We start from the raw sequence: 72,089 nt of genomic DNA on the forward strand, positions 1-72,089 counted from the left end.
AGAGACCCTATTCTGGCCCCTCGTCCTTTCTCCTGCAATTCTTTTGGTGTCATCCAATTTAAATTGGCTCTCACATATCTTGGGTATCACCAGCCTCCAAAACTGAGCTGCTCTGGTGAAAGTTCTCCTTTTTGGTGTTCCTCCAGAAAATTCCTTTCTCCACATTTCTAATCTCTGTATAAATGCATTTTAAGTAAGCCTGGGTTTAACTAGAATCTGCTGAGTAGAGTTTTTACCTTGCAAGCAATTGTTCAATGAACCAAGGGTGGCACAGCATGGCCACTGCGCTGGGAGACCCTTCTGTTAAACTTATCAGAAGTCAAGGGGCTCTCTCCAGTGTCTACTCAGCTATTTTGATGAGCATGATACAGCACACATGCACACAAAAAGAATTCCCCTGCTACTTTTGGGGACCCAAAGGGAATCTGGAAATGCTGGAGGGTGACCCTTCTTGGGTTGCACAGGAAAGCCTGGACTCCCTTGATGTGAGCAGCAGTGCAGGGCTGCTGATGGCACCCAGGGATCCATCCTGAGCAGTGACAATCCTAACTCTCAAGCTTTTCTTGTTGTTGTAGTAATGGTAGTAGTAATAGTCATAGTAGTACTGAAGATAGAAGCAGGGCTTCCCATTGAACTTTACCCCCTTCTTAGTTTTTATTTGGGGATCAAATGTTTGATCCTCCTGCCTCAGGCTCCCAGAGTGCTGGGATTACAGGTGTGCATTGCCACACCTGGTTACTCACACCCTTAATCCTAGCACTAGTGAATAAATCCCAGCAGCACATCCTTGTTCCCAGCAGCACACAGTCTACATCTAACCATCTCTGGAAAGGAAAGCCCCACCTATGACTGCATGAAGCTCTGGGGGACATCTAGATACAAGCCATCACAATAGTTTCAACAATTATTGCCTTCTTATGGCAGGAGGTACCAAGGGGAGGTGGTTTCTATATTGTATTGTATTTTTAATTTTAATTTTTATTTTTATTCTGTGGTGCTGGTGATGAAACCCAGGTCCTTTCTTTGGCATGTGCTGTACCACAGGATTACACAGCCATCCTGGTTGAATCTTTTTGTGGGTGTGTGAGTAGTCCTACTTCTGCTAAGAGAGGAGCCTTGCTGCTTCCAACATCATGAGATCTCCTAAAGTGAATAGGTTTCTTACCAGTGTTACTTTCTCCAGGGCGTCTGCTCCACTCCTTCATGACACTTTCCTCTTTTATGCAAGTCTGGGCAGTGAGGAGTGAGAGCCTCAAGCAGAAAAACTGGTTTCTTAGTCACCAGAGAGAGGCCCCAACAGGGGAGCAGGTCTGATTTTTATTCAAATGCCAACCCCCCATCTTCCCTGAGGCAGTAATTCCATTCAAAGAGACACAGTGCTGACTTGAAAATTTCCCAACACAGCAAGAGGGAAGTGTCTTTATTAATATAAGACATACAGATATATAGATGTAAATATGAATATACATACAGTTCCAAGACATTTATTTTTTTCTCTTTCTTTCGCTCCTTTCATTTTTATTGCTATAGAGATGAGTGAGTTTCACTTTGGCAAATTCATACATATACATGACAGACTGTGATCAATCCACTTGCCCCGGGTCTGCCTTTTTCCTGTCTCCCAGATTCACATTATTTGTGAGGGACCCGATGTGTAAATATATTTTGCTGATATCCATACTTCCCATTGTCCACCTTTACACCCCAGCTCCTACCTCTTATTCACTTCCTCTTGCTTAATAATAGTTTCCCTTCTACCTCCTTTTATTTGACCAAGCATAGATTTTCTTTCTGTGTGAACAGAATTCAAGAGATTCTGGGGCTTTCCAGCCGTGTGAACCTGGGAGAATGGCGTTTGTTCTTCGGGGATGTATAGGGTAGAGGACTGGGTGGGGTCTGGTGGTCACAACTTCTAGACTCTGGAATGGGGAAAAGATGGGCCACTTTCTGTGGCCTGTGCACCTGGTGCTCTCTCTCTCTCCTTAGGGTGAGCTTGGGCTCATCACAAATCCCTGCCTCACTCTTCCAGGAAAGACACACCCGTGGGATGATGGCAGGGCCCTGTGGGAAAGGAGAGCCCATCTGTGCAAAGCAAGGCTTCCTTGGGTATGGTTTGTGTTTCTCCAGTGTCTCTCTTGCTACTGCAGTCAAGATTTGGGGCATGTGCTGCAGCAACAGAGACATCCTTGACTCATCACGAACCTTAGCAAAGTCAGGGCTTAGGGGAAAGAAAAGGTGCCCCTTCCTCTCCAGTCCCTGTGGTTACCACAGTTTTCTTTTTGGCCTAGCTGCTCCTGGACTCTTGTACTTTGCCCAGTCAGTGACTCAGTTCGAGCTTAGTAGGAAGTAGAAGGACATAGAGCCCTTAGGTCTCAAGTTCAAATTTAATATTACCCCCAATCTGCAGATCCCAAGTCTTCTTGATGGCCTCCCGGATGTAAGTCATAGGAAGGAGGTTACTGAGATTATAGCAGTGTTGAAAAATTCCTTTCACACAGCAACATGTGCCTGAGGTGTTTCCAGCCAGGAGGGAAAACAGAATACTCAGACAGACACTTGGAGGAGCAAGGAATAGGGTGCAATGGGAGCAGGTGATGAAGAAATGGAAGGAGACAGGTGAATGGGGAGGGAAAGAGCTACTAAAGGAATCACGATGTGTCATGTAACGTACCTACTCCCAAGGATGAATGCAAACTTCATGTTCAGCAAACATGCACCAATTAAAATAAACTGAAAAAAAGAGAAGGAGCTGGAGGAGGTGCCAGAGTAACTCTGGAGTAAGAGGCCTGAGGACAGCAGGTGTTCAATTTGAAGAATGACACAAATCCTGGATTCAACTGAACCATCTTATTTGTCGCCAGGACAAAAATCATTGCCAAAACATCCAAGTGCCCAGGAGCCAAGCACACAGAACTGCCAACGTTCCTGCTGGCATTTCTGTGGGTGGTACAAGGTACAAGAGCTAAGCAGGCACGCTTATGGCCACAGTGCCTGGATTCAAGTCCCACTCCTGGGCTCAACAGTCGTAATACCTCAGGCCAATCAGCCCATCCCTACTGGCCCTTTTTGTCCTCTGTGAGACAGAATGATCCTAATAATCCCAGTCTTGTATCCTACCTGTAGTGATTCAACAGGATAATCAACACCTCTAGGCCTGGAGGTCAGTGCTCACTCAACCTGCAATAAATATTAAGCTTGAATTTCATTCCTCTTTCCTCCCTCCCTTCCTTCCTTCTTTCCCTCCTTCCTTCCTGCCTTCTTCCCTTTCCTTCCTTCCTTCCTTTCTTTCTTTCCTTCCTTCCTCCCTTCCTCCCTTCCTGTCATTTTGTAGAATTCAGTAGTGTATGTCAAAGTGATATAAGGAAAAGTTTCACAGAAGAGCACCTACCCAATAGTGTTAATTTTTCATCAAAGCATAAAGATGTCTGCTGGTCATTTGTATGGTTTTGGTGGCAGACACAGCAGATGATCTGGCAGAAGCAAGGGCACACTGAGCCTGTTAGGATGGGTACATCCTGGTGCTAAGGAAGAAGAAGCAGAGAGATAATTTCCTCCCTGAAAGTCACAGAAGAAAGCCACAAAAGGCATTTTCTTCTGAGTCTGAAGTCCAGGGTGCTGAACTCCCAGAAAAACAAAGACTTTTGGGACCAAAACTGGCCAGGGCCTGGGCTTAGAGGCCCACTTGGAGTGGAGGTTTATGGGTAATATCGAGACAGAGACTCAGGATATAGGGCAGTGGTCCAGAGGGGATCCCTAAAAGAGATTTGAGGTCATCCACACACACAGCTACTGACTGTTAAGCACTATTTTTTTTGTCTCTTTGAGACAGGTTTTACTATGCAGTTCAGGCTGGCCTTGAACTCACTTTGTAGCCCAGGCTGGCTTTGAACTTGCAGCAATCCTCCTGCCTCAGCCTCCCAAATGCTGGGATTACAGGGATGTGTCACCTCACACGGCAAGTGCCAACTTTATACCAGGCACTGCACTCGCTGTAGTGGATGCAAGGAAATGGGGAGGAGGCATACGATGGTGAGAGGTTCTTTAAGGAAAGACTGAGTTATAACTGTTAAATGCTAAAAGTACAAGAGGCCAGATTACAGACACACCATTCTCAACCCAAGACGGGCCACCATGTCAGGGGGAATTCTATCCTGGCTGAAGGTGGACAGGTTCACCCTGAGTTGTTCACCTGAACTCATGAGGAGCACCAACTTCACTCCCAAACTACCAGCAGTCTCTTCTTTCCTCAGACCCCTGAAAGTGCTGCAGAGCTCCGAGGTGCAGAGGTGATGCCCTGTGTTCTCCCTTCTTCAAAGCCAATGCATGTCTCTCTAGCCTAGATAACTCTGGATGAGCTGTTCCCCTGCTTCATTACCACCTCTCAAAAGCTCTTTCACTATTCCCTGGAGTCTTTATGATGGGTTCTCCCATTGTACCAGACACTTATCAAGGGCACATACTTATCTGTGAGAACACTAGGGAGTCCGTTATCACCTAGCCTCAGTTTCCCCTCCTGTGAAATGAGGATGTCAGACTTCTGGTTTTCTTCGACAATGCGAGCCTGTCTTCTGCATGTGCATGGTCCTGAGGAGGCATCAAAAAGCTTTAATTCATGGATGGGAAAAAAAGGAACCCTTGGGTTTGGAGGTAACAGTACCATAAAACCCAACCCATGATTCTCAGGGCCCCACTGGTGGGCCAGGCTTGATACTCTGAGTTCTTCTGCAACTGCTGGTTGTCAGGCAGATCCAGTGATACTATAAATTTCCAGGTGATTCTGGCTGAACTGCTGGTAGGGTTGTAGTTTTCAGAAGTGTGGGACAGGGTGCAGGCGAGGCGGGGGGACCGGGATGGCGTACTCCCGCCTGGACATTGCACACTCTGATGGTCTGGGATAGGATGAAGTATAAATGCTTTCTCTCAGGCCAGACTTGGATGCAAGCCACCTCTGCTTCAGCTGCTCATAGAGTCCATAGTTTGTAGGGGGAGCTGCAAGAGAAACCACATTTGGGTGTCACGGGGTTTTGAAGTCTTGTACAGATGGGGCCTGAGAACGGGTGATGGGGCCCTGCTGGTTTCCCCAGGCTGCTCTGTCAGAACGTAGGCTGGCAGGTCCCCAACGAGGTTCACAAATATCCTACCTCACTATTTATTATGGTTTTTCTTTCCATACCACCTACTTGTGTCTGAAATTATCTCATATACTGCATCTTAAGTTATCTTATTCAGGAATGGTGTCATCTGCCTCTCCACTAGAATGTCAAAGCAGAGGGCAGGACTTCTCTCTGCTTGCCACTACCATGTCCCCAGGTACCACACCATCTGAGGAATGCCATTTGCACATTGTTCGGTCTCTATCCATCCAGCCAGTGACTGATGGGCAATACACGGGGATATTGTTCTCTGCCACCTGTGCTCCAGGTAAGCACCTCCATGGGGTCTAGGTGAGAAGTCCTTATATTATCCCTGGGCTCAAGGGGAAAGGTGGATGGTGGCTCTGAGTGGAAAACAAGACTCATTCATTCCCCCTCTAACCTCGCTCTACAGCTCCCCTGGAGGCAGTGTCCCTTGTGTTGGTTCCTCTGCACAAAGTGAGCTCACTTCAGCCCTATGCATTTACAGGCCCCTTACAGACCAACCAAGGGGAGAAATCCTGAAGTATGAAAGTACCAAGAAGGGGAAAGTCGGACTTCTCTGGCAGCCACAGCAACTTCTGTCTACTCCAGGTACGGAGTGCCGGCAAGCCCGGGTTATAATTATGCCGGTTGTAGTGGTCGTCATAGGTGCTGATCAGATAGCGTTGCGAGGGCTCCTGGTGGTGGGTGATCAGGTGTTTGTACGGGAGGCCCTAGAAGGACAGACACAGTGAGAACATTACTGGTCAGAGTGAGGCCCCCACTTGGCTGTGGATGGGGACTGTGATACTGATTGACAGGAGGCCTCCACAGGCTAGCAAGGAGCCCCAGGGCTGTTGCCCTGTTAGAGAAAAGGCCTCTTTAGATGAGGAGGTGGTTAGGGTGTGGTTTAGGAATGGTTGCGTGTGAAAGGTGCCATCAGAAGCAAGTTATTAACTCTCTGAGTTACCTAAATGGCTGGCAGCTATTCCCAGGGCCGCCAAATGGGAGACATAAGTGTTTGTCCCACTCTGATGCAGTCCCCCTTCCAACACAAGTCCCAGCCAGTTGCTGTCACTTCTCTGTACATCCAACCTCCCACCCTAGGCCAGATCTTTTCATCCCCAGAATGTGCTAGGGTGACAAATTAGAATAAAAGGACATTTGACTGGGTGGGAGAGGCAGAGGCACTCACAGGACAAACAGCTTGTGAGCTGAAATTCTATCCTTGGATTTGCCTCCAGTATCCACCCAAGCACTTGTTTCCAAGGCAAGTGAGAGACACTGACACCAGGCTGGTGTCTGTGCCTGATATAAATCAGGGACTGTGGGAGGAATCGGAGACTGTTCTGTGAATTGCCTTCTCTTGTGAAGAATGGCTCATGGCTCCCTGGGCTGGAAAGCAGGAGAGTGAATTCTTTGGTGACCAGTTATTTATGGGGAGAAGAAAGCCATGGGGTGTTTGCTTGAGTCAGTGCTTTTCCTAAGGAAATCTTGGCCTGGAAGGAAATCCCGGGAAACCGGGCTGATTTCCAGAGGAGCGAGATGTGGGTTTCCACTGCTGTCCTCTTGTCTGTCTGGTGCAGACAAGGGGAACTGTGTCTGCTAGGGTCTGCTACGCACTGCACTCAGACTGCAAGGGGCAACTCCATACATAACTCAGATAATGACAGAGGGAGGTGGCAGGGACAGGCAAAGGAACAACTCAGGTTCCCTAGACCTACATCACCAGGGGCCAGCAGTGGTTTTTGTTTTTTTTTTTTAATTTATTTTAAAAAGAAAAGAAGGAAAACATATTAACAAACAGGCATCCATTTACAAAATAGCATAAGAACAATGCAAACAATTCAGAGTCACAGACCAAGTGGTAGGAAATGAACAATGGTTGTTGTATTACATATTGATATCTTCAAAGTGGTTTCTCAGGAAAACAGACATGCAAGATTGATCAAAAAGTAATCATTAAAGCAATAGAAGACAATAGTACAACTATGTTAGCTATCCTGGATATACATACATACATACATACAATTTCCCCTTCTTTCCCTTCTCTTTTCCCACACCCCAGTTGCCCTTTACTTCTGAGCATTTTCCTTTAGTTTCACAACGTCTATCATACCTTCTAGTTTTTATTCACTCTTTCAGGTTTTTACACTAGTGAGATAATACGTTGCTTACACATGCAGGTCTGATTTATTTCACCTATGAGTATGGTCTCTAATTGTGGCCATTTACCTAGAAAAGCCTCGAGTTTATCTTTTTTTGTGCTTTCAATGCTGGGAAAATGAGAGGCAGAGCTTCCAACCAGCAGAGGGCAGTACCTTGCCGGGGGTCATCAGAACAGGGAAAGAAGAGAGGCTGTGAGTTTTCCCCATTGTTTCCTTTCTTCTGAGTGTGTCCCTGAGGGTTTGATTGTATGCAAAGGATTCTTGCTGCAATCAGGTGTAATAAGGCACAGACAGAGACAACTATCTTGGAGACAACAGTTTATTACTTCCTGTTCTCATGAAGATGGTCACACATGATACCCAGGGCCACAGGGCACAGCACAGGTTGGTCAGGAGGTGGCAGGAGGGGGCCCAGAGCCTTCACTATAGTCACCATGCTATACGGAGGAATAGGCCAGCGGACGGCAGGCAAATCTGAAACTTGAATTTATACTTGCAGAGTTTGAATAATTTCATAGGGCTCCAGGGTATAGGGGTCTCAAGTTTTTCCAGTAACAAGCCCTCTGCTGATTTAGAAGACAGGAAATGGTGTACTGAGAGTCTTAGATAAGGAGGCAGTTAGAGTGTGGGTCAGGGATTATTGGTTTGCATATGAATGGTGCCCTCAGAAGCAAGCTGTCCACCATCTCTAGGAATGGCCTAAGCCTGGGACATGACTATGGGATTAGAAAAATCCCTGATACATCAAAGCTTCATGTAATTTAGAAGATTAAAAATAAAATTATAGCTGAATGTGGCAGCACAAGCCTGTAATTCTAGTACTGTGGCAGGCTGAGGCAGGAGGATTGCAAATTCTAATTCCTCATGGGCAACTTAATGAGATCCAGCCTCAAAATAAAAAATGAAAAGGACTGCCAATGTACCCCATTGCCCTGGGTTCAATCCTAAGCACCACCATAAAGAAACAAACAAAAAGCCCAAACAAATGAATGGATAAATAAAATGAAATAAAAGTACAGATAGACCTCCCCAAAGGAATATTTCCTGAAGAGGGTCCTCTCTTGGTGATGATAACCCTGCTCTCCAAGGTCAGTTTGGAGACACAGCATATGCCTAAGAAGAGAGAAGGGTAAAGTAGGGATAGGAGCTGGAAGAGGAAGTACTTCTAGGAGGAGGAGTCCTAAGGAAGCAGAGCCCACAGAGTCAGAACAACCATGTGGGGGCAGTGCTGCACCAGCACCCAGCACGGAACAGGCAACTGGAACAGAACCCTCAGGAATGAGCATTCAATTGTTCGGTTCTACTTATTTGCCTTAGAATCGGAGGCTTTTTAATTTCAGTCAGACTGTGTGTTGAACTCCGGGTCAAGGTTTGTAATGGGTCCAAAGGCATTTATGCGCTGGGCCTGGTGGCCCACACCTATAATCCCAGCACTCAGGAGGCTGATTCAGGACAATCCTTACAAGCTCGAGGCCAGCCTGGGGTACAAAGTGAGCTCAAGGCCCAGCCTGAACTATACAGGGAGACCCTGTCTCAAAAAAGACCAAACAAACAAACAAACATTAAGAAAAGCTAACAAGTACTCTAAAGTATAAGAACAGCCAAAGCCCACCACCCCCCCCACACACACAGGCTGTTGGGACGTGGGGTTCTCTCCGTGCCTTGCTTCTGCGAAAGTGTGTTTGTGTCCTTGATGCAGACTAATGCTGAAGGTCAGCAGCCACAGCATTAGCACGGATCAGAGATGCCAGCAGAAGGGGGCCTCCAGTGCGGTTCTGATGCACCTTTGCGTTCAGCTGGGCCCGCGCAGCTCGGGAAGCCAGCAGAGAGCCGAGAGCCTGACACTGTTAATCCTGATGCAGATCCCTGAACGCTGAAGACAGTCATTCCTGGCAGGTGATGAAAAGTCAAGCCTTGCCGGGCTTACAGAGGCGCCATCCGCTTGCTCCTTTACCAAAAAACCATCAGTCTTTGGAAGAGACACTCATCTCCTCTGGGCACTTTACCTTAGTCATCTCCTTGGGTCCTTTCCAGCTGTGAAATGCTGGGATTTGACAAGTCCCTGCCACCTTCCTGGGGGCCACCCTGCCTCCATTCTGAGATTCAGCAGATCAATGGGGTGGGAGAGGGGGGACAGAGAAGCCTCTGAGAGGAACAGGCTGTCAAAGGAAGCCTCTCGGGAGTCTTTGGAGTATGAGGGTTAGAGCACAGCTGTGCCCAGTGGGTGAGTACCCTCGAGCTCACTCTCTGGGGCACCCCTGGCAGGAGGCACCAAGAGCAGCGATGGAGGAGGAGGCACTACCTGCTGCTCCTGGAAATGCCATCTGGTTGGCATGTCTGAGGCTGAAATAAAGAACTTAATCCACCCTTTGTGTAGAGTGAGTTCACAGGTTCACTGACTCATCGCAAGAAAAAGAATTTGCAGATGCTTCAGTACAAGAGAGATGAGCAGGACTCATTAGAGGTATAGGACACAGTCTGGAGCTGAGCATGGATGCTCAGAGAGAGAGACCCATGAGCCAGAGCTGAGTACATTTAAAGAGGTGTCTTCAAGACGGGTGTGCGAGGGTGTATATTCTCACTGTCTGTCAGGTTACAGTGCAAGTCACTGACCTGTGTTTGAGGTTGACGTACGCTCCCCACCAGCACTACTGCTTTCCAAAGATGGAGGAAGAGCAATGTATAGGTAAAAAAAAAGCCAGGTTAAGAGCCTGGATTTAGAAACTTATTGTGCAACATTGAGGAATAACTTTTGATGAGTTTCATGGAAGGGAACATGTTTTTGTCACGTCCGGGGATGAGCAGCCAGCTGGAATCATAAACCCGGCACCAGTAATGAATGAAAGGCACAGAGTTTAAGAAAGAAAGATGTTTTATTTGTAAGAAGGAGAAATCAGAAGATGGAAAGCTGCCCCAAAGAGATGGCAGGAGGTTCTAGAATGAAGGATTCTCCTGAGCACTTGTCCCCATCTTCTTTTATTAGGACTAGTGACCCTTCCCTCCCTGTGGGTATCTGGAACTTGTCACAATCGGATTGGCTCTTGGCTGTCTTTGGGCACCTTTGCCTACATGCACATTCCTTGTGGTGGGCTTTGTTTGACTCTGTCCTCCCCTTTTGTGATACATAAGTTGGGGGAGGGCTTATAGAAAGGTAGCTTAGTGATTAGATAAGGTGATGTGTGTGTATCTAATATAGTGATCTAATGTAGTATAATGTGTGTGTATCGAATGTAGTAATATAGTGACCCTAGGGAGAATACATACATATATATATATATGGATAGGTGTGGGTGTGTATATCTTTATATACTAAATAAGAGTTAGGTGGCCTCCCTTTGTCTCCTTTGCATTTTATTGGCAGTAAGGGAGAGGGAGATTAGCCTGGTTTCTAGGCTTCTGGCTTCCCTCTGCTTTGCTATCAGCTCTTCCTCTGGTAAATTCTCTTTTTTATTTATTTATTTTTTTTCCAGTATCGGGAATCGAACTCATGACCTTGCACTTGCCAGGCAGGCCCTGTGCCGCTGAGGGAAATCCCCAGCCCCAATCTCTGGTAATTCTTATGTTGATCATGCCACCTAGTGCAGTTCTGGGTCTCCTTTCTCTCTCCCTCTCTACCTTTGTCCTTTTCATCACTTGAATATGACTGCAGAAGCAAAAGCTACTTGTAATGAGATTTTCTATTAATGTCTTTAATAAAATCTAATGAGGCCCTTATGCTATTCTTTCCATAACTATTGACCCCCAAACCGCTTTTTCCTATAGGGCTGTTACCACCCTGAGACTAAACATCACCTGCGCCCACAAGCAATGACAGGGCAACACCAAGGGAAGAGCTGGGTGGGAGGATGTTCATGAAACTGCCCCTGCTTGCCCAGCAGGTACTGAGCATGGAAGACGTTGGCTTGTGTCTCATGAACTCTGGGAGAAGCCCATGCGTCTGTGTGGATCGTTGTTCTCTCTTACCTCAACTCTTCTCTTCCCATACCACCTGGAGATCTGGTCTGGCTTGTGCCCCGGGAACTGGACGTAATCCTTTCTGTGAGTGCTCTGGGGGACCTTCTCGGTATCTCTGGTGAACTGAAAAGGACAAAATATTCAGGAGAACCCCTGCGATGCCACTGTCCTCAAACTTCTGCTGTGTCTGTCCCTCACCTTCTAGGTCATCAAAAGGTTGCAGACAAATATTTAAAATCCGTCATCTCACTAACTTTCACCTTCCAAATTTTCTGCTCAAAATATACTGACATACAAACCAGGACATCCTGCAGGATTGAGGAAAGGTGCAGGGTTGGTTGTTAGCCATCTGTATCCTGAGAAGCTGCTTCTGGCTGTCCTGGCCGCCTTTTCATGGCCCTCCCCTGGCTTCCTTCTCACCTTCTCTCTCCATGCTCCTCCCACTCCCCTGTCTCTTCCTTTGCCTTTCCCTCAGTGTTCCTCACTCATCCCAGCTCCACACTCTCTGTGTTTTCACTATGCCGTGTTTTCTTAAAATTCAATATGATGTAATGTTCGATAGCTATGGCTTTAACCATTATCAGTGGACAGTTCAGAGGCACGAAGTACATTTGCATCATTTTTTAACAATTCCCCTCATCTATCTCCAGAATTTTCTCATCCCTAACTGAATGCCTATCCCCATGCTGCACATGAGAAAAATGTATATTCTACTGTTGTCAAGTGGAATGCTGCATACATATCCAGTAGGTCAAAATGTTCCACAGGGGGGTCTAAGCCTCCTATTTTTGTATTGGTCTTCTATTTTGTTGTTCTACCTAACATTAAAAAATATTACTGCTATTGTACAGGAATGTATTTCTCCCTTTAATTTTGTCTACTTTTGCTCTTAATCAGGAGCTCTGATAGTCTATGGCTTTAAATTGCTAACATCTTTCTATTTTAATTGAAAGATTCCGTTCTGCGTACCTTGTAAGGCAAGTTGGTTTGTGATGAATTCCCTCAGCCTGCATTTGTCTGGCAATGTCTTAATCTCTTCATCAGTTAAAACAGTTTTGTGGGATATAGAATTTTCAGTGGGTAGGTTTTTTTTCTAGTATTTAAAATCTGTCATCTCACTAACTTCCAGCTTCCAAATTTTCTGCTCAAAATATACTGATAATATTGTTGCAGATTCCTTTTACATGACAGGCTACTTTTCTCTTGGTGCTTTCAGGATTCTCTGTCTCTGGTTTTCAGTGATTTGATTATAAAGCTTGTCAAAGTGGATTTCTTTAAGTGTATCCTGTTTAGAGTTTCGTTGGCTATCTTTGATTTATAAAACCATGCATTTACTCAAATATGGGAAGTTTTATAGCCATTATATTTTGAAACAGGCTCTTCACCCTTCTAGCTCTCTTCTTTTTCTGGAATTCCCTTAATACACACATTGATGCATTTGATGGTGACCCATAAATTCCATAAGCTCTGTTCACTGTTTTCATTTAGTGATTTTTTTTCCTCTGCCTTTTCTAATCTGCAGTTGAATTTTTCAATTAATGTATTGCTGTTAAATTTTTCAATTAATGTATTTCTCAGTTTATATTATATTATTGGTCTCTTTTTCTTATATTTTCACTTTATCCAAATACTGTTTTCTTATTTTACTTTTGTTTTTTAAACATGCTTTCCTTTAGTTTTTAAGCAAATTGAAGACAGTTGTCCTAAAGTCTTTTTACCAGTAATTTGATGCTTGTGTTATTTTTCAAGGAGTGTTTTCTATTACTTTATTTTATTCCCTTGGCTGATCCATGGTTTCTGAATTTTCTCTTGTTGAAGATTAAGCATTTGGTGATGGCAAGGGGGGCGCACCAACTCTCCCAGTCTCTGTAGACTGGATTTGTGCAAGAAGAGACCTTACTAATAAGCAGGTCATGTTCTTAGCCTGGGGTGAACCCCTCATGAAGGTTGGAAATATTCTCAGATCTTTGCTGGCATACTTCTTGCCTAAGGTTGTGTGTGCATTTTCAAATTTTCCTTACATATATTTCTTTTTAATTGTCTTAATATTTCATGAGTCTCACACCTGCTTATTCCTTGGGCCTCAGATGTTCTATATTCCTCTATCCATAATCTTTTTCCCCAGACATTTACAAATCTGTAGCCCCCTGGTGGCTATCACTAGCTGTGCCTGCCGCTGCTCCCCATGACTCTCCTTATCCCAGGACCTGAGCCAGCCACATGCTCCCCACCTGAGCTCCAAGGTAGGACAAGTAGAGATCATCTTCTCAGGCAGCCCGAAAAGGTTAGAATTGCTCTTCCTGCTTTGGATTTAAGAAAAAGGACTACGACCTGGGCTGTCACATTCCTCAGATTACGGACTGTGCTGTGGTTTGCTGAGGAGGGGATGGGTATAGTTCAAATACTCTGTCTCTTGAAATGTCTATCATTTTGAATATGGCCTTTACTTTAACAATCAGTTGGTTGCTACTGACATTTTAAAATTTCCCTCCCCACATTCTGGGGGAGAGAATGACCATGGAGAGTGGAGATGATCTTCAAATAAAGGCATAAAAGAACTGGGGAAAGGAAATACCCACATGCCTAGAAACATTCCATTGAGAATAGTACCAAGAAATAGAACTATACTGACACCTCCTCAGTGGTACTGTACTTTCAAAATATACCAAGAGCCTAGATGATTACTTTAATGTGACTTTGAGACCCAATTCCCTAGCTTCCTTTGATCTGAAAATGGGAATTAAACTGGGTATGGTGGTACACACCTATACTTTGGAAGGCTGAGAAAAAAAAGATTGCATATTAGAGTCCAGCCAGGAAAACTTAGCAAGTTGGTGAAACTTGTCTCAAAAAATTGTTTGAATAAAGGGGTGGGGATGTAGCTCAGAGTGAAGACCTTGGGTTTAATTCCCAGTAGTGGAACCAAAAAAAAAAAAAGAGAAAAAGAAAATAAAAGAGAGAGAGAAGACAGAGGAAAAAAGAAAGAAAGAAAGAAAGAAAGAAAGAAAGAAAGAAAGAAAGAAAGAAAGAAAAGGAAAGAAAAAATAAGAAAAGAAAAGGAAAGAAAGAAAAGAAAAGAAAAGAAAAGAAAAGAAAAGAAAAAAGAAAAGAAAAGAAAAGAAAGAAAAGAAAAGAAAAAGAAAGATTCTCCTACATCTGTCAGTTTTCCCTCTGAGCCCTTGGTCCACCCTAGTCTCTTCCTCCTTACCTTCCTCCTCTCTTCCACCCAGTTTCCGGTAAGGGCAGCAGTTGAATACTTCTTCTCAATCTGCCAAGTTGGAGTTGAGAATGACTGCGGATTTAGCATAGTTGAAAATATGTTAAGGACCGTCCCAAATTCCTATGCCTGGACAGGTTCTGGGGAAGGGAGAAGGGTTATGAAGTTGCTCGGTTTGAGGTGCCTTTTCTCTTCCCAGGCTCCCTACTGACTGGGGAGTGGATGGCACCCTTCTAACATCAGAGAATAAAGAAGTTCTGAGAGTTCACTTACAGCCTCCAGGGACAGTGATGCAACCATGGATTCTCTGTGTCTACAGTCTCCATGGTGACAGACCCTGTGTATAAATACTCTTCTTAAGGGAACAGCTGATTCTTCAGGAGTAAAATTGACCCCACAAAAGCAATAATGAAAGGACCTGGTTTCTGTGTTTTCACTTTGCGATGGGCATCATTCTTGCTGCATTTTTACAATTGAGGTAGGTTGAATTCTTTCTCTGGTGGGGGGAGGGTGAGTTGAATTCTACTGCTACATAAACAATGAGTGCTGGTGTAAAAGGCCCATTCTAAGACTTCTACATGTGCTCTGTCAGCAGCACTCTGAGGAAGGTGCCATTCCTGTACCCATCTTGTAGATGAGATTACTACAGCAAAGAGAGATTAAGCAGCTGTCTGAAGTCACATTGCTATGTATTGCTACATCTGGGATTTCGGTATACTCCAACTCAAAGCTTAAATCACTGGGTTCCCTTCACTTTCTGTCTGCAGTTCTAACTAAGAGGTTCCCATGAAAACTCTTGTATCTGTGCTTGCAGCTAATACAGTGTGATTCTTTTACTCATTCCTGACTCATTGCTTCTACAGCATTCAATAGTCTACGTCATGCGTGCTGAGGTGGGACTTCAAGTACTAGGAACCAGACATAAGCCCCACCCCATAAAGCACAGTTCAACTGGACAAAAGCCATTAGCTTGCTAATTCATTAGGGAAAAAGAGCCAGAGCCACTAGATAGTCATTAACAGAGGGCTGGCACACCCTTGTAATGAAATACTCTTCAGCTGTTAAGAAAGACTATCAGATATCCATAACATACAGTTAAAGAAGCAGAACTCTGTGTGCTGTCTTGCTTGCTACCAGTGAAGATATTCACCTTCTAAAGGCAATTCAGGAAAAGTTTTTTTCCAGTGACTTTAAAGAAAATCAGAAGAATTCCAGAAAACTCTTTGGTTCATAGTAAAATCTTATTTTGAAATTCTGTATCATTTTTATGTTTTTCGTGTTGTTTGGTTTTTGTCTTTGTTTTTGTTATTTTGGTTTTTTTTCTTTTCTCTTTAAAATAATAAACAAACAAATAAATAAGTAAAATAAAATTAAGCACTTGGCAATCAGAGAACATGGGAGATGTACCGATGAGTAGGAAAGAAAGTCTATTTAGGGCTGGCCAAAGTCTTGGGATGGCTGGAGCCAAGAGGGAAGGATGTCTTTCCAATAAAAGGTGGAAGGAGTCAGATATTCTTTACTTTTTTATTTTTCATAGGTTTTTTTGTAAAATATAATGAGAAATTACATTAAAAATGATTATATAGATGGATAAGTTTTGATAAAGCAAAACCCTACAAAGCTACCAGACATTTTTCAGAGACAGTTTGTCAGCATACCACCAGTTATATCAGTATTTATCAGATTAGAAACTCAAACATATACCTAGAACATATTGATTAATTTCAAACTAACAAAATTGATCATTCAGATTAACGGGTTTCACTTTGGCAGATCTGAACATGCACATAGCATATTTTGATCATTTTTACCCCCATCAGCCCCTGTCTTATGCTCCTCCCACATAATTGTTTTTAATGAAAATTAATTCTATATTTCAAAAGGAAAATTTAGTGAGATGTGTAGCATCATTTTATTCTTTGTTTATTTTTGTCTTTTTGAGATAATGTCTCACTATGCAGTTCAGGCTGGCCTCGAACTCACAGCAATCCTCCTGCCTCAGCCTCCCAAGTGCTGTCATTTTATGTTTTTACAAATATGTTTAATATCTGAATTGATAGAAGATAGAAATGTAACTTGAGGACCCACTATCTGTGATTTAGGACTGTCCCCTAATTTGTGGGGTTTGTACTATCTCCCAGTAGCTGGTGTCAGAATTGAATAAGACTATACTATACTCAGTTGGTGTCTACAGAGAATTAGAAGTATGCTTGGTACAGAATCAGAAGTTGGATATCAGAAGTGTAATGAGTAGATAAAGATCTTAGTAATAGTACCTTTGATACCACACAAAAATTTAACAAGCTGTTGTCTGCTAAAATTTACACTGTGGAATCTGAAAGTACTTAGTGAACTCTGAGAACTATTGCTGGTTGATGTCATGTTTCAAAAGCCACTTTTTACTTTTTTGTGACTGATAAAAATAGCTTGCTCATTTGGTAAACAGTAGTTTACTGAGCTGTTTGATCTTCAAATGTTAACATGTTTCATTATGTAATATTTTTTAAGAGTCACATTTGCTAATATCACTGTCGATGTGCATCAGAGATGCATTGAGGTATTGAGAAGTTGTCAACATCATTAGTCATTTGAGAAAGGCAAATTAAAACAATGCTGAGATTCCACCTTACCCCAGTAACAATGGCTAGCATTAAGAAATCAACCAATAACAACTACTGGCAAGGCTGTGGAGAAAGAGGAACCCTTCTCCATTGCTGGTGGGAATACAGACTGGTGAAACCACTGTGGAAATCAGTTTGGAGATTCCTCAGAAAACTAGGTCTACAGGTCCCATTCAACCCAGCTATCCCCCTGCTGGGTATTTGCCCAGAAGATCTCAAAACATCATGTCACAGCGATATATGTGCACCTATGTTCATAGCAGCACAATTTATAATTGCTAAATTGTGGAAGCAATCCAAATGTCCATCCACCAAGGATTAGATAAGAAAATTGTGATACTTTTATATAGTGGAATATTACTCAGCTATAAAGAAAGACAAACTCTAGGGCTTTATAGGTAAATGGTCACAACTAGAGACCATACTCAAGTGAAATAAGTCAGACCTGCATGTGCAAGCACCACATTGTCCCACTAGTGTAAAACCTGAAAGAGTTAATTTAAACTTGGAGATATGATAGACATTGTGAAACCATAGGAAAACGCTCAAGGGTAAAGGGCAACTGGGATGGGGGAAAAGAGAAGGGAAAGAAGGAGAAATTTTGTATGTATGTATATACAGGATAGTTAACACAGTTGTTCTACTACCTTCTATTTCTTTGCTGAAAGAAACTGTTAATGAGTCCTTGATTGATCAATATTGCATGTCTCTATCTGTTTTCCTGAGAAACCACTTTGAAGATGTCAATGTGTAATACAATAAGCATTGTCAATTTTCTACCACTCTGTTTGTAACTCTGTATTGTCTGTACTGTTCTTTTGCTATTTTGTAAAATGGTGTCTGTCTGTTAATGTTTTCCTCCTTTTATTTTTAAAATAAAAAAAAAGAAGAAGTTGTCAAGCTTGACTTCAGCCTCACACTGGTCCCTGTGACTCGTGGCCAAGCCCTGTGTCTCCTCCTCGGCTGACACTGTATTGTTTGTGTGAGGAGGCGGGAGCTGTGGCTTCCACCACAGTTTGATGAAAGCAGGCCCAAAATAAGATCTTACTCCCAGCTGCCTCTGAACATTGTGTGCAACACATCTTCAGACATCAAGTTCAGCCTTGTGAACCAATCTATGTGATGTGTTAGGACCCATTCCAGGCAGGGCCAGAGTTTACACAGCTGTTAATTCATAGACGTGGACAGCACTGGGATTATGGGGCATATGTAGTAGAATGAGAAAATCAAGATGACTACAAACTGGTTCAAAAATTAGACAGGGGTAAAAAGAGTGAAGTATTTGAAGCCATCAACATCACAAATGATAAAGAAGTTGTTAACATTCTCAAGCCAGCAGAAAAGTAGAAAGTTAAGCATTAAATAAAGATTTTAGAAAATATGAACAGCTCAAACATCATCACACTGGTAGATATTTTTGTTGTTGTTGTTGTTTTTGTTTTTGCTTTTGTTTTTTCTCCGGTACCGAGAACCGAACTCATGACCTTGCACTTGCTAGGCAGGCGCTTTGCCGCTGAGCTAGATCCCCAGCCCCTACACTGGTAGATATTAAAAAGAGCCTCTATCATGAACCCCTACCCTGGCTTTTGAACATGTAAAGGAAATAGACTTCAAGTGATTGCAGCAGACATGAACAGACTATGATACTCAATTTTGCACAAATGAGATTCTGAAGGCCCTAGATTATTGTCACAGTATGAGCATTAGGCACAGATATGTGAAGCCCCATAATGTCGTGGCTGATCATGATCATAGAAAGCTGCCGCTAATAGACTGGGATTGGGCTGCATTTTATCATCCTGGACAAGAATATAGTGTTTGAATTTCTTCCTGATACTTCAGAGGTGCTGAGCTACTTGTAGACTATCAGATGTATGATTATAGTTTGGATATGCAGAGTTTGGATTATATTCTGGCAAGTATGATCTTCTAAGAGTCATTTTTCCACAGACATAACAATTACAATCAGTTGGTGAGGATAACCCGGGCTCTGGGGACGGAAGAATTATACTACCATATTGACAAATACAGTATTGAGTTAGATCTCTGGTTCAGTGATATCCTGGGCAGACACTCTCATAAGTGATGAGAACACTTTGTCCACAGTGAAAACTAGCACCTTGTCACCACTGAAGCCTTAGATTTCCTGAATAAGCTGCTGCAACCACAGTCCTGAATAAGCTGCTGTGACCACAGTACAGCTTCCTGCAAGAGAGGCCATGAAACACACCTATTTCTATACTGTTGTGAAAGACCAGGCTTGAATGTGTTCATCAAAGGTACAGTATACCTTTTCGCAGCATCGACATGATGCCAAGGATTTTGTCAGTGCCAACCCTTTCACCCTGCAAACCTCTGTTAGGCTCACCAGTGATTCCTGCTGCTAAACACCTTTGGATACCTGTTCCAGCTGTTGCTGGTGCTTAGCAGTTATGGCCCTCTCTGTCTCCTGATACCTGAGCAGGAGTGAGGAAGTCTACTCTCCCTTTGATGCAGGTTGCACCTGGGTGAAACACTTCAGAAGCACTGTGTGTCAACCATTGCTTGTGGGTTTACAGCAGCTCAGTCTTAAAAAAATTTTAATGGGATGAAAAAAATTATTAATCTCACAGTGGTGAATACAAGTTTTCCTAAATTCTAGGGTGTTTTCAAATTCTAGTTTTAGTTTGAAATCTTAAAATTTTGTCATTGGCAGCAACTTTTCTCAGTTGTTTCTCTTCTTGACGTAATACACTTACTGCACTGATCTTTAAGAAATCATGCGCAAAACATTCAAATCTTAATTATTATAGTTTTCCTGCCAGTAGTTCTGGCAGGGAAGAGGAAAAGCACTAGCCAACTGATCAAGCTGGTCATGGATGATGACGATGCCCAGGGAATGAATATAAGCCCAGAGGGTTGGCAGGTTCAGAAATTATGGATATGACTATTTGGGTAACAATGGTGCATCATTAAAAAAAATACCCAGCTAGTTGAACTTGCAACTCAAACAGTTGCACACCAAAGTGAAAGAACAAGACTATGGCAGTGTCTGATTCATCATCTCTTTCCAGTTGCATCACAGGAACATCAGACACTTGCCTGGTACTAAATCAAATTAAGAAACTTGCTTTGGTGAATGATGCAGCTGTACCATGTGGGTGAATGATGCAGCAACATATTGGCCCTCAATCAAGGTCATGACTGTGGAGTCCATGCCCTGCCCCCAGCCACCCACCAACTCAGAGCTGGCTCTGTATTTTGTGGTTTTTTTTGGCAGTGAACAGAAGAACCAGCAGCCAACTGATCAACCTGATCATAGCTGAGGACAAGGCCAAGGGTAAGAAGATAAGCTCAGAGGATTGGCAGATTCAGAAATCATGGGCAGCAGCACTAGCCCTGAGAAAAGCCCACAGCTATTATAAGCTACAAAAACTGCAGCCTATATCCAGCAGAGACCATTGGCATGATTGCTTTCCCATCTACCAAAGGGAGCAAGGACAAGCCCTGGCATGGATGATTGCCACAGTCTGGGGGTGTATGGACAGAGGGGCCTCTGACATGGGAGGTGGCTCACAAACTCATAGGCCATAGAGCTAGGTGGAGAAAATCATGACCTGCTGAATTCCAAGACTCAAGATCTTGAAAAGAGACTACTAACTTAAACTAAAAAATTTTAGTCATTTTTTTCCTTTCTTTCATTGATTGCTTTGGGATTTTTCTCCTTTTTTACCTTTTAACAACTTTTTCTTTTTCTTGCTTCTTATTTTTCTTTAGTTTGCTATTTTTCTTTTTATTCTGTTTTTTCCTGTTAGTTTTTTCTAATACTATCAATTTCTTTCCTATGTCAGTTCTGTCTCTTTTCTTATTCCCCAATAATTAATTTCTCAAATTTTACTATTTCATTCTCCAGTTCCCCAGCCCCTCTATCTTTACTAGTATAACCACTGAGCTTTATGAATCTTTAGGTCATTAACCTGTTACTGTTGAATACTTTTGAATACTTTTCTATTGTTTTTGAAGCTATAGCTATTGAATGTAGTATTCCTATATGTTAATATTTGATCTATTTTAGTGCTTATATTATAATTAGATATCTCTTTTCTATGGTTGAGAGATATACTTTATTGGTTGTTAAAGTATGTCAATATGCAGTTTGTCTTTGCTGATTTTGTTGTCATTGCAAAGGTGGCAGGGTTGTTACTAGTAATCAGTTTTCTCTCTATGCTAATTCCTGGATTGCTTTTGCATCATTAACATAATGTGGCCCATTCCTGGAGAGCTGGGTTCCGGGAAAAATAAACTGCTGCCTTCCAGATGAATGGTGGTGATTAGATCTTGGTACAGAGGCAAAGACCTATAGTTATCCACTCTGACAGTGGATCACTGAAAAGAAGACACTAACTAAAAAGGTCTTCATACTACTAATGAAGTCTTTCAGTATAGTCAACCTGCAAGCCTTAGTGAAAACAACAGTAACAGAAATGTGAGACTACTAAGCAACAAAATGCCTCCCCAAACTCCCAACCCCTCCAAAACTGATTCAAGTCATCAGAGGGGAGGAAATCAAAAGCAACACAGTCGAACTACTCAATAGACTAACAGGAGAGATTTTAAAAACCAAATCAATAAAGTGATCAATGAGTTCAAAGAGGATATAACTAAAAAGATATTGAACCTAATAAAACAATCAGCAAGTCTACAGAAGACACTAATAAAAATCTAGCTGAGCTAAACAAAATAATATAGTAAATGAATTCTCAGCATAGGAAAGAATCAGAGTCCATGAAATGGTACCAAAAATAAATCCAAGAGATTAAAAATTCTGTCAAAAGTATGGGAAGCATACATGACTAATGTGTAGACAGTATTGAAGCTAGAATTTAGGGCTGAGTTCAGTGCTGAATTACTCAAATTACACAAATCTTACAGCACCCCACCAAACACACATAAAACTTTAAACCCAGATGAATAATTAATAGTTTGTCTTTTAGAATTAATGGAGACATACATTTCCATGACAAAAAGTACCTAAAGAAGTTCATGACCACCCAAAAGAAAGTACCTAAATAAATTCATGACCACCAGCACTCCAAAAAGTTCTCAAGAATATTCTATAAAAAGGCAATAAAACCAACAAAGCCAAAATATTCAACAGAATGAATATACCATCCAGAGTGAATACTTAACTAGAAGGGAAAAATAGGGAATCAGGAACAGGAAAATAATACCATGACCAGAACAAATCGATATCTTTCACTAATAACTCTCAAGATGAGTGATCTCAATTCCTCAATCAGAAGACAAATTGGCAGAATGGATCAATAAACAAAATCCTGCAGTTTGCTGTATACAAGAAACACATTTAATGCAAAAAACTCACAGACTAAAATTGAAATAATGAGGGGCTGGGGATTTAGCTTAGCGGCGCAGTGCCTTCCTGGCATCCACAAGGTCATGAGTTCGATTCCCAGTACCGGAAAAAAACCCTAAAATTGAAATAATGCAAATCAGTATTCCATGCAATGATAACCTCAGATCTAGCAGGGGTGGCTATCTTCTTTTCAAGCTAAGTGGACTTCAAGTCAAAACTGATCAGGAGAGGCACAATATGTTGTTGTGTACTGGTTAAGGGAGCAATGTGACAGGAAGATATAACAATTATAAAAGTATATGGAACAAACACTGGCACATCTAAGTTCATTAAAATAAACAACATGGGACATAAATGACCAGATAAATATCAACACAATTATGGTAATTTCTCGGTTCATGAATACTTTGGGGAAGAACAATTCAGCTCATGAGCAGAAGTGCTTGGGAAAATTTTGCTTCCATTTGTGAACTCCATATTGGGTGATGGACATGACTGAAGCCATCTTCCCTCATAAACACAAATGCAGCCATCATCCCAGCTCTGACGCATGGTCATGGGTTCCTCCAGTCAAGATCATGGTTGCAGACAGACCTGGGCACACTTGGTGTGAAGCTTCTTTTGTACTTTATTTTTAGTACATACAGTACTGTATAGTATTAGTCAATTCAGCATGGCTCCAAAGGAAGTGCAGAGCTATAGTGAAGGGGACAAGAAATACAGAATGATGATGAAGGTAACCAGAACGTGCAGGGCAGTAACGAAGGTAAGAACAAAGTTCAGAGAAAGAATGGTAAGAGGAAAGTTTTGAAGAAAATAACCATTGAACTGAAGAAAGAAATTGTAGATAAGCCAGAATGTGACATTTGTGGGACTGATCTGCCCCCAGAATACAGGATGGTGAAGTTGACAATCAAAACAATTTTGAAGAATAAAGTGCCATCAAAGCGGCTGGTATTGCAAACGTAGTAACAATGCTAACCAAGTGGAGGACACAAGAGCTGAAGAGGTGGAAAAATTTTTGTTGGTGTGGTTGAGGGAGAAACAGCTGGGAGGTGACAGCGTTAGCAAGGTTATGATCTGAAAAAGCCAAGAAATCTCACAGTGATTTACTGCAAGAAATCCCCTCTACACGTGCAACAAGTGGTGAATTTACAGTGGGTAGAAGGTAATTTGATAAATTCTAAAAGAGATCATACACTGGGGGACAGGTAGCCTGTTAAACAAATCATGCTTGGAAAACTGATTGGTTACCCACATACAGAATATTGAATCTAAACTGTGAATCTCACTACTTAATAAACTAAAGTCAAAATGGATCAAAAACCTTAATGTTAAAATAATCTGCTGGAATATAAAATAGGTACAACGCTTGAAGCTATAGGTGTATGCAAGGACTTTCTGAACAGAGACCTGTTGCACAAGAAATAACATCAAAACTTAACAAATAGGATTATATCAAATTAAAAAGCTTCTGTAAAGCAAAGGGAAGAACAGAGTGAAGAGACAACTTACAGAATGGAAAAAATATTTTGCCAGATATTCCTTGGACAGAGGGCTAATATGTCTAGAATACATAAACCCCCCAAAATTAGAACCCTCCAAATCAAAACACACAATTAAATTTGAACAACTAAACTGAACAGACACTTCTCAGAAGAAGTACAAATAGTGAAAAAATAAGTGAAAAAATTTTTAATGTCTCTGGCCATCACAGAACTGCACAAATTAATACAACACCGAGATACCATCAGACTCCAAAAAGACTGTCTACCTTCAGGAAATCAAATAATAACATACATGGAACAAACACGTGCCAGGGTGCTGGGCAGAGGAATTCTTCTGTACTGTTGAAGGAAATATAAACTAGTACAATTATTATGGAACTCAGTATGGACATTTCTCAAAAAGTTGTAAGTAGAAATTTCATTTAAATCAGCTATTCACCTTCTAGGTATCTTTCCAAAAGAGTTGAAGATATCATATACCAGTGATATATGCACACCCATGTTTACAACAGCACAATTCATAATAGCTCAATCTTGGAAGTGGTCTATATGTCCACCAGCAGAGGAATGGAAAAAGGAAATGTGTCATTTACACACAATGGAGTACCACTCTACCATAAAGAAGAATTAAGTTGAGTCATTTAGGAAAATGGATGCACCTTTAGATCACAGTGTTAAGCAAAATAAAGAAGACACACAAGCATAAATATCGTAGGGCCTCTCTTCCACGAGAAACCCAAAGCATAAACTGAGCAAAATAAAAGATAGGTCATAAAAATATGGAAATAGTTCTTTTGCAAATGGGATGGGGACCACGAGGGGGGGGCGGTGACGGGAAGAAAGGAAGATGGAATAATAATTAAAATATGTTATGTACATGGGCCAACTCCCCAAGAGAAATATAATCATTATGTACTACAAACATGTACAAATAAGTAGAAATTGAAAATGTTTTTTACTTCTTTCTCAAAAATATTCTTATGTGAAATACCTTATTCATTTATTATTTGCTTATTTATTTATTTTACTGTCAGTATGTGACAGTAAAATAAGTAAAGAATAGACTACTAGTACCCTAATGGCACAGTCTTGATCCGTGTATAAGTACCAGTAATTTTACTGACCATTGCTTTTGCACGCTGTATGCAAATAACAGCACTGCAAAACAAGGCAAAGAGTATCCTAGAATTATTATGAAAATTACTTTGGCCTTGTAGGCCCCTTGAGAGATTTTGTGGACCTCCAGGGGACTGTGGATCATACATTAAAAACTGTTGCTGTGTGATAACTTAAGAGTGGAATCGCTGAATCAAAGGGTATGTGTGTTCATTCACTTTTACCAGATCCTGCTAATTTTTCCAAATTCATCATTTCATGTTCCCATAATCAGTGTAAGAATGGCCCCAATGCTCGATACCCTCCAGACCTTTTTCAGCATTCCAAATTGGGACCCAAATAGACCTGTCCCCCTTTAATTTGGAATGTCAGATGTCTCAGCAATGAGCAAGAACGAAGACCCCATGGCACCAGCACTATTTTCCTTTTCCACCAACAGTGCACAAGCTTGCATTTCGTCACATCTTCACCAATATTTATTACTTTCCATTAATTCTTTTAAGATAACTAGGCTTTCCTTTTGTGCCTTTTTAAAAAATTAATTTTTTTATTAGTACATGTTTGTTATAGATAATGATCACATTCATCATGGAGAGTTTGTATCTGTATATAACATATCTTAATTCTTTTTTTCTCCCTATTTCTCTCCCTTCCTTTCAATCCTTCTTTCCCTTCCCATTTGGTACTGGTGACTGAACCCAGAGCTTCCGCACTGTGCTACGTCCCCAGCATCTTTCTGAAATCTTCTGAGACAGTCTCATTAAGTTCCTAATTTGCCCTAGCTGTGCTCAAACTTGCTTTGCATCTGCCTCGACTCCCAGAGCACTGAGATTACAGCTGTGCACCACCAAGCCCAGGTCTTTGCATCACTTAATTTTAAGGATTTCCTCTTTGTTTTTTGTTTTCTGCAGTTTATTTTGTTCTGTCTAGGAGGGAGTCACTTTCTGCTGCCTGCAATATGCTTTCTCAGTCTGTGGATGATTGTCTTTCAATCATTTTAGAAAATTCTCAGCTAGTACCTATTCAGATCTTGTTTCTGCCACCTTTATTCACTTCTCCTGGAATACTGATTCCATATTTATTACAGTTTATCACTGAAGGTATAATTCAATGCCTCTTTTCTAGCTTTTTTTTTCTCTTTGTGCTTGAGTCTAAATAGCTTCACCTGACCCAGATTCCATTTCTTATCTACTCTCTTTTGATGTATCTAATATGAAATTAAAGCTCATCTGTTAGAATTTTTATATCCTTTATTGCTCTTTTCAGTTAAATTTTTTGTTTGATATATATTTCACTTTTTATAGGTCTAATTTTTAACTTTTTATGTTCTGAATTTTCAGATTATCATTTTAATTTCCCAGTTATTATAGTTTTTTCTGTGATAGTCATGCTATATAATCCAGACTGTCCTCAGACTCATAGTAATTCTCCTGCCTCAGCCTCCCAAGTCCTAGGACTATAAGCATGTGCCATTTTACCCTGAACCTCCTCAGTTTTCAAATTAGATTTATTTCCTTGAGCACAGGGAAGAAGATCTGTTTTACAGTCTGTGGGTCCTTTTTTAATTTTTTATTGTTATCTATTCGGGTTCTTGCAGTGAGCTCTTTTCTTTTTGTGACTAATATTTTGCAAAATTTCCTTGCAAAAAATAATTTAAAGCCTGTTTTTCCACTTTCTTCCCACCATGAACTGTTTCTCCTCTGTGATGCGTGTCTGCCATAATGATATTATCTGCCTACAGAGATGATTACCATTTGCCTTTATAGGTTTCTGAAACATTAAGAACCGAAGACTGCTTTAACTCAGTGTGGGGACTGACATTTTCACTCATTACATAATAGGATTACAGTGTGCCCCAAACTGTGATAGACGAGCTGTGGAACACAATGCAATCCCTTACAAGACTATCACCCAGCTTTTTAGAGGAGGCAGTATTTAAGATTAAGGTTCATACTGTTCACCACTCCCCAAAAATATAGGACACAATTTTTGGTGGAAGGAAAAAAGGTTTATTCAAAGTCAGCTCTGAAGGAGACAGAGGCCTCTTGTTGCCTCAAACAGATCTCCCTGTGCTGAGGTGTGCAAAGTGTTTTTATTGTGTGCGTCAAGGATGATATAGTGAGACAGGTGATGGAGTACCGCACCCTGGGCAGGACAGTGTCTTTGCAAGAGTGAGTGGCTTCATCATGGCTACTCTTAGCTCCTCCTCCTTGATTGAAACTAACCCTGACTTCAGTCTCCTGGGGTCAGTGTCTTCATTTTCTTTTCAAAGAGATTTGCTACTCTTCGGATGGACACCTTGTTTTCCAGGAAGTTCATTCATACTAGAGAGGAAGGGTGTCTACAGAGAGGCTTTTCTTTGGGAAATCAAATGCAAAAAGGAATGGGTTGTTGGGGGACCAGGCAGAGAAAAGAAATTTTGAGAAGAGTGGAGGCTTTATTGAAAAAAAATTAGAAGGCTGTTCCAAAGGCTGCTATCAGGGGTAAATAATGGATTTTCTTCTCCTAATCCAGTGCAATCTAGATATGTTAATGGGCAGGTCTTGGGATGGGGATTTAGCTCAGGCTGGGGATTTAGCTCAGCGGCAAAAGCGCTTGCCTGTCAAGCGCAAGGTCGTGAGTTCAGTTCTTGGTACCGGAGGAGCGGGGGGGAAATGGGCAGGTCTTGGTCAGGGCTGAATGTAAGCCCCTGCTTTCTGGGCTTCTGGGTTGTGGATTCACCCTCCTCTAATGAAGTAGGAGAAAATCCCATGAAAATGGGAAAGTGAGTTTATACAAAATTTGGCCAAATTGCGAAGGCAGCTAGTTTCTTCCCCTTTAAACACACAGAAGTGCTCTAATTTATAGAAGGCCTGGAATGCAAGCCAGGAAATTTTCATAGGTAAATTTAGCCAAACTGTGACTCAGAAGGCTGAAAGAATCTTCCTTTTCCTTGGGCATAGGGTACAGTTCATACTCTTGCATTAAGAAGCTTGATAATATAGTTTATCTTTTTAGAAAAAATCCGGTTTTCTTTTTCTTTTTTCTTTTCTTTTTCTTTTTCTTTCTTTCTTTCTTTTTCTTGTCTTTTTCAGACAGGGTTTCACTATGCAGTTCAGGCTGGCCTTGAGCTCACTTTGTAGCCCAGGCTAGCCTTGAACGCACAGCAATCCTCTTGCCTCAGCCTCTCCAGTGCTGGGATTACAGGCATGCACCACCACACCCAGCAAAACATCTTAGTTTTTGAAGATTCATTTTATGCTCTTTGTTGTAGAATCACTTCTTCAAGTGACAAATCAGTTCAGGGTTATTACAGAGGCAATGGAGTAGTTATAGAGTGATGGATTTGAAACTCAGACTTACTCGAAATTGTATCTGTAGCACTTATTGGCCATTTAACTTTGACCAAGCTCTCTGGCTCTGCCAGTATGGGTTTCTCAATCTATAAATATCATGTGCTTCCTAAGATGATAAGTTATCAATTAAGCACCTAGTAAAGTTTTCATCATATACAATAGGTTGATACATGCTTGATCTTTTTGTATCCCTTTGTGCCTAAGCCAAGTTTATTCGCTTTTTTTTTTTTTTTTTTTTCCTTTTGTTTTTTTTTCTGGTACTGGGAATTGAACTCACAACCTCGCGCTTGCCAGGCAGGCACTGTGCCACTGAGCTAAATCCCCAGCCCCGCCAAGTTTATTCTCATAATAAAATTTATTTCTTTCCCTATAATAGAAGATTGTATTTGGGAAGTTGAGGCAGAAAAATTCCCCCAGCATTTTTCACTTTGAGACAGGGACCTCACTGTGAATATAATAAGAATATAATTGTATCTAATGAAAAACATTTATCTAATCAATCTTACATTGAACCAGTATTCCTGCAACTGCATGCCCTAGATATGATTATCCCCATTCTAAGGCAAGAAAACTGAGGGACCAAGAAGTTAAGCAAATGTTAGGCCTCAGACTGGCTTCAGACAATATATTCTTCATACTTCTATCTCCCTGGAGTGGTTATTCATTAATGATCAGCGCGAGTGGGGATGCCCAGCTGAATTGAGTTAGTGTAGTTCTGGATGTTGACAACCCACTTGAGGACTGCTGTCAGAGTGATCTAAAAGGAGAACAAGAGGGGGAATTTTATGCTGATTTCTCCTGGAGTAGCTTCAGCTGTTCTCTTCCGCTGAGCTTTAGTCTTTGCCTTCACCAAGGATGGCTGCGGTTCTCTTGTGAGGAGCTCTGGTCTTCGCTTTCACCTTGAGCTCATCTCCTGGTTCTCAGCACAGATTTTTTGGCTTCCAATACTGGCCTTCCAGCCTGATCATGTGAATTTCTAGCCTCTGCAACCAGTCCTTGGGCTTTCCAGCACAAACCCTTCAGTCTTCCATCATGGATTCCTTGGCCTCCTGATATAGACTGCATGAGGGGCTGGGGATTTAGCTCAGAGGCAAAAGCGCCTGCCTGGCAAGCGCAAGGTCGTGAGTTCGTTTCCCAGTACCGGAGAAAAACCAAAAAAAAAAAAAAAAAAAAAAAAAAAAAAAAAAAAAAAAAAAATAGACTGCATGAGACATTGCCGTGGGCTCTAGGCCTTCACCTGGACTTGTACAGGACTTTACCATGGGATTTAGGCCCTCAGCTGGATTCTTCAGATATCTCACATGTAGACAGATCTCTTGGAATCTTCTACATTTGACTCTGTGGGCAAATATTGTAAGGTACTCTTCTAAATTTCTGACAATGGTTTTTGCCTATATCTTGTAACTCTGAACAACTACTGTGAGTATACCAATATGCAATGTGTTGATTATTGTTACTCTCCTACTAGCCTGTTATGAAACTCCGTTTTATTGTTATTTCTTGCTTTTTTTCTGTTTAAAAATTTAAAAAAGAAATAGGTTTTAATAGGTTGGAGGACAACATTCAAAGAAACAGAGAAATAGGAAACAGTGGTTCACTTAGACAAGAGGGAATGGATTTGTCAGGAGGGTGACCAAGGAGATTTTAGCCTTACCTCTAATATGATAAAGTTGAGTTTAAAAGGAAAATATATTTGAGCATCATCAATGTAATTTAAAGTATTTTTTTTTAAAGAAAGAAAGTGAAACAGTTAATTTTATATAAATCCAAATCCTTTGTCCCCCAAAATTGAAGAATAAATTTGAGGACAAAAGGAGGAATTTAGGGGAATGTTTATTGGAAAGAGTAAAAAGAAATATGTTGGAGGATACCCAAGGGGGGAAAAAGTCTGATGTGCCATCTTTGTTTTATTGCTTTATACATGGGGACGTGGTTTAAACAGATGACTTTGTGGGTTGAGGATTTAAAGAAAATCTGTTATTTAGCGTATTCACTGGCAATTGGGTTCAAACAAAACTAGTTATTCCACATTTCTAAGTTTTTCCAAGTCCAGCCTGGAGGTTAGGGAGAAACTGCCAATTATCTTGGTATATCTTTTTCTTTGGAGACCAGGTCATTATGTCATCCTTCTTATTGTATCTTTTATCCTTCTTCTTGTGTTTACCTTGACATGTCTAAACTTAGATTAGAAGATTGAATTAGTTTTTAATGCAAGTGGGCTATTTTCTTTTATCGGATCTTACCCTTAGGCTGTTCTGACTGTCTTACCCATAATAGCTAACTAAATTACTATAAGTGTGCAAATATGATTGAGCTGTACAGATATCCACAACGCATGGCTGTCCTCATGGCTTGCAACAATGAAGAACTGTTTCTTGCTCATACTATGTGGCTCTCACAGGTCAAACTGAAGCTCCACCCCACATATCAGACCAGGTCCTCTCTGGGGAATATTGTGCTTCTTTGTCCCGTCACAGCAACGTCAAGCCTAACATGTGACTGCTTTGCTGGTAAAAGGTAACCAGAAGCAATGGACATTACTTTGGAGTAGAAGACTGGAGACATAACTGTGGTTCTCCCTGCACTTTTTCACTCTGTCACATGACTGGAGGTATTTCAGGTGGAGGCTGCTCCATTGACCTGGTCTGATATGTGGGGGTGGAGCTGCAGTTTGACCTGTGAGGACCATATAATGTGAGAAATAGTTTTTTATTATTGCAAACCATGAAGACAGTGGGAACATTTGTCTCTGCAGCACATCCTGACCTATACTCTTCAGGCTGGGTCTGAGAGGTCCCCAAAGCCCCAAATGGAACCTATCCCATCCTTTTTATAGGAGGTTCACTTCCTCCCATCATGGAAAAAGAATTGTTAAGACACATCAGTAAGGTGCATGAGAAGGGTTCATTAAACAGATTTTAGGACGCACTCAAGAGTGAAGTGCAGACACTCAAAGAAAAAGAAGGTGCTTTATAAGTTGGGAGCCGGGTGTGTTTATGGAGTTTGAGGGGTATCTTTAAGAGGGGTGACCTGGTATATGTATTCCCGCTGTCTGTCAGTTTACCCATCCAGCAGGTTATACCAGAATGCAAATCATTGCCATGTGTGTTTGAAGTTGAGATATTCTGCCCCAGTTCTACTCCCTTGAGGGTGGAGGAAGTGCAATTTATCAGTGAAAAGGAACCTGACTTATAGGCTTATTGTGTCTTTAAGACCCTTAGGAATGTTTTGAATGAGTTTTCTGGAAGGGAAAAAAGGTTTGAGCAACTTTTGTGTCTGTAAGCTGCAATTAAGAACAATTTTAAACTCTTGATTTCTTTGTCTCACTCCCCCAGCAAGCCCAGAATTTAACCCCTTAGTTTTAAGGAGTGTAAAAGATCTAATGCTCTGTCTTTGTGCTACAGCTTTAGGCTGAAGGGGGACACTGATTCCACCCAGCCAGGGACTGAAAGTTCCATCCTGACTGATCAAACGGAGACGGGAATATTAGGTTTTGTCTTTTGAAGAATCATCATCCTTTGATAGTGTGAAAAAGAAGGCAAGGGCACTTGAGACATTAGCCCACAACAGTGAATTATGTAACATAAAGCATTTTTATGCACAGTATCATAGCCAGAGAAATGAAAACTTTTTTTTGGTCTTTTTGAGACAGGATCTGTTTAATCAAAGTCAATAGATGTAGGTCAAGATTTAAATGTCAGGACCAAAGAGATGAAAAATTTTGATCATTTTATATGTCTAAGGTCTAGATGTAACATAATTGCATAAAAGAGCATTTATTGTTATTTTGCATGTATTAAATTTAACTTTAAAGGTTAGTTTTGCAGCATACTTTGTCTTTAGATGGATGTACATCTCTCGTCATATACATAGTTATAAACTAACATAACAGTAGTTCTTGTAACCAATTCTGATTATTGAAAGCATTTTGCAAGTTAATATTTAAATAAACTTTAATTCTTAAAACTCAGTTTCTTAAGTAACCAAAAGCCTAATAATGGAAAACATATCAAATTATCTTAGCAAAATAGAAAACCTTTGTTTTATAATCTATTTTTGTAAGTTTAACCAAAAGCATTTTAATAGTTTAAGAAAACCTTATTGCTTTAAACAGAAAACTGAACCTTTTAATTATAGCCAAAATTAATTATTTCTATTATATTTATACATTTTTTCTTAAATAACATTTGTTGGGGTGGAGCTCAACAAGACTTTGTACAAAATCTGGGGAAGTCACCCATCAGCATCAAAAGTTGAAGCAAATTTGTTCTGGCAGTTGAATTTTTAGCCACAGAGGTGAGTTTTTCTTGTAGTATTTTAGGCCCACAGGATCCCACTTAGAGAAAATTTTATATCAGCTAATATAAAATTATACATTAGAAATTTAACTATTATTCAACTCAACACAATCTTAAATCTTTATATATATATATATATATATATATATATATATATATACATCATTTGTGAAAACACATTTAGTAGTCTAAAATATATTATCTCATTATAAGATTTAAGAAGCCAAGAAACTTGAATTTATATTCAGCAACTGATGTCTTAATGTTGTTATGAACATTTATAAGCTTTAATACCACAAATTTACTTATTTATTCATCTCAACAATTTCTTTAGATGACTCTTGAGAACCAAAGCATAGCATAGCTATTTATATATATATATATGTATATACACACACACACACACACACACACATATATATATATATATATATATTTCTGTAACTAAAGAACTTTAGCCAAGGAAAAATTCTTAAGTTATTGTACACAGAGAACAATGGTCATTGCATTTATAGAACAATTTTAAGATAAATATTATCTTAGTTGGGTAACAATCTACACCAAAACATTTCACCAATTTTAATGACATCTTTATTCTTTTCAACTAATGCAAATTAGCTCCGTGCTAAGCCAGGTAAACAAAAAGCATTTGAACTATATCATGAGTATCCACTTAAGTAGAATGTTGGAAGATAATGTATACCTAAAAGTTAACACACATATATTAACTTAATCATATTTGACCTTTGTGTTATTAAACTTTAGGGCCTTTATTTTATTTGAAAGTCTTGCAGATCCCATGTAAGCCTTGAGCCTATTAATGTTTTGAGTTTGGTTATCCCCAAAATACTTGTATAATTTTTTTTTGTATATGTGCTAAGGCAAACACACAATTTTTTCTTGGTAGCCCTAATGGAACCAGAAGTCTGTAAAGGCAAAAATAAATAACTGTAAAAGAAATTGAAATGAGCTCAAAAATATTTTGCAAATGAAGCAGCTCCATGTGCTTTAACAAATTATTAAAACAGATTAGCAGGCAGATAAGCAGAAAAGATAACAAATAAGACAAATAAAACAATTATGTTTAATCAGCATGCCCTCTTAGATTTATTTGCTATATACTGAATTACAATAGTCTCTCTTTTTTAGTTTCAGGTTTATAATTATAAATAAACTAGTCCCTTAGAATTTTTTCTAGGGGTTATAAATTTTCTCTTTCTTTTTTAATTTTTTTATTTTTAATTTTATTTTAAAGATAAAAAGCTAACAAAACAATAATGAAGACAAAATCAAAACACAAAAGCAACAAAAATGATACATGACTTCAAAACAAAATGATAGGAATTAACACTGGTTGCTACATTACATACTGCTGTCTTCAACAAAATTGCTCAGTCCACCAGATGCAAGAATGTAAGATTGATCAAACAATCAAAGATAGTAACAAGTAATGGAAAAAAACATTGGAAATGATGCAGAGCTTTACCGTACAAGATGGCAGGAGAGCATAACAACCATTGTTAATATTCTATCACCTTGTTTTGAAATTTGGTATAATTTTTATTGTTCTCTATGCTGTTTTGTTTACGTGTTTTTGTTATTTTGTGTTTTTTCTTTTCTTTTTAAAATGAAAAACAAAATTTATATGTATATACAAGAATAACTGGGATAGGGGTATTGCTGATGTCTGTGGTTTATTGAAAGGAACAGTCAATGCTTAAAATTTTCTTTTTTCTTAGCCAATTTTGCACGCTTGAGTCTGGTAATCAGAACAACTGATCTGAAAACAATAACATGCAGTGTAAGAATTACCTCTCTTTCTTATGTAAGTTATGACAATATTTCCTTTAACATTTTAAGCTATTTTGAGTATGTTTTCTTTTAACTGAATAGATTTACAACCAATAAGAGAAAGAGATAATAGCTATATATTTTCAGATAGGCTCTTTATTTTATTTTATATGAAGCCAAGTTTGAGGCCTTTATACTTTAACATGCATTTGGAGAAAAACTAACTTTAAAATCCTTTATCTGAAACAGGCCCGGTTTATAAAATATAACATAAAGGTGACATGTTATGGACAGATATTGTGTTACCCAAATTTCAGTAAGGTACACTGTATGTCATTAAGATTCAACTTGTGTAGTTTTGGAAAGAGATAAAGAAAGAAAAGTAAAACAAAAGAAAAGGATGGTTTGATCCTTATTTAGATCCCCAAGGTCAGGCCGTGTGAGCTGTCTGCCCCAAACCAGCTCCTGCCATGTGGCAGTGCCAGCCTAAATTAAGTCAGGCCACAAATGCAACCTGTCCAAACCTGGTCAGGCCACAGGAGCAACCCGCCCAAACTAGGGGTTAGGCTACATGAGCAGCACCCCCAAACTGAGGTCAAGCTGCATGCACAGCCTGCCTAGTACTGCAGTCATGCTTCACATGAGGCCTGTTCCTTTTTTTAGAATCAAAACTGCCCATAGAGACAGCACCCTGTTACTCCAGAGTCAGAACCACCTGCAACTGGCAGCACTGCCCTGTTTTCTGTTACCAATTAGTCTAAGTGTCCCCGCTAGTAATGCAGAAATCTACTGCTCTTGTCCAGAGCAACCGTTCTTGTTTCTGGTACATTCATTAACAGGTCAGGAAGCAGGGGGAAAGAAAACCTTGTATACAAAAGCTGGGTTTTACTCAAAACTTTACTCCAAAGATCTGAATGATCTTTATATTTAGGGTCCTGTAACACACACACATGGAACTCATAGAAATTTTTTTAAAATGTGGAGATGTCGCTGAGCAACTATATACTAATATCAGTTTAGATAGAGAGATAAACTGGAGGCCAACAATTATCATTAAAACTATCACAACCAAATAAGATGGAGGCAGGAAATAAGCTAGCATTAGAAAAACAACCTGAGAGGCCCCAGGGAGAAATACCTGTAAGTGGGGCTCAACACGTAGGCCTAAGACCCAGGGAGGTTGCAGCAGGTGGCTGAGACAGGCTGATGTGATGCCCTTCGTGCAGGCCTTTGAGCCTCTTACCAGCTGGGAAAACAGAGTCCATGTACCGCCCCTCGCCACTCCCACCTGAGTATTCTGACCAATGAAAGCTTGAGTGGGAAAGAAGGGACAAGAATGAGATTGGAGCTTTCTTAGTGGAGAGAGGAGGGGAAAATTTAACCAGTGGGCTGCTTCATAGACCTTATCAGGTCCTCTGGATAATATCAGTTATCACTTGAATGACCACATGAATCTGCATGGCTTAGGACATGTTCCCAGCTACTCTAAAAGAGGAACTGTGGCATCAGGTGGACTGAGCTTAAACTCTGCAGTTTTGTTAGAGAAAGAGAGACCAAAAGAACAATTTAGAGAACCTCCCTCAGGCTAAGGGGGTTGGGTTCTGCAAGTGTGTGCTTTAAGAGATTACATTCTCCAGAGTGACCTGGACCTGGGTTCTCTCCACTGTGTCTCAGTGGATTGGGTGTATGAGAAACTTTGCTCAAGATACTGGGTGGGAACCTCATCCTTATTTTGTGTTTTCCTGGGCAAGCACGATTTTTATTTTTATTTTTTGTGGTACTGGGAATCGAACTCAGGACCTCACACTTGTGCTGCTGAGCTCTATCCCCAAGTCCCATCTAATCCAGACATGAGATATGGTATTTACCGAAAAGAATACCTAGTGAGACTGCTACACATCCTGAAGAGTGCATCCTAACTCATTTTTGGTTACAGGGAGTAAGTGCCTCTTTTCTCTGGTGCTTTTATGTATACACACTCATTTTCCAGGGACTTACAAGTCTCTAACAGCTGGAAAGGAAAAAAAAAACAAAACCCAAGGCTTTAGAAGTTTCTAACCATGAAAGTGAAAAAGGAAGCAAAAATGATAAACTATGCTTCAGAGGGCAAGTTGTTCGGATAAACGGGGAAACGGAAGGATATGCTAATGAGAAGGCTTTTGGCTGACTTTACCAAAGTCATACCCTCAGTGTCTCTTTTTAACTCTTGCCACTGGCTTGCCAAGAGAAAATGTCACTGGGGTGGGTCTGAGAGGTCACCAAGGCTGAAATGAAGAACCAGCCCCATCCTTTTGTACCAACTCCCATCGTGGAAAAATAATTTTTAAGACATGTAAGATTCACGTAAAATGTTTACGGAAAAGAAATTTTAGAACATGCTTGAGAATGAAGCGTAAGGCTCTAACTGGACCTGACTCTCCCAGCCCCTGGCCTGCTTGCCAGCAGAATCACTACTCTGCAGGGAATTCAGCTCAGCACCTAAAGTTGTCATCAGCAATCATAGGATGTCTGAAGGAGACACGATAGGGCAAAAAATTTTGCAGGTCCGGGGGACATCTGGAGACACCTGAAAATTTACACAGGACACTTCAAGGACTCTGGGCACTGAGGTGCAAGACTGCCAGAAAGGGGGCTGGGGATTTTGCTCAGCGGCAAAGCGCCTGCCTGGCAAGCGCAAGGTCGTGAGTTCGGTTCCCGGTACCGGAGAAAAACCAAAACCAAAAAAAAAAAAACAAAGACTGCCAGAAAACTGGCCACAGACGTTTATTGGAATCTTTCCACCTAACGTCCCTGCCTTCTTCTCCGTATCTCAATAAAAGGAACATATTTCTCTTTGTTCGAGGCAGATGGTCTTATGCTCTCTGTCTGCCTGTTCCCAGGCACAATAAATCCCATGCTATGTTGACTTTACACAGGCCTGGTGGTCTCCACTGGTTCTTCTCCTCCCCCTGTACATTAGGTGTTATATGAAGTGGTGCTCAGAGAAAAATAAGATGCTCTATGAGATGAAAGCTGGGTATATTTATGGCATCTCAGGGGTCTTTAAGGCGGGGAACCTACCATGTGTGTTCTACTGTTAGAATACAAATTGCTGACATGTGCTTGAAGTTGAAATATGCTGCTCACCAACATTGCTATTTCTTTGAGGGTGGAGGGAGTGCAATTTATAGGTGAAAAGTTCAGGTCTAGAGCCTGAATTATAGGCTTACTGTGTCTTTAAGGCCACTAGGAATTTTTTGAATGAGCATCATAGAAAGAAAAACAGCTTGAGTAATGCTTTTGTCTTGAAGCTGCAGTTAAATTCAAATTTTCTTTTCTTTTCCTTTCTTCTCTTCTCTTTTCTTTTCTTTTATTTCATCCTCCCTCAATACCAGCCACTGACTGCCCAGGGATAAGATGAGGGAGCAAATATTCACTCTGGACCAGAAGGGAGGTGGGAGACCAGGCGTGGGATCAGAAAGGACCTAAGATAGTCAATGAAAGGAGAGACAAAGTTTGCTATATTTCAACTTTGCCCGATGTCCTGATGTCCTTGTCCTTAATGATCAGCTGACCAAATAAAGCAATCTGAGATGCCATTCACTGTCCTTGCCAACTGGGCCTGGCCCTGAGCTAACTGGCACCTCTTTCCAGGGATGTCCTGGTAATTTAGTAAGAAAATCCTCGAATCACAGAGTGTCTGGTCTTGTTGGCTTGTGGGTGCTGAACTCAGAATACACAGTGTCATTTGGGCACCTGAGGGGAAAGTTCAAGGAGGGGCCTACAATGCGTGCTTCGAAAAATATCTAGGACTAGAAAACCCTACAGTCAAGGAAGTAAAGGAAACCAGAGAACAGAATAACTTGATCTTTTAACATGTGACTCAGATCAGATAGTAGCTGACTATTCTCTGGATAGGAAATGACTCGCATCACCTATTCCAGCTTAGTGGTGTCTTTCACTTTAATTCCGAGGGATGGAGAAGGAAAGAGCTCCAATTCTTGACTAACAGGCCATGGAGCTCAACAAAAAACTATCCTTGTCAGGCAGACTGGAGTTGTAATGCACAGTCCTGGACAACCCCATACCCTTGAAGAAAGTGCTTAGTCCTCTGGCTTTGAACTTGACCACAAAGAGTCAGGATATGAGTGACATTAATCTTTCAGAGCCTCAGCTTTCCAGAGCCATCTGTAAAGTGGGTTTAAGAGCAACTTTTTGTGAGGATTCATGGGAGGAACATAAGAGGTGGCAAACTTAAACAGCCCAGCACAGGGCCTTACATGGAATTGGCTCTCTTTAAGCATTTGTTCTCTTTCTGATTTCCATTCTGGATTTTCATGAGTGGGTTACAGAAACGATGGCATGGTGATGAACTGGTTAAAGCAAGGAGTGCACAATTTGGTCCTGAAATGCACCCACTGGTTGAAAAGTATCCAACCAGTCACAGAAGTAAGCAAAGTACTTTGTCTCTCCCATCATCTGCAAAAGGAAACAGCCATGGAAATGAGCTCCCACCCTAAGATCCTCCCAGCCCCTTAAGGTGGAAGGTGAAAGTCTTTTGCTACCTCTAGATTCCCCACCCCAAGCCTCACGCAGTCATAGGGGTTTTTTTGGAGGTGGGTGAATCTAGAGTATGTGATTGATTTGTAGTGTAATACTGGGATTAAAGGTGCTAGGATTAAGGGTGGGTGATTGCTGGATCAGTCTGCTGATTGGGTTGGCAGCCCACTAATTCTGGTAGAACGAAGATAATATAAGGGACAGAAAGAGGCTCTTCTCACTCTCTTTTGCTGCTTTTGCATTTTCCACCACCATGAACTGTTGCTCCAATGCTCTGTGTCACTCTGCCTTGCAGCCAGCTGATTATGGACTGAACCTCCACAAACTGTGAATTAAATAAACTTTTCCTCCCTTAACTTGTGGGTGTTGGATATTTTGTCTCAGCAATGCGTAAAGTAAGTAAAACGCCCTTCATCTCCAACTGGGCATGGACTTCCAGGGACCTACCAATTCCTCACCACCTCCCTGTAGAAGCTCTACACACTCACCTGCCCAGAGGTAAGTTCATGTTCCTTTGCCTATGTCCAGTGGCACTCCAAGAGTAGAGCCTAACCTGAGGACTGTCCTCAGAGTCCAGTGTTCTCCAACAGCTGAGTAGTCACCACAATATGTGTTTTCACTTGGTGAACCATTTCTCCTACTAAGCCACCTGAAGGTCAGCTGTGAGTGGATCAAGAAGCCTGCCAGTGGGATTCCTTTCTGCCCCATACTTCAGTACAACTATTCAAGTGAATTCAAGTTAAGGGAATGCACATGTTCTTTTGTGGAGCAGACATGGATGTGGGGCCTAGTTACCTCTCCCAAAGAAATTTTTACTGTAAGAGGCAGGTGGTCAACTTGCTTGGTGACTCTCCACATCTTTTCCCTCCTCCAGGTACCTTAATTCAGGCTCCAATTTAGTTTCTGTATGTAGTAGAGTAAACATCAACATTCACCGAACATCCATTTCCCCTTCTATTAGGGAAGTATTTACTCCCTCTCCACCTTCATCCTAGTATTCACAGCAAGTTAGACTTTAGAGAGACTGAGACAGATGGGCCTAAATGAACAGCAAAGGGAATGCGATTTTTTTCCTTTGTTTTATTAATCATTAGCTACAGATAAAATCTGAACAAGTTTATGGTTTCAAACATTAGCCCAAAATAATGTAACTTCCTCAGAGCATGCTGATAGGGTCAAGGGATTGTACAAAGTCCAGGCCATAGTGAATGTTTGAAAAAACACCTTACAGTCTCAAAATAAGCTAAAAAGAAATGTTCCACTATGGGGAAGTAAAAGGAAACTTCTCTCTGAATTTCTTCAAAACAGCCCCAGTTTCACTGTAAAACAGCAGTGACCTCTGAAGAAGAAAATGATATTCCTTGAACCATTTAATCACAGAAATATGGCTGGAGATTTCATTTGTTGCACCTGTCATCTTGGTACTTGTCAACCTTTGCACTTAATGATGCATTCTCTTTATATTACCTTAAAAAAATCTGTCACACTGCAATAAACTCTACCTTCATATGACTGCCTACATGTCTCATCTGAAATCTTTCATCAAAGCCACAAAGAACCAAAGAGCAAATGTCACCTATTCCTCACAGTGTGACAGTGTTCCACCACCATGAACTGCTGCTCCAATGTGCTGTGTCACTCTGTCTTGGAGCCAGCTGATTATGGACTGAACCTCCACAAACTGTGAGCTACATAAACCCCTCCATCCTTAACTTGTGAGTGTTGGGTATTTTGTCTCAGCACTAAGTAAAGTAAGTAAAACACTTCTCAGAGACACAAGTGCCAGCAGAGGTTGACTCCATTTTCCACTCTGAGGATAGCATAGGACCTGGGCCTGCCCCATCATAACGTTACAATCCCTTGGTTTTGACGACTAGATACATCAGTAAGAAAATCAGTTGAGCCTTTAAGTTACAAGGAGCTTTTTGCTGGAACACCTGAGAACAAGATGTGTCCATAAAAATGAACTTGACTTTGGGAAAATGTAAGCATGAAATTGCTCAGGGCAACCATATAGGGAGGTGAAGATGAAGTCCACACAGGAAATCAGAGAAAAGAAGAGACAGTAGCTGATGGCAATGTTTGAGTTCCTAGTTCAAGCTACACCTGATTTATCCCTGGAAGTCATCACTACATAACCTAATACAATTTTCTATGTGACTGGAGCACTCTGAATTGGGTCAGTGCATTAAAATAGAAAGAGTTCTCATTAATACATCTTCCTTGGCCTGCTCACAAATTTTCACCATGAACATGGCTGAGTTTGGTTAACCCTCATAGGTCTCAGTAATCAGCTTTGTTCCCAGCTCATATGGTGTTATTTTGAGTCATTAGTTAGAAGCTCAGCTTTGACTTCAGGAGCTCCAAAGCTGCCATACGCAGGCAGCTCTGTCTTCATCTGCTTCAAGTGAGCAGTCATCATGGAAAACTCTATCCACCCCATCATAACTCTTCTAGACTAGGCATGCAAGACTCTTCACCCAGAGGCTGGGCAACAGCAAGAAGTATCACTCTGTACCCAAAGGGGCCTTCTCCACTTCTGCCATTACCCAGCATCCTGGAACACCAGAGTGCCACCTTCTGAGCAGAAATGGAAAAGTCCCATGAGATTTTACACGATGAACCTGGGCTTTTCCAAGATCCTTCCAACTAGACACCCCTGTTACACTCAGTCTGGATCAGCCCAGACAGACTGAACTCTAGTTGAGGCTGTGAGCAACCTTTGTGTGCAGATTCACTCTCACAAATAGCCACTTAAGATGGTGGACTCAAATTTCCCCAACAGGGAACATGGACAAAGAAAGCCCCACCCCCCTGTCCAAATCTGTCTCTTCTATTCTGCTCCAGACAGCAGAAAGAACATGCATTGTACGATTCTAGAACCCAGAATAGGATGGAGACAACTACTATCCCTCCCTAGACCCACACAGCGTCACTTAAAACAGCTCCAGAGGGTTCTGGGGGTTGCTGGATGACAGTAGAGCTTTCTTGGGAACTCAAAAAGGTCACAATCCCTTAAGAAAATTGACTGTCACATCCAGAATTCTTATGGAGGAGGGGAAATGGAAGAAACCTTTTTCAATGTTGGTAAGCACTCCATGAATACCATTCTCTATATGGTGCCAAGTTACTGGCACCCCTAGGTCTTCTAGTCTCTTCTTGTACAGGAGTGAATTGTCACGGACAAGATCATACTCACAGCTCACAATGAAAGCTTCCGGTACCTGAGACACTATGTCGTCTTCTGTGATCAGGGGTGAGCATGACCAATCTGTAACAATTTTCATCTCCAGGTAAGCATCCTCATTCACCGGCTCAAGGGGCCTGGACTGATAGCCTCTCTTCTTAAACCTGTCTGGGATGTTCTCTGGACCCAACCACTTTCTGTACTTCTCCCAGACTTCTGGAGGCAAATGAGCACCTTTCTCAACTGTACTTTTCCAGGAAAGGCTGATATCCAGGTGACAACAGAAACAGTAGAAAGCAAGATCCCATGTGAGCAGGGGGATGTTTCTGTTCTGCTGGTAAGAAGGGGACTGGAAGTCTAGGCACTGGAGCGCAGCATAGATCAGAACCTGGGCACGAATCTTGGGGAGATCTGGTTGGTTCACAAACTTTTGACAAATCAAGGCTGCTACGCCCGCTCCCATGCTGTCACCACACACAATAACTCGGGCTGGATCCACTCCATACACATCCAGGGATTTTAGGAAGTGGATGGTGGCTGCCACACAGTCTATTGTCATGCCTGGAAACTTATACTTGGGTGACTTGCGGTATCTGAAAATGAATCAAGGCACATCATCTGCACTTGTCACCCCAATGAGACCCAAAATATCTGCATCTAGAATCTGTCAGCCCAAACTTATTCTGCTAACCTCCCTTTTCAAAACCTGAGCAGATGCAGGTAGGTGTAAGTCTTCAATGAAATGATAAATGCAAACTCCTCTTACTTTACAGGTTTGCAAAATGACAGCCGCCATTTTTACAGTTTCAGGGCCCTATAGGGCACAAGTTGCTTTTACAAGAGTCCCATCATCCAGCTGTTGGGCAACAGTTTAACCATCACCAGCGCCAGCCTCATCTTTCTGAACCTACCTTATGTTGTTTCCCCAGCCCACACCTGTCTCTGCTTCCTGTTCTGTGATTCTTATGAGCAGCTGTAGGCTTCCTTGGGTTTTGATTCTAATGTATCCTACCGTGCATACAGGCTTCGTGGGGAGCCTTGTAACCTTGTAGACTTTTTTTCCCAATAGAGGCCAGCGGATCACATACAGGACTCCTCCAAATCAGGTATGCCAACTCTAAACCATGGCTGTCAATCAAGGAGGGATATAAACATAACACTGCTAGACTTCCTCATTGCTCAAGAGATCCCACAAATCTAGATTTTGTGAGAAATTTTATCATTTTCAAATGCTAGCATAAGCACAATTTGTAATAGCTAGGTCTTGGAAACAACCCAAATGCCCATCAACTGAGGAATGGATAAAAAAGATATGGTCTTTTTATACAATGGAGTACTACTCAGCCATAAAGACAGATAAACCTGAGACTTTTATACATTAATGGGTGCAACTTGAGACCATACTCATAAATGAAATAAACCAGACTCATATGTGTAAACATGATATTGTCTCCCTACTGTGAGAAGCTGAAAGTGTAAATGAGACCCAAAGTGTAAAATAGATATTGCAAAATGGGAAGAAACTATTCAAAAGGAAAGAGAAACTGGGATGGGGGAAAGGAGAAAAGAAGGAAAGAAAATGAGAAAAATTATATATATATATATATATATATATATATATATCAGTAGTTAAGGTAGTTATTCTACTAATTTCTCTTAGTCCTTTGAGTAACTAATTTAAAGATAACAATGAGCAATTGTTACACTCTATTATCTTGTTTTGAATTTTTTTCTACTTAAAATAAAATTTAAAAAAAAATGCTGGCATAGATAGATGATAGGTGATAGATGATAGATAGATAGATGATAGATGATAGATAGATAGATGATAGATGATAGATAGATAGATAGATAGATAGATAGATAGATAGATAATAGATAGAAGAAACCTGCCAGGCATTTTCATTCTGATGCCTTCACTCTGTGCTACCAGGATATAGGATGGGAAGAATGTAACTCTCTGACACATTTGCTGACATATTCTATCGATGATCTCTTGATTGGCACAATCAGAAAAATAAGAGGTAGAGCGCCAAAACTGCATCTAGACTTCATTCTACTACAGAAATCACTTTGGAACTAGAAACAATGAAGTGAAGGGTTTCTCTGGGTCTTGGTCTCTGTCTGTCTTCTCTGTCTCTGTATCTCTGTCTCTTCCTCTCTTCTTCCTGTTCCTCTTTCTTTTCCTCTTTCCCTTCTCCTTCTCTTCCTCCTCCTCCTCCTTCTCTTCTCTCTCTCTCCCTTTTCCTGTTCCTATTCATCTCTCTCTCTCTCTCTCACTCCTGACCACCTCTACATCTTATTTTTTTATTCTCTTCTACTAGCCCTGCCACAAAAAAGCTGGGAAGCTTATTGTCCTCCACCAAGGAGGACACACAGGCAGCTGGTATGTGCAGGGCTGTTCTGTTCAGTGAAGAGCTGTTCTACCCCAAAGTGCTCCTGAGGGGAATCTCTACACCAAAGCTACATTAAGAAGACCACCTTCCACCTGACTTCCCAAAAACCTTAGATTCCCTCCACTCACAAACCCAAAGGCCATAGGCATAGAAAAATTCCCAGCCACTGTCTCCTCAGAGTTTCTCTGTCTCTTCTCTCCTTCTTTTCTCTCTTCACTTCTCACTACCCAGGTGTTCCTCCTGGCCTCTCTTCAACCCATTTCATAATCCCTCTCCATCAGCGGAAATCAGAGCTGGGTACCTAGCATGGCTCCTGTCCGCATACTCACCCAACTGCCAGAACCACTGAGTCACTCTTCTTGCACAAATGTGCACAGAAGCCATTATGAGTTTCTGGAAAACAAAAGGTTTATCCTAGGCACCAAGAAGCCAGTTTTTAAAATATCCCTATTTCCAAGTAAATCCAGGGGACACTTACACAACATATACTCAATGCTCCTGCACAGTACTTTAAAATGGTTAATCTTGTGCCATGTGAGCTTCACTTCAATAAATATATTTTTCATCTAAGTAAATATTTCTAATTCAATAAATATATACAATTGGGTACTGTGGTATTGGGGATTTCACATCTGCAGATTCAATCAACTATAGATCAAAATTGTCTTCCCTTAAAAAATGTGCTGTAGTAAACACCCATGGGTCACTAGGAGGGGTCACTATTCCCTAAACATGTAGTATAAGAGACCTGAGCAACTGTGGATTTGTTGTTGACAGAGTTTCCTAGAACACACATGTGTGCACATACACACATATGCACATGGAATAATTGAATCATAGGGTTATGTTTAAATGTTTTAAAATTATTACAGAAAAGCATATTGCTACTAACTTTCTCAAAATACTCCCTCTCCCTTTGAACACACTTATCCCGTCATTCTTGCCACTTTCAGAAGCAGTTCTGGAAGTCCTCTTTCATGTCTTTAGTTGTGCTGTCATGGTTACACTGATGTCCTAAATAGATTCAAAATGTTTTCCTTTCCTTTCATGGTCATTTTGACTTTGGGGAAAAGCCAGAATTCCCCAAGTGTCAGATCCAGGGAATAAGGTGGATGAAGGCACACTATACTATTTTTATGAGCCTGTTTTTCCCTTGGAATGGGACTCAGCAGCAGCATTCACTGTCTTTATGACCATACCTCTTAAGGACACTCATGAAAGGAGACTTCCAGAACTGCTTCAGAAAGTGGCAAGAATAAGGACATACATGTGTTTTGAAGGAAAGTAACTTGAGGAGGGTTAATGGCAATGTCTTTTACTGAAATACATTTTTAAAAATTTAAATACATTAGATATGTTGATCATATCTTGTATATATCCTATTTCTAGATAGAGGTCATTACATTCCATATATGTTTTCTGAATGACTTGGGGCTCACCGACTGCCTGGTCTTCCCTGTAGTAATAGTGGATTTTAAATCCAGAAAGATAATCGTTTTTACAAGCTTCTCTAGCAAGGTTCCATCAGTAGTCTTCCCAAAATCCAAGTTAAGTATCTTACTTAAGCTCCCCAGGACGGTCCCACCACCATGATAGAAGATAACACCAGGCCTGGGACTATTTGAGGGTGTCTCAGGCCTATAGAGTTTCACTGGGATTGTTCCAAAACGGAGATCTGTGACCACAACACCTGGATGCTTCTTTAGTGGTGGAAGATCATGCAAAAAACTGACAAACTCTGTTCTGTGACAGAGTCCCAGTTTCTCAAAAATCACCCCCTGTTAAGAGAGAGAAGAGGAAATGCGTTGAGAAGAAATTGCACAGGGGCACTTCAACCCCTGCCTGCAGTCTGGCTGCCACATCTGCAGGTGGCCAGAAGCATCTTGGGAAATAACAATCAGATTGACCTATGGGACAGCTCAGCCCCCTCAGGGTCCCCATCATACCTGTAGTAAAAGCCAGGTCCATGTGGCCCCAGTACAAGCCAGCCCCTCCTGACCTGCTCTCCCAAACACTTTATACTATCCCCTACAAAAGGGGCTTCTGGTCACCGTGGCTGTTCCCTTGACCTGGAATGTTTCTGCCATGACAGGGCTCTTACTTCTTCTCAGCCTGGGCATGCCTTGTCTTTCTACAGGTGACTTTCTGGGCCTCTTACGTGTTTATTGCTAACTATTGTGATGACTTTCTTTTAAAGGGAAGGGAGAGTTCTTATCTTTGGGTTATATCTACCAGAATACTTTTGGATAAAATAATATGATATTCATCACCTTCTTAACCAGTAGCTGGACATGGTGGCACATGCCTAGAACCCCAGCACTCTGGGAGACTGAGGCATGAGCATCAAAAGTTGAGCCCAGCCTGGGCAATTTAATGATTTAGCAAGACTCTGTCTCAAAATTTAAAAGAAGAGAATTTAAAGGCTGAGGATATAGGTCAGAGAGAAAGCTCTGGGCTCAATTTCCACTACTCCTGCTTTTTATTATTCAATTTCCACTACTCCTGCTTTATATTATCCCCTTTTGGATATATCTAGACAGTTGCAAAATAAAAAATAGACAAACAGAGAAAGAGATATGCATTTCCAGTGTTTCCTATCCCTTTTGGCCAGTATCTGTGATTCTTTCTGGTGAACAATTTGCAATCCCTCTCTGACTGTAGCTGGTTGTTCTCCTTTCTATGAGAGAGAATGCTGCATGTCCAGTAAATGTTGTAACATGTCCAATGTTAGTTGTGAACATGGGATCATTTGGACCCCATTCCGCCCTCATGCATGCTGTCCTCTGAGGGGTCGAGGAACCCCAAGTGAATAAGCCCTTGTCTTCCCCTTGAACTGTTGTGCATTCTCTTACTATCAGCCTCTGTGTGTAGCTATTTATTTTTGGCTTGTTGCCTGTAACTTTGCTTGTTCATGGCCTAGCCCTTCCCCCACTGCCCTGAGACTCCAAGCTCTTTGAAGACAGAGACTTCCTGTGACTTTGTCTCTCTCCCATCATTGAAACTGAATCAGAACCATGACACTGAACAATTACATAGCCCGTGTTGCAAAAAAGTCAACAGTGACACTCACCACCATTGACGAAGGGCTCACTCCTTGCCACATGTTGTAATGTTCCCTTCAGATAGCTTAACTCATGGAATATCTGTAAAAGGCCCCAAAGTAGGAGCTACTGTTTCCCCCTATTTTGTAAAGGAGAAAACTAAGTCACTGTAATTGGGAAACTACATGATGAGAATGAAAGTCAAGGCCAGGACAGAAAAACCACAGGACCCTGTCATAGTAGCTTGGAAAAGCAGATTCTCCAGGTAAGAAACAGTATCTAGAGTTCTGCCCTGTCCAGGGTCTCTCATTTTATCATGTAAGAAACTTAACACAAATATTTTCAATACTCATTTCTGTCAACACTCTGGAAAAGTATTGTAGACTCATGTTGGCAACACCAGCGCCACTGCCACCATGACCGATTTGCAAGTATTTTAATGAATTACACATGCTAGGCACAGGAAATAAGATGGGGTTATATTACATGAACAGTTTCTCAGCTCTCAAAAGCAACATATTGAAGCCAGAGCTTTTGCATTGAGCTACATCCTCAAACCTCTTTTATATTTTATTTTGAGTCAGGGTCTCTCTGTGTTGCCCAGGATGGGCTTGAATTTATGATTCTTCTGTCTCAGTCTTGCAAATTTCTGGATACTAGGCATGGGCCACTACACTCAGCTCAAAGTCCTTTTAAAGTCGTATTTCATAGTTTTTATTCATTTTTATGCTAATGGTCTTAATTGTCTACTCCTCTATTTTGTTGTTTGTTGGCTCTCGCTAGAGGGTCAGTAATAACTGGGTGCAAGGATTCAGGACAATTCATTCCTCCCTCTGTAGCTTCACAGTGATAAAGATTATGCAGAAAGTGAGAGCAACTCAGATGTGAGCTTTTTAGATTTTTTCTGTTCAGGATAGTTATAGAATACTATATTTTGGATGTTAAATGTCTCCCAAAGGTCCATGTCACAAAGACTTAGCCCTCAGGTAGGGGAATTTGGAGGTAGTGGAAGCTTTGGGATGTGGGACCTAGTGAGAGGTCTTTAGGTAATTGGGGAATGCCTGGAAGGGGGTTTTATGGGACCTTCCCTCCTTCCTCTTCACTTTTGCTCCTCAGCCTTGAGATAAGCAGCTGTGCTCCGCCACGAGCTCCCACCATATGGACTGCCTCGCCACAAGCTGAAAGCAGCTAGGCCAACAGAGCATGAACTGAAACCTCCAAAACCACAAGCCAAAACAGCCTTTGTTCTCTACAAGTTGGTTGTCCCTGATACTTTCTTATAGTGAGGAGAAGCTAACTAAAACACTGAGAAATAAATAATTCTTTGGATTTTGTGGCTATTAGCCAAGTCCAGCTTTAGAAACATGGGAAGTGGCTGAGAACCACCTAAGGGGGATTACTCATGGTTGAGTCTCAACCACAGGCTACATAATACTAGTGTCAGTTTATCTAGAAGCCTGTAGTATGTGATTACCCCAAATCTCTACTTAACTCTCAAGAGGACGGGAGAAATAAAATACAAACTCACCCATGTCATCATCAGCTGGAAAATGTAGCTAAAGATCCTCAGTTTCAAGGGGTGTTCAATCCCTGTTGGGATGTACTCGGTCACAAGTTGGTTGCAGAAAACCCACAGCCCAACTCCCAACGAGAACACACAGGCTGCTATGGGGAGGATCAAGGCTATAATCATCATGCTGTCTCCGCCTCAGAGGATGCTCAACTGAAGCTGTGCCCGGCTCTGGCCATTTAGGACATGGTTTGAGGCCAGCAGATCTCCTCCTTATATAACACCACCTTCTCTCCCCATCTCTGAGTCTTCTGCAAACATTGGCTCAGTCCTGTGAGTCACAGAGCAGGTGAGGGTGTGGTTTTAGGGTGTGGTCTAGGCATAGAACCTGTGCCTAGAAGAGGCTCATATGGCTTAGTCTAGCTGGAAATGAAAGCTACAGAAGTCCAGCTTAAATCTTGGCCCTGCTCCTAGCTCTGGTCTTGGGTAAGTCAGCAAGTCACCACGGATATCATAAACATGATTCTCCTCACCTGCCTTCAGACCTCATTACCTATTCCCTAATTTCATTCATGAGCACACTTCCTGTTCTTCAGCTACTAAGGAGGCCACCCCAGGGCCTTTGCAATTATTATTCATAGTTAATTTTTTCTCCCTAGACATCAGATGGGCTCCTTTCTTCGCCTTTTGCTGTTCTCAGTACAAAGGACACTTTCTCAGTTAGGACATCCCTGCTTGCTTCTTCTTAATCGCCATTATTATCTATGTGTCACTTACCTCTTTGTTATCTATAGAATATGGCCTCAGGGAGGACAAGGAATTTCTTCTGTCCTGTTTTCTCTCCAGAAGCTGGATTTGGGTTCCCTTCTTTACATGTGTTGAGTAAGTGTCTACTGAATGACCGGTGAATAAACAGGCTTTGTCCTTTTCTTTGTGTGTGTGAAGCCAGAAATGAACTTGCTTGCTTTCCAGGCAGATCAGAGGTCAGTGTCTCCATTCACAAGGCCCTAATGAAGTCCCACCCCAGTGGCAACAAATACAGTGTCTGCTGAGTCCCCTTCTTCCTTACCCTGATCACAGAGCGGTGGTGCTCAAACGGTTCTCAGAGGGGGAGTTTACCTCCCTGGAGACATCTGGCAATGTCTGGAAGCATCTCATGCAGAAGGTAAGGGTGGTACTTACCTATCACAGATTCCAAGCATGTTGCTAAATACCCTACAATGCATTATTTAGGCCCCACAACAGAGAACCATCTGGCCCAGCATGTCAGGAAAGCCTTAGCTAAGAAACCCTGAGTTAGGAACATTTGGATTTGAAACCAAACACCAATATTCTCATCATGAGAAAGTTACTGACACTCTCTAAGCCTTGGTTCCAAAATCTGAAAAGTGCTAAGGTACTAGCCATTCAGGCTATTATGCTCATCTCCTTGCCACTGGCCATATCAAAGGAGGCCATATATGCGTATAAAAGAAGAATAGATTTATTCAAAGCTGGCTCTGAGCAGGCAGAGGGGCCTGTTTGCCTCAAATCATCATCTCACCATGCACAGATGGGCAGGGGTCTTTTAAAGTAAAGGACAGAGGGGAGGGGAGATACAGAGGAAGGATGCGGCTCTCCGTGCTTGCTTCATCACTCTCAGTTATCTCTGCTTCATTCCTCTTTATTTGTGGAAAGTAACCTGAGCTCCAGCCTCCAGGGGAGCTCTCATCTTCATATCTTATCACAAATTCTTTTAGGCTAAAGGGAGGAAGTGTCGGTTGTGTGCTGGGGGTGGGGTTTGGAGTAGTTGTTTATTTCTGCAAGGAAAAGTTTAACTTGGAAAGTTCCATTTTACAGTGCAGGTTACAATTCCTTCCTTGTTCATTTCAGCCTTCAGATGACTCAAGGGGTCTCAGCTGGCTGATTCATGTTGGATTGGTACATACTCCATCTGAGGTAGCTGGAGCATAAGCAAAGGGTTGCTAGGTCTTTGAGTTTGAAAAAGTATCACTAAAAATTATGAAGATCAAATAGAAAACAAAGCCAGTCAGGAGATATATCTAACCATTACCCCTAATGCTTTTAGCCAGTCATGTATAAGAATCCTCTTTTATAACCTTTGCAGATCTATTTAATTTGGTAGCATTGACACACAGGCGACTCTGATGCTTGCAACTTTCCCACCTTGTCTCTAAATGTATTTTCTTCTTTTCAGAAGCCTTTGCCAATTAACCATGTCCAGCTTTGTACTATGATACTGAGGTAGCTTTCTTGTGATGGTCTGAACATGTCCCATGTTGGAGACGATGTGACAGACAATTGGAGTCAGTGCCATAACCCTTTCTTGCCAAATTTGAGCAATAGCAAAGATTTAGAAAGAGTGGTTCTTGGGCTAAGACTATCTAAAGTTCACTGTCAAGTCTGATCCTGTCCATTTTATGATCAGCACCCTCAAATATCAGAACCTTGACAAGTACTTACAACTCTTGCAAGCAGGCACAGAAGAAGCTAATAAAAGCTAGGAAATCCAGTAGAATTAAACTAAGAAACATAGTGACCCAGTTAATCAAAGAAACTCAATATTTCTGTGAACCAAGTTTAGCTGTGCCCGAAAAGTGTTTGAGCAACAACTAGAGAGTAAATTAATTGAGCAACAACTAGATAGTAAATTAATAGTATTTGATCTATTACACAGAATTGAGTAAACCTTTCAGCATCTCTTAAAACTAGTAGAATTAGGCAACATAAATACGTTTATTAATAGACCCGGTAAATCATAGGTATTAACTATATAACATAGGATTTATTTTTCTTAAAACCAATTATTACTAGAATATCAAATAAGTTGTATTTATTCAAATTGTTATCTTAGGATATCCTAAAATGATAATGGCATTGAGACTTATATTTTAAAGTTCATTTTTAACCAGTTGACCTATAGTTTGACAAAAGTCTCCATTTTCAGATGTGTCCCTCCAGAATAGTTACTTTGAAATTTATTAAAAGGATTACATTTCTTTTGATTTTGAATTGGTTTTATATAGATATATATACACCAACAATCTATGAAATATATTTAAGAGACTCATGCATTATATACATGTTAAGAAGCAAAGAATACATGAACTTGTACTTACCAAATGTCCTTCATATTTTAACTAAATTATAAGTAATTTAGATGTTTTACTTATATTTATTTAGTTTAATTTTTAAGCAATTACCACTATATTGCCCACAAAATATAAAACATCTGAAAAATACAATTTAAAGTCCTGAAGCAATTTTTTCTTCTGTTGAGGAAAACAAACTTTTAAAAGTTGTATTCAATACCTCAAAATCACTACAACAAAATGCTTGTTAAAAAAAATCCTTGAAGAGTTTTCTGAGGCTTTCAAACTTGAATATTTAAATTAATTCCACAGAATTATTTTACACCAAATTTCTATGTTACCAAAAGCAAAGTATCTTGGCTAATAAGGATCCTCATAAATGAATCCACTTGGAAGACTATAAAAGAACTTTACTAATCATGGGCATGGATATGGCAAAGCTCAGAAAATGTAAAAAATCCAAAAACTTCAGGGAGAAATATTTGTCCCTTACCAGCACCTGCTTGCTTCATCATATCAGAGTCACGCAGTGATTGTTCATGTAAAAATTGTTTATATAAATATCAACATTTTCAGGAAGTTAGGAAGAAATAAATACAGCATGGCTGGGTGACATCTATTCAGACACAAGTTAATGCCTCAGACAAACAATTTCTTCACAAAGACTTAGTAAAAAGCTCTCAAGTGGATTTTTATTAGATAATGGCTAGTAAACAGAACATTTTAATTGCTCCCACTTCTGTCCTCTAACAAGCCATAGGAGATGTCAGTTATTTAACTCAACTTCTGCTGAATAGAAGAACCAAGTAGAAACTATCAGGCTCTGTAAATGACTCATGCTGAAGAAAGCAGCCTTGAGAACATTTTGGAACAAACCAATCCTGAGTCCTGAAACTGATGCAGTCATGACCTAGATGCCACCATACAGGTGGAAAATAGGCAGACTTCGACCTTTGCTTACTATTATGAGAAGCATGATTTGTATCGGTTTATTGGGATTTAAAAGCCATTTTGGCTACTAACCACAACTTTTAAACCAAGGTTTAACAGAGTAATGCCCCTTAAGAACCCTTTTGGGTTTTTTTGTTTTTTTTTTGGTACCAGGAATCAAACTCAGGACCTTGTGCTTGCCAGGCAGGCACTGTGCCACTGAGCTCTATCCCCGGCCCAAGAACACTTCTATTAATACTACAAGTAGCCTTTATACTGATTATTGCTATGTAACATTAAGAAGCTAACAATATAAACTTTTAAATAAAAGAACCCTAAGCTGAGGCTATATTTACATTATCTCAGTGTTCAACTGACTCTGATTTTCTTTTTGTTTGTTGTTATTGTTTTGATCCTGGGAATCAAGCTCAGAACCTTGAGCCCAGGCAGGTGCTGTGCCACTGAGCTGTATCCCCCAGCCCCTGACTCTGATTTTCAAGAGTATTTAAGTTTTCTAACAAACTCCGTTATTTAAATTACATTTCTTTTATGCTCTTTAATGCCTTTTTTTAATAATCTCAGCACAACTGAAATTTTTCCTAAAGCCAAGCACTTAGAATATAAATCTGATTGCCTAACAACAGCCAAATGTATGTTGACAGTTGTCACCTCTGTTACATCTTTCAAAACATTTCCTTGCTGGGCGTGTTGGCACACACCTGTAATCTCAGCACTCAGGAGGCTGAGGCAGGAGAATCACTGCAAGTTCGAGGCCAGCCTGGATTACAAAGTGAGTTCAAGGTGACCCTGAACTCCATAGTGAAACCCTGTCTCAAAAAGACAAAAAGAAAAAAATTTCCCCAAGTCATTTGAACAAAAAAGGCATTTGGGTTTATGCTTACATAGTTACTGAGCACTCATTTTAAATTAATCTGGTGCCACCTAAATAATATACAAACACAAGTACATGCATAGGAAATAACATGATACACACATGCCAACACACATAATATACAAAGTTATAACTTACTAGCTTTTCAAAAGTTACTCTATTGACCCTGTTTTTCTTTTTACAGTCCTAAGCAGTACTTAATCCTAAATTTGCGTACCGGAAGGTATGCTTTCAGGTACTAGCCAGGTGAGAAATAAACATCTTAAAGGAGATTACTTACCTAGCTAATCTGATTTTGCATTGTCTGAAGCTTTTTTTTTTTTTTCTGCCTTAATTTATAGGTCTTGGTCAATTTAAAAGCTCTTGTTCTAGGTCTTAAAATGTTTTCCATTGTGCTAAAATTTAAGATATAGCTGGCCAGAAGTTTTCACATCTTATCCTGGCTCTATTGCTCAAGACCCTATTGCACAAGACTATTGCATAAGATGTACTGTGAAAAAATAAACCAGTTTTACAACAATATTCCCTATCCAAAAAAACACAAAGGCAAAAAACTTCTGTAGTCAAATTTCTCCAGTTTTTTTCAGTTAAAGAACAGAAGTGTCGGGGCTGGGGATTTAGCTCAGCAGCAAAGTGCCTGCCTAGAGTCATGAGTTTGATTCCTGGTACCGGAAGAAAAACAAAAACAAAAACGAAAACAAAAATAAAAAGAACAGAGGTGTCTGGTGACAAAAATCAATTTTCAGCAAACAAATTTTGACAAGTACTTTGAAACACTAGTTTTGAATAAACCAAGGCCTGTTACCCAAACTGAAGAAAAATTTAAACCCCAATGAAAGTTAGACAAGTAGTTGCATGGTCAGTGGGTACGGAAAGCTTGCTAATTCAGAAAAGGGCAGGGAAAGAAGCTGTGGATGTTATCTCCTCCAAAGTTATTTTAAAGACTCTTCTTGAGGGCATTTCCATGAAATCAGAGTGTGCTTTCAGTTATATAGGCCATGGTATATCACAATAAAAATCACCTTTTTCTAAGTCACAGGTAACTAAAACTTTTCTAGTGATCTGCACAGTAGCATAAGCACTTTCATTTTTGAGCAATCTACAGCAGAGTTTTTCAAACACATGACCAGTGTCTTCAGCTTCTTGAAATCTCCTAATGTAAACTTTTTTGTTGACAAATGGTTCAAGAACCTTGAGCTCTATATTGGCTTAAAAGGAAGCCTCAGAATGACTTAAATCCCCAAGTGGCTTACATAATTTTAGATGCTACTGTTGTAGGCAGCTGAGTTAGATAGAAATATTATAGGCAGTCAGAGAGGGCCAGGCACTAGAAGGAGCCAGTGCAGAAGAGGAGATGCCTTGCAACTGCAGGAGAAACAGGTACTTCCACTGTGGGCCGGACCTCAAGACAAAAGATGAAACAAATGCACCTTGCTAGGGATGGACATCAGGGATTGATATTCTAAATAGGTAGCCATCAGCTTGAAGGGTCACTGACCCAACCCCCTACAGTAAAGGCCTTTGTTCTTTATTCATGCCCACTTGCTCCCCTTCCCCATTTGATGCCCATTTAATCAATTTTACTTGAAGAATTATCTTTGTAATCTTATTGGTTGACCATAATTTTGTCCCACCTCATGCCCACCTTGTAAGTTCAACTGTTTCCCACCTTGGACCTTCCTCCCCTCATGGTTTTGCTTCTATAAAAGTCCCTAGAAAAGACAAGCTTCTGGGCAACCCACTCGGGCCCCCCTTCTGTCCCTCTCTCAGAAAGAAGCTTTTTTTCTCCTTAATAAATACATTCTGCTCTTAACCTTTGTTTTCCTAAACTTCATTCTTCTATTTTAGAGAACACGATCTATCTCATCCCAGATATCTTTCAGGCTGAGAGTTTCTCTCCTCTATATCCCCAGGATGCATGGTTCTCAGGAGTGGTGACTTACATCTCAAGCTGGTCACCAAAACTGTTACAGATCATTTAGGTTCCTATGGTTAAATGTGTCTTTTTGCCACTGACCAAATCGGAGCAGGTCATATATCTCAATAAAAAAGGAGAAAGGATTTATCCAAAGCTAGCTCTGAGGGGATGGCAGCTCCCATTTGCCTCAAATTATCTCACCATGCACAGGTGGGCAGGGGTCTTTTATAGTAAGGGACAGAAGGGAGGGGAGATACAGAGGGAGTATGTAGATCTCTCTGCTTCTTTAACACTCTCAGTCATCTTTGCTTCATTCCTCTTTATTTGTGGGAAGTAACCTGGGCACCAACCTCCAAGGGAGCTCATGTCTTCGTATTCTGTCACAAATTTTTTTAGGCTAAGGGGAGGAAATGTTGGTTATGTGCTGGGGCTGGAGTTTAGAGAAACTGTTTATCTCTACAAGGAAACTTTGAAAGCTCTATTTTGCAGTACCCCTTACAACAATAGTACTACCTCTCCGCTGGGTCATTGGGTACAAGGACAGCAACCTATGTAAAAGCACGTGAGTATGTGTGTGAGTGTGTGTGTGTGTGTGTGGTATAGGAACATTCAAGAAATGGTTCTGAGTACTGCTGAGACCTCTGTGCCTGCTCGCCAGACCCTCTCTCTTCCCTTTGGGCACCCAGAAGGGCAGCATCCTAGCCCCTGCTGTGTCTGCGTGGGACCCACGGTGCACTCTGGTCAGTGGGATGTGAGTGGAAAAACTCTGGCTCTTTCCTGGCTGCAGAGCATCCCCACAGTCCTTATGCCCTCTCTCCAGGAAAGAAAGACTCCTGAAGGCTGAGCCTCTTAAAGACAGACCTCCATGTCACGTTCTTCTCCTCTCCTGGGAGAGGAGAGCCAGGAACAACTCTGTGAGGTGTCACCAGCTCAATTTCTGCCAGTGTATGTCACATGCGATACTTACACTGAATCATATTCCAACAACAACGGCAAAATCTAACTCTAGCATAACTAATGCTTATTTTTGATCCTTTTATTATAAGCAACTAAGTTAGAGAGAAATTAATATACAGTCAAAGAAAGACTTGGACCTCAAGAAAATCAGCACAACAAATAAAGACACCAGAATTGTGGCTAGAAACACATCTGAAGAAGGCCAGGTCCGGAGGTGAAGATGTAGTGGCCACACCTACATGGCTCCTGAAGGGATAAATAGCAACTTGAAATTCCTGTAATTAGCATCAGCTGGTCCAGTGACTCTCCATAGGCATCTGTTGCCCAGGTGGGCATCCAGAGCATCTGGAACCACTCCTTCCCCAAAATACTTCTGTTCTTTTCATGTATCCCTGCTTTGAGACTTGTTTTCCTATTGGATCAATTTAAGATACGCAGTTATAATTGGAATCCTGTAGATTGGCTGTAGTTTGACCCATGTTTTACCCATGTTTTGACTTTGCTGTATGAATTACTCCTGACAAAGTCTTTAGCGGTCACCACTTTGGAAGCCCTCCTGGAAATCCCAGAGCTATTCTTCTCTGCTTATTTCCAATAAAACTCTCCTAACTTTTTTCTTGGGTTTGTGACTTCATTCCTAAGAGTTGTGGGACCACCAACTCAGCATATTTAATATCTAGCAAGTCAAAAGTTATTTCTCATATATCACTTTGAATATACAACTCGGATTCTCTCCTAGTAAAGCCGCTGATTTAGAGATTTGAGCTGTTCTTTTACACTATTTTCTGGAAGGATAATGTCATGGAAAGAACACAGACCCGAAATTATACACCTGGTACCTTCCAGCTTTTGCCCTGAAGCTAGCACGAAGTTGACAATGGGCTTACCTGCTTTCTGCACTCATTTTCACAGTGTGTAAGATGAATGTGTCTGCATCTCCTGCTCTAGGCCTAGTGGTACGCCAAATCCTTTGCCGGTGTTAATGAGTTCTAGCCTAGTGCATTACATAATAATATATTACTGGAATTGTTTTCCAGTACAGGCATTGAACCCAGAGCCTTGTGCGTACTAAGCAAATGTTCAATGCTGTGCTGTATCCCTTCCCTTAAAAAAAAAACAAAAAACTGTTTGTGTGTCACTAAAGGTCTTGATAAGTTGCACAGGCTGGCCTTGAACTTGCAGTCCTCCTGCCTCTGCCTCCTCAGTTCCTCAGCATCCATTTTGAATATTGGTTTAACTTGCAGTTTGCAGAAGCAGAGCTCATTCTCCCTGGACAATTTTCTCCCAGCCTCCTCCCACAGGGGTGTGTGGTCACCCCAGGTCTCCCTCCTGTGGGGTGTCAGGATCCAACCTGCTTCACTCACTCCACCAATCTTGGCACCCCCTGGACTTTGCCGAGATGTCACAGCAATCACCTGTCAGTCACAGCACGATTTCCCAGAACCCCTGCCTGCATGCTTTAAACCCACCAATCAGAACTCTGGAAATTTGCATAATGCCCAGGCCCCAGTAAAATCTATAGTGCAGAGGTGCCCCTCTCTCTGCTCCCTACCTGCTGATCAATGGCTCTCCTCCTTGGCCCTGTAAGGGATGCTGCCCTCCTCTCTCCAGGATCTGGGAATCACGCTATTTCCATTCCTCTAGCATTATCCTCGGAGGCCTCCTCTAAGTCTCAAATGGCCGACACACCTGACCCCACTTGTCTTCCCGGTCAGGGCTCTCAGAAAGTGGCTGCCTTAGTGAGAATAAACCGGATACAGGTCAGCTAAGAGCTACACAGGTAAGTGCCAGCATGGGTGAGTTGCCTGTGAAAGGACACCTGGTCACAGGTCAGAGGCATAGCCAGCTGGATGAAGAAGCTGTGGAAAACACTGTGACAATCTGCCACCAAATTGCCTGGAGCCTCCTTGGGATCTGGCTCAAGTTTACAGTCACGCTCCCAAGAGAGACCACAAGACCAAATTACAAAGGGAAGACATAGCTTCAGTTCTCCCATTAACCTTCAGGCAGATCCTAACCCTTTGCCTATTTAATGGATAAGGAAACTAAGCTTCCCCGCATCAGAAAGCTCCCTGGTAAAGTTGTGGGGGACCTTGCATCCAAGTAAGGTTCTCCTCAGGCTCCTTATTTCACACAATGCCAAAATTTCTATTAATAAAGAAAATTTTCAGTGACAGGTGCAGCACTGACCTGTCTGTCATCCAGCCTTGACCAGAAACATGCTGAAGCAGGAGTGATCAGAGCAGGAGCACCAACCAGCTCTCTGCTAGCAGGTAGCTGGGCTGTGTGTCTGCATTAGAGCTCTGATTTGCTTCATAACGAAGGGAAAGAATAATTCATCAGCTGTTCAGCCTCACTGTTTTAAAATTGTTTCTTAAAAATTGGCAAAGTAGGTCATGTTGATTTTTTTCACTCTGATTTTCATTGGTTATATAGATTAATAGGTTTCATTTTGGTAGATACATATGTGCACACAACTATTATTCAACCATAGGGAAGAATGAATATTTTTAAATTTTAACGTTTTTTAGTATATATTTGCAGTACCCAATGATCACACTCATAGCGGGGGATGAAATTCTGTCATTTGCAGGAAAATGGATGGATCTGGAGACCACCATGTTGATTTTTATATATCACTGTCATGAACTGTTGCTTTTGCTATGCTAATAAAGCTTCAGGTACATGGCTCCTCATATACCTCAGCTGTCGGATAAAGCTGCGTTATGGCATTTAAATTATACTTTATAGACTCTCAAGATATTTGTAGCACAGTCAGGTTTTTTCTTTTTTAGGTTTTAAAATTTGCAGTATGCTCTGATTTATTTCCTTGTTCTAAATAGACATTCATTTTAAGCCTAAATTATATTTTTTAGTTACTCTTTCCTTGAAAGTACTCAAAACTGGACAAGCTTCAACCCAACAAAACTTTGATCCTGGTGTGTGTGGTTGTGTGTGTGTGTGTGTGTGTGTGTGTGTGTGTGTTTATGTAGGAACATATGGAACATATTCGTTTTACCCTGCTCTTGTCCCTTTCATGTCAGTAAATTTGTTCCTACAACATAATTTTCAGTAGTTATGGAATACTTCATCATCACATCACTCATATGTATTACAATTTATTTAACCAATCTCCTACTGCTAAACATGAAGTTTGTCTCTGGTTTTTCCTAAACCTTTCATAACACTCAATTATTCCTGTAGAACAAAAAGTCAAAATGTGAAATTGATGGATCAAAACTAAAATATATGTTTTCATTCTTTTATCTTTAAAATAAAAAAATTTAAAAAACCTTTTGATACATATGACTAAGCTATCCTCAAGGACCTCTGTGCAAGTTTATACCCCAGCCTAAACTAGATGAGAAAATAACTGCTCCTGGTACTCTCACAGCATAAAATGTTATCATTATGCTTGAATTTGTTTGGCCAGCCTGATTGTTTTAAAATTATATACCAATGTTGTTTTGAATGTGCATATCTAAGATATCAATGATGTGGAAGGTTGCTCCAAAATTTATTGATCTTGTGAGTTTCATCTTTTGTGGATTCATGTGAGTTGATTTTGTGTGCTCATACCCTTTGTCTATTTTTGCATTAATTTGCATCTTTTTGCCTATTTATGTTTTTCACATAATAAGAACATTAAATCTTTGTCAGGTAGCTGGCTACTTACTGTAACAAAAACTTTCCATATCTCATTATATAAAAGTACCACAATTTTCTTATCCAATCCCCGGTGGATGGACATTTGGCTTGCTTCCACAATTTAGCAATTACAAATTGTGCTGCTACAAACATAGGTGCACATATATCACGGTGATATGATGTGTTAAGATCTTCTGGGAAAATACTCAGAAGGAGAATAGCTGGGTTGAATGGGACCTGTAGTCCTAGACTGCTGAGGAATCTCCAAACTGATTTCCACAGTGGTTTCACCAGTCTACATTCCCACCAGCAATGGAGAAGGGATCCTATTTCTCCACAGCCTCGCCAGCATTTGTTATTGGTTGATTTCTTAATGCTAACCATTCTTACTGGGGTAAGGTGGAATCTCAGTGCTGTTTTGATTTGCATTTCTTGAATGACTAATGATGTTGAACATTTTCTCATGGAATATTATTACACAGCTACAAGGAAAGATAAACTTGAGGCTTTTATAGGTAAATGGTCACAACTAGAAACCATACTCATCAGTGAAATAAATCAGACCTGCATGTGCAAGCACCACATTGTCTCACTAGTGTAAAACCTGAAAGAGTTCATTTAAACTAGGAGGTATGATAGACATTGTGAAATGATAGGAAAACACTCAAGGGTAAAGGGCAACTGGGATGGGGGAAAAGAGAAGGGAAAGGAGAAATTTTGTGTGTATGTATATATAGGCTAGTTAACATAGTTGTTCTACTGTCTTCTATTTCTTTGCTGAAAGAAACTGTCAGTGAATCCTTGATTGATCAATATTGCATGTCTCTCTGTTTTCATGAGAAACCACTTTGAAGATATCAATATGTAATACAACAAGCATTGTTAATTTCCTACCACTTTGTTTGTCACTCTGTATTGTCTGTACTGCTCTTTGGCTATTTTGTAAAAGGTTGTCTGTCTGTTAATGTTTTCCTCCTTTTATTTTATTTTTTTTAAAAAGTTCCATATCTCATAGCATGATAAAATAAAGGCTTCTTTGCTCTTTACAACGTACATAGTTATGTGTTTGGTGAACATGCACATCACCTGGTGATTATGGGAATTCTTCCTTCCATCCAGTGGCCTGCCATCTCTAGGACTACATGCTCTGTACTTTGCCAGGAGACTGAAAGAGTAGTATCATGGAAGAGGATTTAAAGGCCAACCTGAATATAGAAAGTACTATCTATAACAGTATGAATATTTAAATTTAAAGACTTTATTATAGTAAAAGACACAGCTCTATTAGTCTTCTTGAAAATCCTCTTACTTCAAACACATTTATCCCATCATTCTTACCACTTTCTGAAGCTGTTCTGGAAGTCCTCTTTCATGAGTGTCTTTAGTTGTGTTGGCATGTCTATCTCAATGTCCTGATCTGATTAAAAATATTTATCATTTGTTATAGTTTGTGTCTAGATGTCTCCTCAAAGCCTCAAGTGTACATAAGTGAGACTTTTCAGGAGTAGCTGATTCTAGGGTGTGTGGTGGCAGCGTTACATTGTGTGATGCAGGCTTTAAGGGTATGTGATTACTAAATTATCCCACTGGTTAGTTTGACATAGTTCCGGGTGTGAATAATACGAAGGCCCACCCTGGGTGTGAGTGCTACTAACCTTAAGGGCAGGCAGGCTGAGCAGAATATAAGGGACAGAAACAAGACTGCTGCTGTGACTTGTGGCTGCTGCTTCTTTGCTACTTCACTGTTCTTCTGGCTTCTGCCCACCATGAACTGTTTCTCCTCTGCCTCTCTGCCATCCCACCCTGCCTTGGAGCCAACCAACCAGGAAGTGAAACCTCTACAAATTGTAAGCCACAGTAAAGCTTTCCTCCTTTATCCTTGGGTATTGAGTATTTTGTCTCAGCAAGAAGAAAAGTAACTAACACACCACTGATGGTCATTTTGACCTCAAAGAGGACCAGAAGTTACACAGTGCCAGATTCGGTGAATAAGATGAATAAGAACATACTGTAACGTTTTCATGCGACAGAAATTGCTGTAAACATTTGATCAATAAGATGTGATAAAAATAAGATGAACAGTTAAATTTTTAAAATGTATTACAGTAAAAGGCATCATGTTATTGATATCCTTGGAAATGCTCAAAATATTTCCCCTCGCTTCAAATACACTTATCTCATAATTCTTAGCAAAGTGTCTTTTATTATAATAGTTTTTTTAATATTTAAACATTCACTGTAATTTTTGACCACCCCTTCTGCATTTCAGTGGCCCACGTGACATTGGTCATGATGATTTCACTAAAATGCAATGGAGCTCAGGAAATGCAAATAGTCAACATATCTAGAGTGAAAATGAAATGGAGTTTGGCAGATTTCTAATACTATTCCACCATACAGGTTTATTCTCCCAACCACAGCAAGATTTAATACAAGGAGCTGGAAACTTGCAAAAATGGTTTCCAGTGTCTAAGGAGTAAAGATCAAGGAAGTTACAGGCTTTCCATAATACAGGAACTGCAGGTGTCTCACACACACACACACACACACACATACCTTTTGTTGATGTGTGACACGTGGAAGCAGGTGACTCTCCAGAGAACACCTGAAAGCTGTGGATTAATCTTGTATTTACAAGTGCTCACATGCCTGTCCTCTTCTGGCCTGCTTCCAAATCTTATGGGAAAACCTCCCCATGGCAAAATCAAATCTGAAGGGCTGAAGGTATGAAATTTTGGAAGCAAAATAGAGTCATCTGTCTCAGCCATAACACACAATATATAAAACCTGAGGTTATAAAGGAAAGATTCTCACGTATGATTAACTGATAGTGAATGCCCCAAAAGCCTCTGCCGGGATGACAATATTGGGAAAAGTCACTGTGACCTTACACACAAAAATTTCTTTAAGAATATCTGCAAAGCAGTTGTCTGTTCAATTTTAGACTGATGTAAAACTTGATATTAATCATTGTGGTCAAGCTCATTGTTTCAAAATGTTTTATGTCATTCTGCTTATTTTTGCCTTTAAAAGTTTCTCTCTGCCTTATGGTCTTCAAAATAGTTTACTATGGCATGCATATTTCCATTGCAGCCCTATTTCCAAATACAGGATCATTATTCTCTCTATTTCTGTGTTTCTGTGTTTCTGTGTTTCTGTCTGTCTGTCTGTCTGTCTCTCTCTCTCTCTCCTCTCTCTCTTCTTTCTCTCTTTCGCTTGGCATTGGTAAATAAGAATCTAGGAAATGTCATTTTCATGCATCCAGCTCTGATACATAAGAACTTAGAAAGCAGGTGATGGCACTGAGTTGCCAACCTCTGGCAAGTGGAATGAATGTGAGTTTGACCATGGCATTCAGATCACTGAAGCTTAGCCACAGACTGCCTAGGAATTCCTGGCCCTATGTCAAGTATTTCTGCTGCATACCCATATCTTTGTTATGTACTGTCATGTACTCAATACTGTTAAATTTTCATGAGAGTCTCCATGAATTTCTAGCAGTTTTTATCTGGCACTTACACATTTATCTGACAAGCCAGATATCCTATGTTTTGCTAGGGCTGTCATAAAAGTATTACATACTAGGGAGATTAAATACCAGAATGTTATTATCTCACAGTTCTGGAAGCTAAAAGTTAAGGTGTCATTAGTTTTATTCCTTCTAGAGGGCTGCTGGGGAAGGATCTGCTCCCGACCTCCCTCCTTGGCTGTCCTTTTCCTATGTCTGTTCATGTTATCTATTCTCTAAGCAAGGCTGTCTCTATGTCCGAATTTCCCCCTTTTGTAAGGAAGCCTGTCCTAGAGGGTTAGGGCCAACTCCAATGATCACCTGAACTGATGACCCCTTTAAAACCCCTTTCTGTAAATAATGTCACATTCTGAGGGCCTGGAAGTTACAACTTTAGCTATGAATTTTGGAGAGCCACAAATCCACCCACAACAGCACAGTTTATTTGTACCAAATCCTCTTATGACATAATGTTCCCTGCCTTGAATTCTATTTGTGCAATGACAGAAGCTAGGAAGCACTTGAAGTGCAGTTTCCCCTGGATAAAGGGCCTCCCAAAGAGAAACGCTCCAGGTTTCCTCTGCCTTCACCCTTGCTGCTCCTCAGGGGAGACCAGGCTTTTCCCATGAGATGTCGTGAGAAGGAGCTGAGTGGGCTCACGTGCCTGTGGGATGTGCCTGCATGCAGAGAAGGGGACTTCTTTCTCTGACCACAGACAGAGGCATGTGAGTGTGCGGCGTGATCTGGGACATGTTCCAACACCATTCAACACATCTGCATGTGCACCTGAGCCCCAGAATGAAGGGAGTGTAGCAATCAGGGGTTCAGCAGGACACAGATGGACACTCAGAGTGGGATGATGTAGGAAGAGCTCAATAAGGAACCACACGGTGATGCTACAGATAGTACAGCTAGTAAGTGAAGCTTCCACTCCTCTTCTGGAGTGAGGAAGACATGGACAGTAGATCCTGGAGCTGTGCAGTGAGGACCCCCAGCAGGAGCCCAGCCTTCAACTCAGCACACAGCTTATCTCAGGCAACCCCACAGGGCTTAATCCCCAATGCCCCTGGTCATTTTCCTCCATTCTAAACTACCTCATTGCTGTGCCCCACTGACTGAAGCCTTCGGGCGAGGTACTGGCTATCTGTGGAAAGGGGCATCATTGCACATACCCTAGAGTGCAGTTGTGCCTAACCCCATCAAACCACTTTGGCTTTGACGAATTTCCATGTGAGACTTGCTTTTGCAATTGCAATAATTATGTCTGTAAGAATTTTTTAGTACATTTATTCCATAGCAGCCATCAGGACACCATCTGCAGACTCAAAAGCCAAGTTTTGTTTCTTAGTTACACACCTCAAGTGTGGCCCTTGGGTGGACAAGTTGAACAGGCATGTTTGTCTTCTGTTTCATTCTGTTCTCCGACTTCTGACCATGTGTCCATGTCTGTGCATACTTTATTTTTATTTCATTACACAGGCTTGCCATCAGCTCTCACAAATCCCCCATGAAAAGAACCATGGGGAATCTGACTTTCCCCCCATTTTCTAAGTGACTAGTGGTAGAGGATATTAAAGAACGTATTACATAATCTTTATCAGTCTCTGTCTTGAAAGATTTCACCATACATGGATGCCAAGACAGCCTCTGTCCCTACCTCCTTGTCTCACCACCAGGGGAAAGACTCTGAAGAACTTAGGAAAATTCAAATGAACTGCAGGTAGAGTAAAGAGAGGGGAGACAAGGAGGTTGAATCTGAGGGGTGGTGTTGTGCATTTTAAAATGAATGAGCTGGAAGTTTGTTTCCCTTAAGCACAATCGTAGAGACAATTTCCAGGTGGGAGTCCCTGGCACTGAATTGACTCTCCAAGCAAAAGGCTCTGAAGGATTGTGTTGGAGACTGGATGATGGGAGTCTGCAGAGCCAGGAGGGGTAGGCTTCTAGGGAAACCCATGGAAGCTGTGTCAGGTCTCCAGCAACTTTGGGTTTCTTTCTTCTACACAAACTAAAGGAGAGCACTCAGGTGCGGCAGTACCGGGATACACGTAGAATGACTTCTACTCCAGAATGCCATGAACTAACTATTACACTTTGATCAGAGTCCACCAGCACCCTAAGATGCCTTAAGCACCTAGAGGTAGGTTTCTTAACCATGCTGTTCTAATTTGAAGCAGGAGCTGGAAAAATAAGTCTCTATTTTCAGCACCAGAAGAATGCCACCATTCATTCCTCCCCTCATTCACAAGTGTTTAGGCTTCTTACTCTCCAAGCAGCTCTCTGGGGCAAGCCCCTCTGGCAGATGGCTAGGACCCTTTTCAGGAGGATCCTGGGAAAAGTGGATCCTAAGTGTTGTCTCTGGGGTAAACACATTTGGAGATGCTAAAGGCCAATAGGCCTTTTGCAAATCTGAAGTCATCTTGATTTAATCCTGGCAATAGCTCTGTTAATGCACATTAAGGTTATGAAAGTTTAATATTAGACAGCACGGAGTAAGCCTGAAGGCAAACAGAAACACTTTAAAACCTTTGACTCCTTCCCTGAACATGCAAAGCCAGGGATTGATGGTTCATTTGAAGCATGGATTTGTTATCAGTTTTGCTTCAGACCTCTTATTAGTAATTTCTAACACTTTTTTTTTTTTTTTTTTGGTACCGGGAATCAAACTCAGGACCTTGGGCTTGCCAGGCAGGCACTTATGCCACTGAGCTATATCCTCAGCCCTTTCTAGCACTTTTGAAAATTAAAATACTGGTTTTGAATAACAACAGAACAGACATGAATTTAGAAGGACAATCAAGAATATTGAAAGAGAGTTGTTAAAATACTTTTTTTTCAATTTCTGATACAGTAATAAGACTGCTTTTTTTCAAAGATCTTAACAGCAGCTCTAGGCATCTCCAGCTACCATATTTTTTATGATGAACTTAGAAGATGCTTTGTAATACCTGCAACAAATGAAATATGACATGAAACATTTGTGATCCCATTGACAACAGTGACTTGTGGTCCAGATTTGTACCAACAGCAAATCCTAAATTTCAATTAGAGATTGAAAAACTAATGATGTGATTTCTTTTCCTATTCAGATTTATGGGCTCCTTGCCTGATATCCCATCAAGTCAGATTTGCATAACAATAGTTCTATTGAAAATATTTGAATTGTAAAATAAGTTCTTCGTGTTTCTGAAAGAGACTATGTTGGTCTCTTGTACTCAACAAACGGGATCTTTCCTACAAAGCACTAGAGAAATAATACCGTCTCTCTGTTGCTCAGATGAAATGCAATGCATTTCTTTCTATATCCACAACTTGCTTGATGTGTTTGGGCCTCAGTAACCAATTCAGGATTTGAAATAGAATAAAGCAAAACCATATTGGAAAACACAATCCTTGGGCTTTCTTGCTATTTCATCTAGTACAGTAGCTGTATAAATCCAGAACAGATTAATATGAGGTATGATCTAAAAGTACAGAGGATGTTTAAATTTTAAAAAATTTATTACAGTAAAACACATGCTGCCATTAATTCACCCTCAAAATCCTCTCCTTGAAACACTTATCCTACATTCTTGCCATTTTCTGAGCAGTTCTAGAAGTCCTGTTCTGTGTCATTAGTTGTGTTATAACTGCTGTGATGTCCTGAATAGATTCAAAACATTGACCTTTCACAGTCATTTTGACCTTGGGGAAGAGCCAAAAATTACACGGTCCAAGATCCAGTGATGCTTATCCACTGTATGAATACACTGTAACCTTTGTAGTACAGCCTGACTTTCCATTAGATTACACTCAGTGGCCGTTTTCACCTCATTTTTGGTTGTGCCTCATAAATGCTCTCACAGAAGACTTCCAGAACTGCTTTAGAAAGTGGAAAGAATGATGAGATAAGTGTGTTTGAAGTGAGGCAGAGTGTTTTGAGTGAAATTAATGGCACTGTATCCTTCACTGTAACAAATTTTTGAAAATTTAAGCATTCACTATATTTTGATCACACTGCATAACTCCAAGAGACTCCTACTATTCTGAAATACAACTAGATCAAGATGAACTATATAATCAGGGCCAAGTACACAAGATGATCAAGGTGGATGGGGAAGGAGGAAAGCAAACTGATCAAAGTGTACAGGGAAAGAGGAAAAAGACCTAATAATGACTGCCTGTAATGTATAAGAATATGTACACAGATTACTTCACTATATCCTCAGAAATAAACTCAAATTTGTTAACTCTTTATGATAAAAGCTTATAACGGGGAATAGAAAGACTGCCTTACTCTGAGAAGGCAGGCCTATAGAAAACACTGTCTTTCATGTCCACAGTCACTACATCTATTCAAGGTTGTACTAAGGGTTTCATGGCCAGTGAATGAGGAAAGAGTAAATTAAAGGATAAGACCTGGAAATGAAGAAACAAACCTATTATTCAGAATAGACTATATGTGTAGAAAATCCAGAAGAATCTACAGGCAAACTAATAGACTTAAGAAATAATCAAGAGATAGAAGGAGCAGGGGTGGATAGGAGATGTAGGGAACAGAAGAAGAATCGAGATGTGCTATGTACATGTGTGAACACCTCACAGTAAATGTAATCATTATGTACCACACATATGGACTAAATAAAAATGAATGACTATAGCAAGGCTATGTTTTTGAACTAAATAGTAGTGATGGTTGTACATCATTGTGAATACTAAAGGTCCCTTAATTGTACATTTGATTTTATGTCCCTGTCTTCATTACCCTTTTTTCTTTGTTACTGAGACAAGATACTCCGCACCCAAAGTTAAAGGAGGGAGGGTTTATTTAGCTCACAGTTTGTAGGGGTTTCAGTCCATAGTGGGCTGGCTCCAATGCAGAGTGGCCCATGGCAGAGGGGAGAACATCATAGAGGAGAGCAGTTCATGACACTCACAAGGTAGCAAAAGCAACAACGGAGAGATAAGGCTCATTCTGTCACTAGTATCCAGTTTACCAGGACTAGGACAGTTCCGATCCAATCAGTGTTCTCATTTAGCAATCATCTACCCTTTGTTCTAGCACCCTTAATCCTAGCATTGCGCCATGAATCAATCACAAACGCTAGAAAACACACCTCTGAAAAAGCCCCACCTATGGCTGCAGAAGGCTTTGAGGGGACATCTAGAGGCAAACCATAACAGTCCTAATTATACAATTGTTTAAATGGTGAATTTTATGTTATATGTATTTTACTACAATAAATAAATTAATATAAGAAAAGAGTATTATTTTTGCCTTCTTAGAAATTGTAGCTGGAGCAGGTAAATAACTTGCTCAAAGTTTGATAGTTGGACTGAGAGTCGGAATTCTCCCACACCACACACCTGCTTAGACGAGTACTAGAATTTGCACCACAGATGGTCAGGAGCACTCAGATCACAGAAGGACCTTCCCAAAGTGCACATTCTGGTTCATAACAGCTGCAAGAGAGTGATATTCTGCATCTCTAACAAGCCCCCAGGAAATACTGATGCTGTTGGTCCGGGCACCACAACTGTTGAGGTTAGTCTCCAAGATTGTCAACCAGAAATTTGGAGGACGCAGGGTCTCATTGGTTTCATCTTCCACCATCAGCATGTGTCTGTCTGTACATCATACAGCCAGAGTGGGAGAACAATCCCTGCCCTCCTGGATGGAGAGCTGCTTTTCTTTAGGTTTGGAGAAATACTCACAGACTCTTTATAAAACTGGTGGTAGCATAATCTCAGTGCAAGGGAAAGATACTTAATCAGCACCAAAGATGTCAATGGCTTTCTCAATGGCATCTTCAGTGTGGTACTGGCCACTGGTCCTCTTTGGCTCACCAACGTGGTGTCATCTCCCAGGACATCATGCTCACTCGCACCTCACAAGACAGGTCTGAAGGAGGTGGTGGATGATGTCACTATGGGGCATAGAGGCAAGATTTTTAATTTAAGAATCTCTCTGTTCAGTCTCTAGCATTTGGATCTTCCTTCTCTTTCTCTTCTCCCTCTTCTTCTAGCTTCCTTCCAAATGTTGAACTTTGGGATCAGTCTCAGAACTCTTCTCTTCCTCAATGCTCTTGCCACTCCCATAGCTTCATGTACCACCCATGGGCCTTTATTGCTTCAGATCTGAGCTCTCTCCATAGTTTAAGACTTGGAAACACAACTTCGCTTTGACACATCCATTTCTGTCCATTTCTCCTTCAGTTTCAGTGAATTGCACCACCATTGCTTCAACAACGATGCCTAGAGTTATCCACTACTCTTCCACTTCTGAATCCAGGTACTCATGCCATCTCTAGGTCATTATATTCTATGTCCCAAACACATCTCTACTGATCCCTGTTTATTATTCTTGAACATTACTTCCTGCTCTTCTCCTTTCAGTCAGTTTAGAATCATATTTATTGATGGTTCTGCTTATTTTCTGTCCCCTTCAATGAGATTACAATCCCAACAAGAACAGAAAAGCTTATTTCATTTATTGTTTTGTTTGGTTTTGGTTTTTTTTCCGGTACAGGGAATCAAACTCACGACCTCAGGCTTGCCAGGCAGGCGCTGTGCCACTGAGCTAAATCCCCAGCCCTGCTTATTTCATTTATTATGAACTCTCAGTCTCAGTCTAGCATGCATTGTAGATCCTCAGTGAATACTCACTGAATGGATGAATAATGACACATGACCCGGGTGAGGGTAACATACAAGCTTATTGTCTTGTTCCTTTAGTTATGTTTATTGTAGGATAAGACATGGGTAAAAATGAGAGGGGCTAGATGTTTTCTAAATATCTGGAGAAAATACACATGATATGTATCTGTGTGAAATACATTTCTTTGAAACCATCTTGGGCTCAACTCTCCTTGGATTCAACAGCCTCTGCACTCCCAAAGGGCCCAAGATTTCTAAGTAAGGAGAGTTCCAACACCAGTGCTGATTCCATTTTTATGAACAAGGAAACCTGTACTAACTGAAGCAATTTGTTGCTATTTTGGCAGTTGGCAAGAGGTAGAAGGGGCTGGGATTCAAATCCAATCTGGTTCACACTGTTTGATTTCAATCCAGCTCAAATCAAACCTGACTCCAAAGCCAAGTTCATCACTTTCCAACAAATCATCACAGTCATCTACATGCAAGAGATGATTGAAAAATACAGCAAATGTTAAAAGTTTTAAAAATCCATTACTATGAAAGGCACACTGACAAGACTGATAGACTAAGTATGTTTGGAGTGAGGGAAAATGTTTTTAGTACTTAGAGGAGAATTAGTGGCAATGTGCCTTTTACTATGATAATGTTTTTATTTAAACATTCAGCATACTTTATGATACCATCACGTACCACAAAAGCTTATAGCAATCACAGAACACCTTTCCCTAACCTTCTGTCAATGCACTGATATTTTAATGGTTTTCTTTGTTGTTTTTGTTTGTTTGTTTCAGTACCAGGAATTGAACTTAGGACCTTGTGCTTGCCAGGCAGGTGTTTGTGCTGCTGAGCTCTATCCCCAGCCCTTTAATGGTTTTCCATGAGACAGGTCTTAGAAAGACTTGGAGCCTCATTCCTGTGAGATAGAATGGACAAAACTCTTTGGTAATTTTAAAGATGGAAAAGAAGAAGCCTGGTGTCATAGGGGTTTAACTGTTTAAGAATATTCAATTCTGCTCTTAAGAGAAGAAAAACAGGATGGATGAATCACAAGAAGTATGAAGCATAGATGGAAAATAAACTGGCAGCTTGAGACATAGCCAAAATATCTACGGAGTGTTCAGTACTGTGGAAGAAATTATATGACCCAGTCAGTGTAGACAGTGAGTGAGACTGTAACAACTTACTGGTTAAAGATATTAAAGAGGGAGTGAATAAATGAAGTATTTGATGGACTAAACAAGATTACTATTTATAGAAAGACAGGAATGTAAAAATTAACTCCTGAGTCATGAGCATGACATGTCTGATAGACAGCTAAAGTCATTGTAAATTGATGACTCACTGGTAATACCCAATATGGCCC

General features: G+C 40.8%; 2 protein-coding genes and 1 pseudogene across 4 annotated transcripts; 1 reads left to right on the top strand and 2 right to left on the bottom strand.

Annotated features, from left to right (window-relative positions):
- Positions 1-1,418: 1,418 nt before the first annotated feature.
- Positions 1,419-14,771, bottom strand: LOC102019277 (chromosome unknown open reading frame, human C1orf158). 3 transcript variants are annotated; one of them, XR_001231094.1, is made up of 6 exons: positions 14,727-14,771; positions 14,445-14,528; positions 11,246-11,359; positions 5,671-5,848; positions 3,389-4,989; positions 1,419-3,177 (listed from the first exon to the last, which is right to left on the bottom strand). XR_001231094.1 is itself a non-coding variant. In XM_005403937.2 (5 exons), exons 1-5 carry the CDS (start codon positions 14,751-14,753, stop codon positions 4,808-4,810), a joined length of 585 nt encoding a protein of 194 aa, XP_005403994.1. In that variant the 5' UTR covers positions 14,754-14,771; the 3' UTR covers positions 3,269-4,807. The 3 variants fall into 3 exon arrangements, 2 of the variants coding, with proteins under 2 accessions (XP_005403994.1, XP_013359584.1); XM_005403937.2 differs by lacking the exon at positions 1,419-3,177 and having other exon boundaries at positions 3,269-4,989; XM_013504130.1 differs by lacking the exons at positions 1,419-3,177; positions 14,727-14,771 and having other exon boundaries at positions 3,269-4,989; positions 14,445-14,709.
- A 1,091-nt stretch (positions 14,772-15,862) lies between these two features.
- On the top strand, positions 15,863-19,338 carry LOC102016165 (annotated as a pseudogene).
- A 21,378-nt stretch (positions 19,339-40,716) lies between these two features.
- On the bottom strand, positions 40,717-49,425 carry Aadacl3 (arylacetamide deacetylase-like 3). Its single transcript, XM_005403938.2, has 4 exons — positions 49,167-49,425; positions 46,159-46,375; positions 44,927-44,990; positions 40,717-42,794 (listed from the first exon to the last, which is right to left on the bottom strand). The coding sequence occupies exons 1-4, from the start codon at positions 49,332-49,334 to the stop codon at positions 42,020-42,022; spliced, it is 1,224 nt and encodes a 407-aa protein (XP_005403995.1). The 5' UTR covers positions 49,335-49,425; the 3' UTR covers positions 40,717-42,019.
- Positions 49,426-72,089: the final 22,664 nt, after the last annotated feature.

Source organism: Chinchilla lanigera, unplaced genomic scaffold (assembly GCF_000276665.1).
Source record: "Chinchilla lanigera isolate Chin_1 unplaced genomic scaffold, ChiLan1.0 scaffold00085, whole genome shotgun sequence".
In the NCBI taxonomy this organism is placed as follows: Eukaryota; Metazoa; Chordata; class Mammalia; order Rodentia; family Chinchillidae; genus Chinchilla; species Chinchilla lanigera.

Bases quoted from the DNA above. Each gene is read 5' to 3' on its own strand.
- Aadacl3 (XM_005403938.2), bottom strand. From the start codon at position 49,334: ATGATGATTATAGCCTTGATCCTCCCCATAGCAGCCTGTGTGTTCTCG. The intron at 46,376-49,166 runs GTGAGTTTGTAT...CTCTCTTAACAG, and splicing joins TCCAGCTGATGATGACATGG to GGGGTGATTTTTGAGAAACT. The intron at 42,795-44,926 runs GTGAGTATGCGG...ATTCATTTTCAG, and splicing joins TCAGTGGTTCTGGCAGTTGG to ATACCGCAAGTCACCCAAGT.
- LOC102019277 (XM_005403937.2), bottom strand. From the start codon at position 14,753: ATGGTTGCATCACTGTCCCTGGAGGCT. The intron at 11,360-14,444 runs GTAAGGAGGAAG...TGTCCTTTTCAG, and splicing joins GGGTGGAAGAGAGGAGGAAG to TTCACCAGAGATACCGAGAA. The intron at 4,990-5,670 runs GTACTTTCATAC...TTTCTCTTGCAG, and splicing joins GTCCGACTTTCCCCTTCTTG to CTCCCCCTACAAACTATGGA.